Genomic DNA, 72,089 nt, shown 5'->3' with positions numbered 1-72,089 from the left:
GATCATAAATAAATACAATGGAATGAAATAACATAACATACATAGTGGCGCATGTAAGATGTGCCTGGAATAAACAAAACAAATAAGTGTAGGAATGAAATAGGAAAAAAAAAAAAAATGCAAAAAAAAGGGGGGGGGGGGGGGGTGCACAATTATATGTATTGGAGCATAGATTGTATGTCCAATATATTGCGTGGTGTGTACACTCAGATGCGATGTGTACACAATACTGTCTCGGTTTCTGGAAAGAATCCTGAGGTTTTGCAGGGTGAAATGGTGCAGCGTCGTCCCGCTATTTGTAATCCTTTTGGGGTAATTAGTTCTGTACCTGAATGATGGTACCTGTGCGCACTTTGTTTCGTGTTCGGAGCGGTCCTCTCTTGGGGCCTTATTCTGATCGGTGCGGCCCGATCAGAATATGCGGCCGCAACCGTGCAGGCGAATCCCCGCCTTCCATACGGATCGCCACCTGCCGTCCGTACGCGGATATGTGGCGATCCGCATGAAATTGGACGGGGATACGCCTCCTCCGTCTTGGGAGCTGCCCCTGCATTCGATGGTCGACGAACATCGAATGCAGGGCCGCACGCTCCACCAGGTCCCGCAACACAATACCACACGGACACTTGTCCGTGTGAAAACATGTATGGGGGCGGGCAGCTGACATCCGGCGATGTCAGGTGCCCGCCCCGTACCCACGCGTCACGGCCTCATTACCATGCATACGCCCCGCGTTTGCATGGGAACGCCCATGAAACGGGGGGCGTATGCATAGGGTAATGAGGCTAAGTAGCCCCTCACGCCCCTCTACGCCCCCTGTGCGGCGTATAAAGAATCCGTGCGGCGAAATCGCCTGCACATGCGCAGAGTGACCTCTGCGCATGCGCAGACGATCAACATCGGCGGGCCGTCCGCATGCGGGAATATCCGCACCGATCAGAATAAGGGCCTTGGTGAGGTGGCTGGGGAGCCCCGGGTCCCGGACTGGGGGTGCTACGTCCATGCCCTGTTCAGCACCGGCAGCTCCGTGCAAAGCATGGCTGACCGAGCTACAGGAGTCACAGACGCTGCTTCCTGTCTTTGAGAGGTGTCGCGGCTCACCGTTTCAGGACGCCTAGCTGTCCTTTGCGGTGACCGTTTGCCTCGTGGACAGGACCCTGCTGGTTCACCCCGCTCTACCTCCTGTAGATACTCACCGCTGCCGTTACACTGGATCTGTGTCAGTCTCGCTCCGACTTCTGCTGCGTGGCGGCGTGTGCACCCGCCGTTCACTTGGTCGGTTCGTGTCGGTTCTCAAGTCAGCTTGAAGTGTGGATAGTTCTGGTATGGACCCTCCAATGCGTTTCGGCTCTTATGCCTTCTTCTGGAGGGGGGACCTCTTCTTTGGGGGATCCCCACTTCCCCAGGACCCCTTCCCATGTTGACCGGTCAGAGGGATGAATGCTTTGGCCGGGGGTACTTGTATAAAATGTCTCCCACCGGCTGTGGCCTTAGCCTGCTGGCTGGTTGGGCCCAATGCTGGTTCTTGAAATACGAGGGACCCCTATTGTCAGATACTTTGTAATGGAAAAACATTTGGATGCGAATTGAAGTGTGACTAAAAATCACCACTTTCTTACTGCGGATCACACCCTATTACATGTGCGATTTTTGGAAAACTTGCGATTTCGTCCGTTTTTGACCTCAAAACGCACATGTGTAAAAAAACGAGCTCTGTTACATTTCGCCCTAGGTTTTCAGAATATCTGTTGGCAACAGCAATTTGTATGATTGCAGAACAATTTTAATAGATAGTAATTTAAGTATTTAATATATGTATAGTACATGAAAGATCAATTTCTCTATACAGTAAATTAGCGCCTGATTTTTTTCCTATAAATGAATTTTGGGAGCCTCCCTGCATTCCGGAATGCTGGGCAAGTATGCCTTAAGGGGCTGGAAAGTAGGTACTGGTGACAGTATGGGGGGGGGGGGCAGTAGATTGAAGTTTTGCCTAGGGTGCTAAGAAGCCTTAAGGCCAGAGCCGGATTAACAATGGGGCTGATGGAGCTACAGCTCCAGGCCCACTCTCTAAATAGGCCCATTTTATAGCTGAGGGTCAGGGCTTTCCAACAAGCCTGGCCCCGCGTTGCTAGCCCCCCGGGAACCGGAGATACCGCCAGGCAAAGTTGGAACGTTTTCCCCATAGGATAACATGAGACCTGCTAATTCCGACCCCCACCTGGTTCCAACGGCATCACAGAAGCTCGAGGTTGATCTCAGTCTAACTCAAATTGCTGGGCCTTCAATCTGATACCAGGTTGGTCCATATGGGTTCATTGGTTCTAGAGATATTGCGGGTAAACCGATTTTTTCATGTTTGAAATGTCATTTCATGGCTGTTCATGTTGTTTGAGGACAGATTTCTCTGGAACCAAATGGCCCAGTTTCACAGGACCAAAATCATTTAAAAATCATTCGAAGCCCACATGTAAATGGGTCAGTTGGTTCCGAAGATAATGCTGGTTAACTACCCCTAAAGTTTAAAGGGGGGGGGGTAGTTTTCTCTCCTCACACCAGAAAATGCAGGAACTAGGCTGGTGTAATAGGGGCCATCCCGGGTAAATTCCTGCATTTTCTGGTGTGAAAGGGGTATTATTTCAAATAGCCGGGACCTGCATTGCTCTGAATACAGCCGGGCAGCCCCCTGCTCTCTGCCCAGCTGTCAATGGCTGTCATTTCTGCCCGGCGGCGGCTGTCCCCCAGTTACCGCAAGCATGTATTCCCCCTTGGCAATGAGCATGCAATCCCAAATGGCAATGAGCATGTAACCCCTGGCAATGAGCATATAGGTAAGCAGCACTTATGTAGCATAATTTTTAATAGGCATTATGGTGTTTGGCATAATACTTAATGGACATTATAGTGTGTGGCTTAACATGAATGGGCATTATAGTGTAATTTTTAATGCGCACCTTTGGCGCGCAATGCCCATTTATGAAGCATATTGTGCATTATTGCCTAATCTGTTTGGTATAGTGTGTATTTTGGCTCAATCCATGTGGCAAAATTTTGCCTTAATCTGTGTGTCATAACGTGAATTTTGGCTCAGTCGGTGTGAATTTTTGCTCATTCCATGTGGCATAATGTCTAAGAGGCAAGTACAATATAAAGGGGTTACTCTTTTGTTGCATGATTTGTATAAGGGGTATATGGGGTCCGGTATGATATGCTGGTGGTCGGAATCCCGGCGGTCAAAATACCGACGCCGGAATCCCGACCTCCGCAATGCCGACAAGGGGGGCTGTGGATCGCTCCTCCTTGCGGGGGACACCCATAAAGGGAAAAAGTGCATTGCAGTGGTCGGGATTCTGGCATCGGTATTTTTACCGCTGGGATTCCGACCACCGGCATGTTGACCGCATCCCGGTATATGGTGTGGTCAACTTAGATGACCACATAAAAGGTGCTGAAATGTTGTCTATCAAGTTTTGTCTTACAGTATTCTTTTTATGACTGGAGTGCCGCCTCACCCCGCAAGTATCTTAGGATTTTAGGACATCGGCATCCTGCGGGTGCACCTTTGGAGGGCACCCGCCAATATATCTTCCTACATTTTTCCTATGCTAGCCTCCTGCTTTTTCCAGGCGTATATAATTAGTTGAAAGTATTTACACAAATAGAGACCCATGAGCAGACCACCCAACCAGAACACTGGTCACGTCCCCACATTATTAGGTGCTGGCCACAACCCCTATTATTGCGCATAATAGGCCCTTGATAATTTTCAGCTCCAGGCCCATTTAGACCTTAATCTGGCTCTGCTTAAGGCCCCCATCCGCTAGTCAGATTTGTCCTGTTTTCATCAGATTCAGATGGATCTTGCAGACCGATCTAACGGAAAAGTCAAAATCTGAGCTCCCTCAGATGAGATGTGCGGCTGAGTCTCAGATCAATTTGACAAAAAAATCCTTGGTGCTGCACAAAAGATCCGTCTAATCTGAAGCTGCCAGGGGTCTATCATAAGTCTGACCAGATGCATCTGAGGTGAATAGAGTAAAAAATTAGCCCAGTGTCAGATCAGATTCCTGGGAGAGTTCAAGGGAAATCTCAAGAGATTTATAGCTTCAGATATGTTCTGGCGGTGAAAGTGTTCTTTTCCAACTTTCTCCCCCTGTGAGACACTGTGGCCCAGGCCCAGCAACAGCAGGGGGGGGGGGGGGGGGGGCAAGGGGGACATCTTACACAGACCCCAAGGGTTGGAGGGGCCCCATGATCAGTCACTGCCTTTGTATGAGATTGTGCTTAGTAGAAAAGGGTAGTGGCACCTCCTCCCCCCAGATGCCGGAATGTGCGCCCTGCGCCGATTTCTCCCCCTCCCCAGACATCGAAGATGGCATTGGCGCCCTGTGCCGCCCTCTTCCCTTCCCCCAGACGCTGGAGATGTGCACCTTGCACCACACCCTTAGCTCCCCAGACGCGGGTGATATTACGCCGCCCGGCACCTCCCTCCTCCAGCAACAGCCGTACATCCAAGGTCCCCCGGCGCCTGACGGTCCGTCCAGCCCACAGCAGAGTCTCTTCAAACCTGCACTTCCCTGCTGCTGGGGAGTATGCTGCGCACCACCAGTCCTGCCGGAACGGACAGACATTGAAAAAAAAAATCAGTGGGTTGCTAATTTGCTTGGGTGTTGGCGCCTCTCTCATACTTGGGGGGGGGGGCACCCCCTGGTCAGGCCCACAGCACCCCCCAGTGGCAGCAAAATTATTATTAGCGCGATCCCTGCTGTCCCTGGCTGTGGATGCAGTTACAATCCCGGCGGTCGGAATCCCAGCGGTCGGAATCCCGGCGTTCAAAATCCCGACGCAGGAATCCCGACCGCCGAAATCCCAACACTTTAGTGTGCCGAGCATAGCGAGGCACCAGGCCCGCTGCGTGGCGAGCGCAGCGAGCCTACAAAGGGGGGCGATCCACGTCCCCCACTTCTCGGGATTTCAGTGGTCGGGATTCCGGCGTTGGGATTTTGAACGCCGGGATTCCGACGGCCGGGATTTAGAATCACTCCCATATGAAATGTGTGTGGAGGGATGTCAAGAGGGTTTATTTTTTGCGGGGGGCCCGAAGATGTCTATGTACCGGGCCCCAAGATTTCTCTTGCCGGCCCTGCTGTGGCCTGTGAGTGGAACAGTGGGGAAGTTGCAGAAAAATGTGACTGTCACTCCAAAAAGTGGGGCATTTGGAACGCATGGTACATTGGGGGGTATTCAATGCTGTGGGCGAGAGGCGACAGCGAGCAGAACTTCCTGCTCGCTGTCACCACTCACCCTGTCAGTATTCAACGCACCCCCCCCCCCTCATACGCCAATTCCCCCTTGCTCCATTTTTTGAGTGAGGGGGAATTGGCGTATGCGGCTCCAGAAGCAGCGAGACTCACGGTTAAATACAGCGAGTTTTCTGCATTAGCCACGGGTCTCGCTGTTTTGGGGAATTCTCGCCGTCCTGTGACGGCGAGGATTTCCCCAGAACATTGAATAGAGCGAGCGGCCGGCGCGGGGGTTAAACAGTGAGGATCGCTGGTTTTCTGCAATCCTCGCTGTTTAACCCCCTCGCCGGCCGCATTGAATACCTGCCATTGTGTGCAGTATGATCCTCCCTTAACTCAGGACATTTATTATTATTATCTAGCGAGCTCAGACGTGAATGACTGTCCCCTGCTAAATAAATCTTAAATTGATCTGTCAAAAAAGACAAATGCAATGGTTATTGTAATAAACCATATAAAAGGCAATTAACTGTAACTACCAAAGCACAATTTTGCCTTTAAAAGTAATAGCCACTTGTTTGTGTTTGCTAACATCTGTATTCATGCAAAGAAATCCCTCTAGCAGAATTAATTGTTAAATAGTTATTGAAGCATATGTTCTTTTAGGAAGGGTAGAATCTGCTGTGTCTTTTGGGAGTGCTTGCAATGTACCTGACATGATTAAATTCAGTGTGCTATGTCAGAAATCATTGTACTAGAACATTGTCATACATCATCAGGTCCTACAAAGCCAAAACTGGTAGAACATTCAAAGGAGCACAATGATAAAAACAAGGTATTTTCTTGCTGTTTACTTTACAATAAAGAATAGTCCTTAATACCTTTATTGATGTTCAGTGGCGTAACTATAGAGGGTGCAGGGGATTCAGTTGCTATGGGGCCCGGCAGCTTGGGGGGCCCGAGGCAATCCCCTGCACCCTCTACATCCCATGCACCCTCTATATTGCTACCACACGCCAGGTGAGGAGGGTGGAAGACGAAAGCATAGGAGGACGGATCCACCACAATTCAGAACCGGAAGCAGTGTCAGCGGTGCGCGGCTGCCTGGCAGCCACACGCCCCTGCTTGCCCTGTTACAGCAGGCGCCTGACAGTGTGCGGAGTGGAGACGGTTGCTGAAGCAGGAGGGGAGATATAGAGGCTGCTCCACTAGAGGCTCGCTGCGCTTGCCACGCTTCGGGCTCGGTGGCTCGCTGCGCTCGCCACACTTTATATTCTCAACTCCACGCCGACGTGGATAGTAGGGGCATGAAAAGGTCGGAGGACGCGTACCGCCTGTCGCCACGCTTCGGGTTGGCGTCAATCATGGGGTGCGGCTCACAATGGGGGGGCATTAATTTATAGGCATGACGGGGGCATATACAATGAGAAATGGGCCATATTGGCCCATTTCCCATTGTTAGCTATGTAAAATGTGCTTAATCGCATCCATCGCATCTTGTGCCATTATAATGGCACAAGACCATTATAATGGCACAAGACCATTATAATGGCACAAGACCTATAGCAAAATCGGGTCCATCACGTCGGTCACGTCGCGTGCCATGTTAATACACGCGACCAACGCGATGGACCCGATTTTGCCTTTGCCGGCAAAATGGACCTGATTTCAAAGGAAATCGGGTCCATCGCGTTAATCGTGTACCTTAAGTTAAGGTACACGATTACTCCAGATTGTGGCCGTGCTAGGAAACAAGTACCGGCAGTACCACTGCACTTAGCGGCAGTACCACTGGACTTAACAGCAGTACCACTGGACTTAATGGTAGTACCCCTGGACTTAATGGTAGTACCCCTGGACTTAATGGCAGTACCACTGGATTTACCGGCAGTACCATTGGACTTAACAGCAGTACTACTAAACTGTCATTGGACTTATACTGCTGTCAGCTGTACCACTGGACTGTCACTGGACTTATACGGCTGTGGGCTGTACCACTGGACTTAACAGCAGTACCATTGGCCTTAATGGCAGTACCACTAGACTGTCACTGTACCACTGGACTTAATGGCAGTACAACTGGACTGATACTGCACTTATACGGCTGCCGTCTGTAACACTGGACTTAACGGCAGTACCACTGGTTTTGGCGATAGTACCACTGGATTTAATGGCAGTACTACTGGACTTAATGACAGTAGCAGTGGACTGTCACTGGACTTATGCGGCTGTCGGCGGTACCATTGAACTTAATGGAAATGCTGGACTTAACGGCAGTACCACAGGACTATCACTGGACTTATATGGTTGACGGCTGTACCACTGGATTAAACAGCAGTACCACTGGCCTTAATGGCAGTACCACTAGACTGTCACTGTACCAATGGACTTAGTGGCAGTACCACTGGACTTAACTGCAGTAGAAATGAACTGTCACTGGGTTAATACGGTTGCCGGCTGTACCACTGGACTTAATGTCAGTACCACTGGACCTTAACGGCAGTAATTGACTTAACAGCAGTACCACTGGACTTAACAGCAGTATTACTGGACTGGACGCTGACGTATAGAAGGTGGGGAAACACGTCATCACTATCACCGTCATTTCCCACCACTAGAGCCGGGGAGACTAACGCCGGAGCAGGGAGTCCTTGAGAGGGCTGCGCAATCGGGAAGACCAGCAGCCGGGGATCCGCTCCAGGCCAGCCACATCTCGCCCCAAGTGGATTACAAATTCGTATCCTCCTGCTTGCGTCCAATGGAGCCTAAGTATTGAGCAAATTCTGATCCATACAAGTTTGGCTGAATGAGTGAGCAATTTGCAGCCTGTTTACAATTTGCCTGGTTTGAGACTAACCAAATCAAAAGGTGTGACTGACTAACTTGCCTACAGTACTAATCAAAGTAACTGCTTGATTGGATGAATTTGAGAGCTCTTTTTCCCTAACAATCAGGATACTGTAGTTGAACATTGAGTATAATACTCATAGCCTTATTTAGGGATAACAAGCCTCTGAAAGCCCAGCTGGGTGACTACAACGGGCTCATTAGCCAGTATATTCTAACCTTGCAGGTTGTAGCATAAAGGTTTTGAAATTTTTATGAATGTGTTTTAAAATTTGTGTACACATGTTGTGATATATATTTCTTCTGCCGGCCGGTGGTATTGTATATTAAATTTATGGTGTTTTTATAAAAAGTAAAAAATATTAAACAAACTATTGTTTAAACTTGATACTTGAGTTGTAGTCCATAAAGCGCCGCTTACTTTGTTTTGATTGATTGTCTATTCTAAGGGTTGAGCATCCCTTATAAGTGGCAGCTGGGACTATAATTAGTGCCCTGCGCTTGGTTATAAAACATTTGATTTCGTCTGTATAGCACTACTTTGACTTTTACTGCTTGAACAGCTCTTTTGTAAAATGAAAGAGAAGTTATATTATAAAAAGAGATATGTCAGGTTCTGGGTCTGCTGTGTTCCCGGCCCTGACCGTGGTGGACCAGTGGAGGGCGCTGTGTAGCGGAAGGCCGGAGGCCTGATGAATGACATGCACAGAGGCACTGCCTTGCGTACCAGAGTGTTGGCTGAAACCAGAAACAGAGGCGCGGAGTCTAACCTGCCAGCGGTATTCACCAGAGACCCCCGCAAGGGGATATGGACTTCGCTGCGTCTGACAGGCAGGTCGCGGCCCTCTGCCCTGGTCCTCTGGACGTAGGCGGAGAGTGGTAGTGATATTGGAGACACTGGGAATTGGAATAGTCTCTGGAGGGCACAGTGTGAAAGTGTCAACACTGATGTCGACAGCAGGGTCGATGAGATCACTCAACTGCACGATGGTTATTTTGCAGGAGGCTTCTGGAGATGGTATGCCAGGTAAAGATGGTAACAGGAGTAATACTCGACTGCAGAGTGGAATGGCAGGAGTCTTCTGGAGATGACAAACCAGGTAGTATGCAGGAAACTGCGAGAGGTACACGGGGAGACCGGATAACCAGGAGCCTTTGGAAACAGCTGAACACAGGAGGGACTGAGGTCAGATGAACACATATTCAAGGCGATGACTGTGAGTTAGAAGCCGGAATATATCCCCCTTGCTGCGCACTGATTGGTTAGCGTCAGCAGCACCAATCAGTCCAGGGAAAGAGTGAGTACACCTGAGAGGTGTGCAGGTGTGTGGGTCAGAGGTCACCCTGGCTGGACCGCGGGATTGGACCCTCTGGTCAGCTGAGCGCATGTGTCATGGCGGGCTCCAGTGTGCCGGCATGTCGATTGCACGGGTCAACACCAGCCAAACATGGGACATCTCGCCAGGCGCTGACAGCTACCAGAGGCCTTACTCTCACCGCTGACCACCGGGAAGGTAATGGACGTGGTCTCAGACGGGGCTGAGACCCACGGTTTGTGACAGTACCCCCCCCTTTTAGGGTGGGCACCGAACACCCTTTAGGCTTGGACGGGTTCTCTTCGTGAAATACTTTGATTAGTCGGGGGGCATGTACATCTTCTGCATCTGCCCAACTCCTCTCCTCAGGACCATATCCTCTCCAATCAACGAGATATTGGAGATGCCCATACCTCCGACGAGAATCAACAATTTTATTAATCTCGAATTCTACTCCTCTGCTGGTTTGAACTTTGGGTAGTGAGGGTGATGAAGTATGGAAGCGATTCAGGATGAGAGGACGTAACAAAGAGATGTGAAATGAGTTGGGGATGCGTAACGATTTGGGCAACTTCAGTTTGTATGCGACAGGATTGATCCTTTGTAGAACCGTATAGGGACCAATGAATCTGGGAGCAAATTTCATAGAGGGAACTCTCAGTCTGAGATTCCGTGTGGAAAGCCACACTCTATCTCCTGGGTGCAACTCAGGAACAGCTCTTCTCTTGCGATCTGCAAAGAATTTATACCTTGTTGAGGCTTTCGTGATGTTGGAATGAACCTCTCGCCAGATTTGAGAGAAATGGTTAATGGCTGCTGCGGCTGCAGGTACCTCTATCGCTGGTAACATTTCAAAATTGGGGGCCCGGGGGTTTTGTCCATAGACTATAAAGAAAGGGGAATGACCAGTGGTTGTGTGGTACCTGAAATTATGAGCAAATTCTGCCCATGGGAGGAGTCTCGACCAGTCATCTTGCGAGGATGATATATAAAGACGAAGGAAGGTCTCCAGATCTTGGTTCACCCTTTCTGTCTGACCGTTGGATTGGGGATGATAGCCTGAAGAAAACTTTAATTTGATTTGGAATGCATGAGACAGGGCTCTCCAGAACCGTGCCACAAATTGTACCCCCCGATCGGACACAATTTCGCTAGGCAAGCCATGACTTCTAAAGATATGCTGTACAAACAGCTGAGCCAGAGTGGGAGCGGACGGTAGGCCGGGTAATGGGATGAATCGGGCCATCTTGGAAAACCTGTCAACTATTACCCATATGGTGTTGTACTCTTGGGATTTGGGTAAGTCACAGATAAAGTCCATTGAGATGTGAGTCCAGGGACGAGATGGAACGGACAGAGGATGGAGCTGGCCGGCTGGGGCTTGTCGGGATACTTTGTGCTGTGCACATTCTGGACATGATGCCACGAACTCTTTTACTTCTTTGCCAATCTGTGGCCACCAATAGGATCTCTGAAGAATTTTTAATGTCCCTTGAGCGCCAGGATGCCCAGAGAATAATGACTTGTGAGCCCAGGAAAGAAGCTTCTGACGTAATTCAGTGGGAACGAAGATTTTACCAGGAGGAGGCACAGGCGACACCTGAGTGGGAGCAAAGGCGATGGGGTCCAGAATGGGCCGATTTTCCTGTAGGTCAGAATCTTCTTGCATGGAACGTGATAAGGCATCCGCTTTCACATTCTGAGTGCCAGGACGGTATAACAGCTTGAAAGAAAAACGAGAGAAAAACAAGGACCAACGAGCCTGTCGGGGGTTCATACACTGGGCAGACTGGAGGTACAGGAGGTTTTTATGATCTGTGAAGATCGTCACGGGAAACTTAGCACCTTCTAAAAGATATCTCCATTCTTCGAGAGCTAATTTGATGGCCAGTAATTCTTGGTCTCCAATGGAGTAATTTCTTTCTGCTGGAAGAAACTTGCGAGAGAAGAACCCACAGGGGTGGAGTTTTTCATCACTGTTCTTTTGAGATAGTACAGCACCGACTCCTATGTGAGAGGCATCTACCTCAAGAAAAAAGGGTTTGTCGACATCAGGCTGGGACAGGATAGGAGCAGTGACAAAAGCTTGTTTTAAAAACTGGAAGGCTGCGATGGCTTCTGAGGGCCAGTTGGCTGGATTAGCCCCTTTTTTTGTGAGTGCGGTGATGGGTGCAATCAGCGTGGAGAAGCCTCGAATGAATTTCCTGTAGTAGTTGGAAAACCCTATGAAGCGTTGGACTGCTTTGAGGGAAGTGGGTTGTGACCACCCATTAATAGCCTCTAACTTCTCTGGATCCATACGTAGATCGAACCCAGAAATGATGTATCCGAGGAAGGGCACAGAAGGGACTTCGAAAGTACATTTGGAGATTTTGCCATACAGTTTGTTTCTGCGAAGACGAGACAATACTTCCTTGACCTGAGTTCGATGAGAGGATAAGTCTTTTGAAAAAATGAGGATGTCATCGAGGTATACCACAAGGCAAACGTAGAGCATGTCCCTAAAGACCTCGTTTACAAATTGCTGGAATACTGCTGGGGCATTACAAAGACCGAAAGGCATTACCAGGTACTCGTAATGACCATCCCGGGTGTTAAATGCGGTCTTCCACTCGTCACCTTCACGGATTCTTATTAAGTTGTATGCCCCACGGAGATCCAATTTGGTGAAGACTTGGGCACCTCGCACTCGGTCAAAAAGTTCTGTAATAAGAGGAAGGGGGTAACTGTTCTTGACTGTGATACTGTTTAAACCCCGGTAATCGATGCACGGACGGAGGCCTCCATCTTTTTTCTTTACAAAAAAGAAACCTGCGCCTGCTGGTGAACTAGAGCGCCGGATGAAGCCTTTCTGAAGATTCTCTTGTATGTATGCCGACATGGCTTGTGTCTCAGGAACGGACAATGGGTAAGTTCGACCTTTAGGGGGGAATTTCTCTGAGAGAAGGTCAATTTTACAGTCCCAATCACGATGAGGAGGAAGAGTATCAGCGGACTGCTCGCAGAACACATCAGCAAATTCACTATAGACTTCAGGGAGGCCAGGAAGAATTTTTACATTGGCTGAACGAGTGGGCACCACTGACTTGATACACTGCTGTTGGCAATGAGAACTCCATTGCTCGATCTGTAGCGTCTTCCAATTGATGTTTGGGTTATGAAGACGAAACCAGGGAAGACCAAGGACGATTTCATAAGAAGATTTGGGAATAACGAGAAATTTGATCTGTTCCTGGTGCAGCATGCCGACTCTGAGGGTGAGGAGACTGGTACAGAAGCGAACCTCACTGCCTGGGATTCTGCTGCCGTCAACTGCTGTCACAGCTAGGTGTGGAACTAATGGTTCCATTGGAATCTTCAGTTTAGTAACCAGGTCTTGAGAAATAAAGTTCCCGGCCGAGCCGGAGTCTGCCAGGGCGGTACTGGAATGGGTACCAGTAGGGGTATCCAAAGATACGGGTAAGACAAAGTCATATTCTGGAGGAGATTTTGCCACTTGACCCAACCTGACTCCTCCCTTGCAGGTTAGGCCTGGTCGTTTCCCGAACGCTCGGGACAATTGTTAATGAAATGGCTAGGAGCAGCACAATATATGCACAAGCGATTGCGCTGCCTACGGGTGCGTTCTTCGGGAGTCAGTCGTGATCTACCCACTTGCATTGGTTCTTCACGCGTAGGAGACTCAGAACGAATCTTGGGAGAAACTTTGGGAATTAACTTCTTGTGTTTTTCTAGTCCTCTCTCACGAAGACGTAGATCAATCTTGACACATAGAGATATGAGATCTTCCAAGGGGGTAGGAAGGTCGCGAGATGCCAGCTCATCTTTGATCCGGTCAGAAACTCCTAACCAGAAGGCAGCTGTCAGGGCTTCATTGTTCCACTGTAATTCAGACGCGAGAGTTTGAAAGTGGATTACATACTGCCCCATGGGGCGGGACCAGAGCCGGATTATAGCGGGGGCACAAGGGGTCAGTGCCCCTGGGCCCCCCTTTCTGATGGGGCCCCCCGTTCCCCGCCTGGATTGCTCTTACCAGCAATGAGCAATCCACCGCTGTCTAGAGCTACAGATCAGATCGGTGCTCCGATCTGCTGCGCTCCGGGGCCCGCCTCAGGGCTGGTGTTGATGCACACAGTGCGGTTGCCCGGCAGCGGCGGCTGCCGTAAATGATTGACAGCCGCTGGAGCCCGGTGTCCGCACGTACAAGTACAGGACAGCTGAGCGACGGCTCAGCTGTCCAATGGTTTTAGTAGATGCAGCCTGCGGCTCAGGGATTGGCTGAGCACGCAGGCTGCAATGAAGCAGAGGCTGCAGAGGCGTGTTTCCGGTCCGGCCTCAGACAGAGGAGCCGCCGGGGAAACGCAAGTGAAACAGGCAGGGGCAGCCCAACGCTCACCAGGCACATTATCATATCAAGGTAGCTGCTGTAGTCTGGAGTATATACATATATATCTATATATAGATATATATCGATATCTATCCATCTATATATATATATATATATATATAGATATATATCAATATATATCTATAGATATATAGATAGATAGATAATCTATATATAATCTATCTATATATAGATATATATCTATATATAAACATGTGCCTAATATGTTTATTCATGTAAGGAGAATCTTCCTCCTGTATTATGATAGGTTGAACACATATTTATCACTATTTCGCCGTGTGCCACACTGACAGATATGAGTGTTGGGCGCAGGGTCGGAATCCAGATATAGGCTGCTTCTTGATTGACATGTATGTTAATAATACCCGATGTGGCCTCGCCTACAATGGTGATAGGTGGAAGGCAATTGGCTATCCATCTATGCTGGCACTTTTGACATTACCTATCCCGACCGCTGTGGAGTGCACAGCCATGTTTGTGGAATGTGCGCTCCAGGTACGGCATTGTAATTTTGATATTAGACCTTAGGGCCCCCCTATCTTAAGTACCCCGGGCCCCCCAAAGTCTTAATCCAGCTCTGGGCGGGACCCTTGCTTAACCTGGAGGATGTCGGTAGCTGCTGACACGGGTCGACCTGGCAAGTCGAATATGCGGCGGAAGGTCAGGAGGAATTGGTCATAGTCTGTCAGCAGAGGATCTGCTTTTTCCCATAAGGGTGATACCCACTTCAGGGCCGAGCCAGTTAATAATGACACCATGTATGCGATTTTAATTCTGGCCGTAGGAAAGTTATGAGGAACCAATTCGAACTGAATTTGGCACTGGTTGATAAACCCTCTGCAGGTCTTGGGGTCACCATCGTATTTGGTGGGTGCTGGCAGGTGGAAACGGGATGATAAAGCTGGTGTTGCTGATCTTACGGTAGTGGTTGACACAGAAGTCGACAGGGACTGTTGCAGGGTGTCCAACCGACTGGATACATCTTGTAAGAATTTAATCACCTGCTGCTGAGTAGCTTCTTGGGTCTCCATTCTGGCAGCAACATTTTGAAGAACCGCTGGTCCCACACTTGGGTCTTGGGCCGAGTCCATCGGCCTTGAATATACTGTCAGGTTCTGGGTCTGCTGTGTTCCCGGCCCTGACCGTGGTGGACCAGTGGAGGGCGCTGTGTAGCGGAAGGCCGGAGGCCTGATGAATGACATGCACAGAGGCACTGCCTTGCGTACCAGAGTGTTGGCTGAAACCAGAAACAGAGGCGCGGAGTCTAACCTGCCAGCGGTATTCACCAGAGACCCCCGCAAGGGGATATGGACTTCGCTGCGTCTGACAGGCAGGTCGCGGCCCTCTGCCCTGGTCCTCTGGACGTAGGCGGAGAGTGGTAGTGATATTGGAGACACTGGGAATTGGAATAGTCTCTGGAGGGCACAGTGTGAAAGTGTCAACACTGATGTCGACAGCAGGGTCGATGAGATCACTCAACTGCACGATGGTTATTTTGCAGGAGGCTTCTGGAGATGGTATGCCAGGTAAAGATGGTAACAGGAGTAATACTCGACTGCAGAGTGGAATGGCAGGAGTCTTCTGGAGATGACAAACCAGGTAGTATGCAGGAAACTGCGAGAGGTACACGGGGAGACCGGATAACCAGGAGCCTTTGGAAACAGCTGAACACAGGAGGGACTGAGGTCAGATGAACACATATTCAAGGCGATGACTGTGAGTTAGAAGCCGGAATATATCCCCCTTGCTGCGCACTGATTGGTTAGCGTCAGCAGCACCAATCAGTCCAGGGAAAGAGTGAGTACACCTGAGAGGTGTGCAGGTGTGTGGGTCAGAGGTCACCCTGGCTGGACCGCGGGATTGGACCCTCTGGTCAGCTGAGCGCATGTGTCATGGCGGCGCCCATGACGCGCGGGCTCCAGCGTGCCGGCATGTCGATTGCACGGGTCAACACCAGCCAAACATGGGACATCTCGCCAGGCGCTGACAGCTACCAGAGGCCTTACTCTCACCGCTGACCACCGGGAAGGTAATGGACGTGGTCTCAGACGGGGCTGAGACCCACGGTTTGTGACAAGATACAAGCTATATATATGTGTAAAAGTTCTTCCCATATCCTGAGATACGGGCTTTAGATGAGAATCTGAAAATATAACTTTTTAAATGTCTGTTTGATGACTTTTAGAACTGCACCCTTCATTGATTCAAGGCTTTATTTATGTGGTGCAAAATTCAATAAAATGAGCGTTTCTGCAAAATGCAACTGGAAAGTGCAAAAGTCTTCTCTTTAAAATATAGGATGAGTTGATGTTGCCCATAGCAACCGATCCGATTCTGTTTATGATTTTCTAATCCTAGAAAATGTTAGAATCTGATTGGTTGCTATGGGCAACATCAACTCTTTTCATTTTTTGAAGTTTTAGAAAATGTAGCCAATGACATTTAATGCCACAGAGAATAAGAATAAAACAAAGGGTTTGATTCTGGCCTGTTCTCTAGGCTGAGTGTATTAGCAGCCTATCAAACAGGTAAATGCCGCCCGACACCACGCCAAACTCCCCCGCTAGCAAAATCCACTCCCTAGCATGTGAGCAGATGCGTTCACATACCCATCCGCTCGCATGCGCCTGACCGGGAGAGAAATCATTTGATGGTCTAATGACCATCTAATGATTTATCCGCTGTGCGCAAAGAAAAGTCATCCTGGACTGACTTTACCAGTGTACGCTTCCCGACGAATTTGGGGCATGCACTGATGTCATGTGACCTCAGCTGCCTACCTTAAGCAGGCATGGGCACTAAATTGCTGTGCATTCCCCTGCTTCAAACCCATGCCCGCCTCCTGCCCGCCAGTCCTGGAGCAAATGCCTCGGCGAGTATGAAACTCGCCAAAGATGTTCAATCTGGGGGTTTGCACATGCACAAACTCAAAATATCACCCAGACTAGAAAATCTGGCACACTAAGGGCCTTATTCAGATCTGAGCTCAGTACACATTTATTTGGAAAATGGGCAAAACCATGTGCACTGCAGGTGGGGCAGATGTAACATGTATAGAAAGAGTTACATTTGGGTGGGGTGTGTTGAAACTGATATCTAAGTTGCAGTGTAAAATAATGCAGCCAGTATTGACCCTGCACAGAAACAAAATAACTCACACAAATCTAACTCTCTCTGCCCATGTTACATCTGCCCCACCTGCAGTGCACATGGTTTTGCCCATTTTCCAAAAAAATGTGTACTGAGCTCAGATCTGAATAAGACCCTGAGCAGGTCTGAGTCACCCTCTAAGTCATTTTTCCATGACTAAAAGAATGTGCACCCTTCTGCAAAACAACTAAAACATCTACCTCCATCCCTTTAACTTCCAGATTTATACAAAGTTGTAAAAGCAATTGCACTCCACCCCAACTCCACCGCAACTCCACCCCAAGCCACTGAATTCCTCCCGTTAAACAGTGCAAATGCTCCCACCATTCGAAGCTGTCGCTTGGCAAACTAATCAGCTCTTTCGGATTTCAGTATCACTTATATGCGGATGATACTCAAATCTATCTATCAACCCCAGAGTTGTCACCAGTGGTCTTGGGCCGAGTCTCTGAATGCCTCTCTGCCATCTCATTTTGGATGTCTTCTCGCCAACTCAAACTCAATATTTCCAAAACTGAATTACTTATATTCCCGCCAACTAAGAACAGTTACCATCCTGATATCTCCATCACTGTTGACAACTCGACAATCTACCCTACCCCACAAGCTCGTTGTTTAGGGGTCACCCTCGACTCTGACCTGTCCTTTGTTCCCCACATTCAATCGGTCTCCAAATCATGTTACATGCATCTAAAAAACATATCCAAAATACGACCGTATCTCACACAAGACACTACTAAATCTCTTATCCATGCGCTCATTATGTCACGCATTGATTATTGCAATAGTCTCCTAACTGGTCTTCCCAAGAACAGACTCTCACCACTGCAATCTATTTTAAATGTTGCTGCTAGGCTGATCTTCCTTGCAAGACGCTCATCGCCTCTTGATCCGCTTTGCCAGTCCCTCCATTGGTTGCCTGTATATTACCGTATTCAATAGAAAACACTTCTACTTGCATATAAAGCTATTAACCATACTGCACCAGCATATATCTCTGCACTTATCACAAAATATCTCCCATCTTGACCACTCCGCTCTGCACAAGATTTGCGTGTCTCCTCTGAGCGGATCACTAGCTCCCATTCACTATTACAGGACTTTCATCGGGCTGCTCCCATCCTATGGAATGCCCTTCCATGCACAATAAGACTCTCCGCTAGCCTCCAAACTTTCAAGCGTTCCCTGAAAACTCACCTCTTCAGGCAAGCCTATCATATTTAAGTTCTACACGCATAACCCTCTGAGGCACTTATGTATTATATAGCTTCCCTTCTGGACTTGTAACTTGGTGGGACTGCTATGCTATTACTGATGCCTGTCCTTGTGTTTCCCTCCTATATCCCTATAGATTGTAAGCTTGCAGCAGGGCCCTCTAACCTCCAAGTCTGTCTGTTACCCAGTTTGTTTTATCACTGTCTACTATTGTAAAGCGCAACGGAATCTGCTGCGCTATATAAGAAACTGCAAATAAATAAAATAATAAATAAATAATTGACCATGTTAGGGTCGACCACCCTTAGTCACACCCGTCTAGTTAGATGCCTAAATATAGTCCACCGCATCTAGATCTACAGTAACGGACGTTAGATGCCAGCATTAAAGCAACGGGGGTTTGGCCGATGGTCACATGGTCGACATGAGTTTTTCATGTTTTTTGGTGCCAAATGTCACAGGGGTCCCCGTGGACAATGTATATATGCACAGTGTCCCCACGCATGCTTTGTAATCTCACACTATGGAGCCTATTCTGATTCCTTCGGTCCTCCATGCGCGTTTCTGTGCATGTGCAGACACAGGGTGCGTGCACCCACTTTCGATGATGTGCAGGGGGCGGTGAATGGCGGGGGGTGCTGGGCTGCCCCATTACCATATGGGAACGCCCAGCATTCCACGGGTGTTCCCATGAGAACACTGGGCGTTCTCATGATAATGAGGCTGTGACGGACATGCGGGGTGAGGGCAGCTGACATCACCGGATGTCAGCTGCCCGCCCTGTCCTTGCACAGAGCGCCTGCAGTTTAGAGTGACTATATTAGTCACTCTGAACTACGTGCGTGGGAGAAATCATTTGATGGTCGGCGACCATCGAATGATTTCTCCCCGCCTGCGAATGGATGATTATGTAAATCATCCATTCGCAGCTGTGCAGTGGGGGGGTACGGCGTGCGAGGTGGGCGGCTGGCACGGCGGGTGGAGGGCGGTGCCTGATGGACTTGCAAGGCTGCGAATTTCGCAGCCTTGTGAGTCAATCAGAATAAGGCCCTATGTCCACTTGGATAGTAAAGTATGAACCATGTCGACCAAGTGACCGTCGATCACGCTTCCATCATTTTATAACGCTGGTGTTTAACTTCCGTTACTGTCGATCTAGACATGGACGGCCATCTTTAGGCGTCTAACTAGACAGGTTTGACTAAGCGTGGTCCACCATAACATGGTTGACCTAGACATCGTAGTTCTGTCGACTGGATACCACAGTCTAGTACTCCAAGTCTATGTGCTTGTCTTTAAAATGTTAGCGAATGGGCATGTATGCTTTCAGTACAGTCCTCACTCTATTTAGAAGCTAATCATGCTTCTGTATTATGGCATGCTAGTATTAACCAGCAGTACACTAGTTGCTTTTGCTGTGTTTACATAAATATGGAGCAAAGATTTATATATATTGTTTATTATATGTATATTTTAAAGTTTCTAATATGGATCAAAGATATACATATATTTTTATTATATGCTTATGTTAAGGTTTAAAAGCAAACCTTGCTTATTGTGGGCATCCTGCAATCCATTGTGAATGGGTTAAACAACAAGTGAGTATTTCAGTACTTGACTGGAAACCATGGACAGTGTGGGACTGGGACCAGCATATCACAGGGACCTCCTCTCCATCTGCCTGCTGTGTGTTTTCCCTCTGGCTTCTGACATCAGCTGCAGCATACTTATGAACATACCTATGGCACATTTGTCATCCTGCAGGGACCAAAATGATGAGTGAAGCCTCAAGACCCATAAATATTATACTCTAAGGAATATTAGCCTTCTCTTTAAGTATTTGTAAATTAGTGCATCATGTTGTTTTCTGTTCTGTGAATTTAACCATCTAATAAGCCATATTATTTATGTTAGCGTATTCCACATTAATATCATAAAAATTCAGATGAAAAGATAAAACCTTCAAAAGTTTAAAATGAATAAAGTTAACATGTTAAAGTAACATAATTAGTGCTCCGATAAAAGTAATGCTGATAGTCACCCATCCATCCAGTCCAGCATCCAAGGCCAAGGAAACGGGTGCCAGATGACTGACCGGCAGTCGGTATTCTACAGTCAATACATCGAGGTCGGAATCTCGACTGCTAAAAACCTGACGGTCAGCGGCTAATCTCCCTCATGGTCCATGACACTCATAAAGGGAGAATAGAATAGGTGGCGAGCGTAGTGAGCCCAGGGGCTTCGCAGCGCTCCCCCCGCTGTCTGAGTCCCCGCAGTCAGGATTCCAACGTCAGGCTAATGACTGTCGGAATCTTGACTGTCTGTGTGTTATACCACACCCAGGGAAACCTATTTTCAAATATATGGCAAGATCAACTTGGTTTTATTTTCAGTGTAAATGTTTGCTGCTTTAAAGAAATAGGAAAACTCGCCTAAAATCGCCCACTTTCTGATTCTCACACCCTATTACACTTGTCCCTTGTAGTCGTATCCTAACACAACTCTAATTTGTAGTGTAAAATTAAATTGTTCATTGTTGTATGCTAAAAGCAAAAGCAGGTCATACTACACCTGCTTAGAAAAATATAATTGTATTTATACCATTTGCATTGCAGGAAGATCTGCCATTGGATTTGCTCATACGGTAACTCTGATATAGGAATTACTGTAGATGAGGTATTAGATGTTTCAAAAGATGTACTCACACAACGTGAATATCGGCTGTATGAAGCACAGGTAGAGTTGGGACATTTCAGAAAATGAGGATAAAGAATTGCCAGTGCCTATAATGTATATGGAAGTATATCCTAATAGTGTGTTATAACTATGAGTAAAGGTAAAGGTAATTGTTGAAACAATAAAAATGATTGTTTGTAGTGAAGTGATAGCATAAAGCATTAGTCTGAATTAATAGGCATGCAGGGAACTTATATAAGGCTATGTAAATAATGATTAATATGCAAAGTGTAGATTTTTCAGTGTTGGTGAAATGCGAATAATGTTGAAATATCTTAAAGAGTGCAAAATAGCCATGTCATAAAGGTAACAAACAGAAACACAAGTAAAAAACAAACAAAAACATTCAGTATGTTATTGCGAAAATGGCAAGGTAAAAGTAATAAACAGAATAAAAGTTCTAATGACATTTTGGAAATCTCCAAAGGTTCTAAAACTACTGTATATATGTAGTGCTAAATTCTAAAGCATTCATATTTATTTTTGAATTTGCATCTGTAAATGACTCTGATATGTAAAATATTGTTATATATATTTCTGCATTGGAAATTGCAAAACACTATCACAATACAATGCTCCGAATCAGATGAGGAAAGTTTTTGCTACAGAATGATGTCTTTAACCCCTTCACGACATTTGACGTATATATACACGTCATGGTCGGGAAGTACTTCCCGACACATGACGTATATATACGTCATGACTTCAAACTGTCACTGCGTCTAGAGACGCAGTGACAGAGGGACGATGTCTGCTGTCCCCGACAGCAGACATCCCCCCTCGCCGCCCGGGGGGGGCAGGGATGCCTCCCCCGGTCGGCGATCGCTGTGATTGGCTGTTCAAATCTGAACAGCCATTCACAGCGTTTCCTGTGTTACCGGCGGCTAAGCCGCTCGGTAACACAGGGATCGGTGGTGATCGGTGCTGTCAAGTACAGCACCGATCACCACCGATGTGCAGCCCCCCCCTCGCACCCGCCGGGCACTCACCCGGCAGCAGCAGCAGCTCCCCCGGCTCCCCCGGCAGCAGGCAGCTCAGCGCAGCAGCGCTGCCCTTCTCCCCCCTCCCCCCCCGCAGCAGCAGCAGCAGCATCAAGCTGCACAAATAGTAAAATATAGTAAAATTAAATATTAGTACTGAATATATATATATATATATATATGTATATATATATATATATACACACACATATATATATATATATATATATATATATATGTGTGTGTGTATATATATGTATATATATATATATATATACACACACATATATATATATATATATATATATATGTGTGTGTGTGTGTGTGTGTGTGTATATATATATATATATGTGTATATATATATATATATATATACACATACACACACACACACATATATATATATATATATATATATATATATATATAAAGATATTCCCGACATATGACGTATATATACGTCATGGTCGGGAGGTACTTCCCGACCGAAGACGTATATATACGTCATGGTTTTAAACTGTCACCGCGTCTATAGACGCGGTGACAGTTTGGAGATGTCTGCTGTCCCTGACAGCTGACATCCCCCTCGCGGCGATCGCTGCGATTGGCTGTTCAAATGTGAACAGCCAATTGCAGCGTTTTTTGTGTTACCGGCGGCTAAGCCGCTCGGTAACACAGTGATCGGTGGTGATCGGTGCTGTTAAGTACAGCACCGATCACCACCGATCGCCAGCCCCCCCCCCTCCCACCCGGCAGCCCCCCTCCCTCCCACCCACCCGGCTGCCGCAGCGCCAGCACCCCTCCCACCCCCCCGCCAGCCGCAGCGCCAGCCCCCCTCCCAAAGCTGGTGACCAAAATGGGGTCACTTGTGGGGGGGTTCCACTGTATTGGTGCTTCGGGGGTCTTGCTAATGCGACATAGCACCCACCATTCATTCCACCACCAAATATCACTCCTTCCCTTCTGAGTCCTGCCATGCACCCAAAAAAAAAAAAAATTACATTTTTTTACAGAAAAATGCAGTTCTGGCTCAAAATTTTTCATTTTCACAAGGAATGAAGGAGACAAAGCACCCCAAAATCTGTGCCCCAATTTCTCCCGAGTACGGCAATGCCTCACATGTGACCAAAAAATACCAGTTGGGTGCATGGCAGGACTCAGAAGGGAAGGAGTGATATTTGGATTTTGCAGCACAGATTCTGGTTGAATGACCCCCGAAGCACCCATACAGTGGAACCCCCCCACAAGTGACCCCATTTTGCAAACTACACCCTTCAGGGAATTCATCAAGGGGTATAGTGTACATTTCAAACCCCCAGGGGTTTCACCAATTTTGATACAACTGAGCTGTGAAAATGAAAAATTAATTTTTTTCATTTTCACTGCCCAGTTGTACCACAATTGGTGAAACCCCTGGGGGTTTGAAATGTACACTATACCCCTAGATGAATTCCCTGAAGGGTGTAGTTTGCAAAATGGGGTCACTTGTGGGGGGGTTCCTAACTTTTAGCATCTTATGGTGCCTAGAAACCTACATGGTGCCTAAAAAATAATCTCATAAAAAGGAGGCTCCAAAATCAAGTAGGTGCTCCTTCTATTATGAAGCCGGTGGTTTGGTCACCGTGCACACTAGGGCCACATATAGGATATTTATGAAAACCAAAGAATTGGGGGAATCAATTTTTAGTCACATTTCTCTAGTAAAATCTACTGTGTTCCTTAGAAAAATGTATTAAAATTGCAAATCTGCAAAAAAAATGAAATTTTGAAATTTCACCTACACTTTCTTTTAATTCCTGTGAAACACCTAAAGGGTTAACAAACTTCCAAAATGCTGTTTTGAATACTGTGAGGGGTGCAGTTTTTGAAATGGCATCATTTATGGGGGTGTCTCACATACAAGTCACTCAAAGTCACATCATAACTGACCTGGTCCCTAAAAAAATCAGTGTTTGAAATTTTCTTGAAAATTTGAGAATTTGCTATTCATATTTGAAGCCTCCTAGTGTCCAAAAAAATGAAAAGGAGGTTGAAATAATGATTGCAACATAAAGTAGACATATGGTCTTTGTTAGTTATTAACTATTTTGAGTGGTATGTTTATTTGTCTCACAAGCAGAAAATGTGACATTTTGCAAATTGCAAAATTTTCCATTTTTTCACGACATTTTGGTATTTTTCACAAAAAAACACAGACTGTATCGACCAAAATTTACCACTAACTTGAAGTACAATGTGTCACGAGAAAACAATCTCAAAATCACTGGGATAAGTAAAAGCAAAAAAAAGTTATCCCCACTTAAGTGAGACATGTCAGATTTGAAAAAAAGGGCTCTGTCATGAAGGCACAAACTGGCTCTGTCATGAAGGGGTTAAACAACAGCGAAACAGGGTCAACTTTGAGCAAAGAGAAATGTGTCCTGTTTTGTGCAGGTCAGCCCTAAATTAAGGGCAGGGTTTACTGAGTTCATGGCATTTTACAGTGTAATTGTTAGCTGATAGTGTGCATAGATATGTTTTATGTGTGGAAGTGAGATGCTGTAATGGCACATACAGTATCAGCATATTTGCTATGCATGTCTAAACACCTTGTCATATCACTTTACATATTCCTGTACAGAGCTATTATTCAGCAGGAACCAGAAGGAACTCAGTTCCTGAACCTTTTATTAAATATGACATCATCAGAAACTGGGTTCCTGAACCTGTTCTGGGACAAAAAGTACTTTCCATAAGATAGGTTTTATTTTAAAATTCACCTATGAGTGCCTTTGTTTCTAATTACAATATATACATCTCTCTCCTCTCTCTCTTTTTTTATTTGATCGAGCCTCCCCCCCCCCCAGGATGTATTTTTTTTAGGACTAGAAATGTTAATCGGCCTATACTGAGAAAGTAAATAACTGTGGCCAGTGCTTAGGGTGGCCAATCCCAGGATCGGAAGGATCCCGGGATTCGACCCCCAAATTGCCCGAGATGTCAATCCTGGGATTGTGGAGTTTGCAATCACAGGATTTTGGGATTAGACTCGCATGTTATACCCCGCCAACTACCCGCCGGGCTCCTGGGCAGCAGGATTGCATAGGATACACCATATACGCTTCTTTTGCATATGATCGCACAGGACCGCACATTGAATTGGATCTGGAGTTAAAGCGCACTATGGCACTTTTCACACAATTTATATGCCCTATGGGTTGAAACTGTGCAGAGAAAGCACCAAATCATTTAAGTGTGTGGGCATCTTAAGATCACAGTTCCATATATTTTCAACAAATATGCATTTTGCATCCACCATAATCTAGGATACTGGTCTATTACATGGTCTTAACTCTTCTTGAGATTATTAAAATTATGTATGACAAAAAAGAATGAGCAATATGATAAAGCATTGCCTTATTAATCATTTTCTAAAATCCATAAAACTACATACATGCATCGACAAGTGTACAGCAGATCAGACTCATATAATCAGGATGCTACAACCTACATTTGTTCACTGGACTTCCTAGCTATGCTAGTACTGTTGTATATATTGATATACTGTTGTATATCAAACTGGTTTTGCTGTGTAAATGATTGCCGCTTTAAAAACCCTGATTTCTCACTTTCTGATTCTCTCTTTCTGATTCTCTCACCCTATTACATTTCACCCCTCATGTGGAACTTTTACTGTTTCATCCATTCCCATGTGACCTATTGATTGTGTCAACCTTTTGTCAATGTCGATCTAGTGTATGTCGACCTTTTTCAGGTGTTGACCATTCATGATCAACCTAATGACTGTCAACCTAGACATTGTCATCATAATAACCCACACTCAGCTGTGCAATTATCCAATACTGGGCCTTATTCAGACGTGACTGCTAATGTGAGAATTTGCAGTGGACTATAAATAAATAAAAAACTAAATAAAGTAAAATTAATGTTGTAAAGTTTTAATTTTATTGTATACAGTACATTGAGATTACACTGATGATAATGGAGAAGTGTTAAGTAGGGTTATAAAATGCCAAATTCACTATGTACAAACAGGGGTAATAACATAAATCATTTTATATATATCTATCATGTGGAGTAGCAAAGGAATGCTTCTCCCTAATCCACAAGTGTTGTCCTAATTACTCTGCATAGTGAAACATTTTATGAATGCCGAATCACAACCTTGTTAAATATCTTAAGCAAATGATTGTCCACTCATACCGAATAATAATGTAATTCCCAGTGTACCCCTGAAGAGATCATGTACAGTTCATACATATAGAATATTTTTATATGTCGAATCTCTGTGGCTAATCTTAGATATCCCCTTTTCAGAGCTGTCTGTGGTGTACACACGCGATTCTTCTAAGTGATTTTGATTAAATCTTCAAAATTGCTTAGAAGGTTTGCCATAAATGCTCCTGGGGCTGGCAAGGTGAACTTAGCATCTCTCTGATGGCTTAACTAAATCTTGATACACACAGGGCTCCATTGATATCGCCCCGTGAGTGAGTCCCGTGAGTACTTGGCTTAAAAATTAGAATGGCACAAAATTTGGTAGGACAGGATACTGTTTAAAAGTGTAAAAATGACATACGTGTGTGTTTGAGTGTGAGTACACCTTCAATATTCTAGTGTATACTAACAATATGTTGTCTTGGCTATTATTTCTGTGTGAATGCCTTCCAAAACTCTACACCTTCAAACTTTGTACAGGTTTTGGCAAAAAACTTCCCAGATTTTAAAAGTTAATAAAAAAGACACACTAAACGCTATTTGTAATCTTAGTACAGAATGTAAAATGCATAGAATACAGTGTATTATCAGTTGTTTTTGAAAACAATACTGTTCAGATGGTGTTCTTAATGTGTAATAGTTGATTTGTAAAGTTTTGCATCACTCATCTCCACTGCAGTCATTTCCACTGTTATTGCTGCAATTTCTTGACAGAGCTCATTTCATTTGTCTGGCTGTATTAACAAGCAGAATTTTCATTACTGGGCAGAAAACAATCCTCATCAGTTCATAAAAGGCCTCTACACAGCCAATGGGGCCATCTGAAGGCAGAGGTCTACAAACATAGACAAAGAACCAGTAATGAACTGAAGGCTGCTATATGCCATGAAGTTACAATATCATATTCAAAATTAATTGAGAATAAACTGTATTCCATACACGTTTAGATTATGTACTAGAATTCGGAATAGCAATCACCATGCCTTTTTGTTAACCTTTTTTTTTTTTGCCTCATCCTGTACTTTCAGAAACTATATTTACATGGAATTGGTAAAAGGGTATGTTGCACTTGATGAGTCTCACTTCCTGTAAGAGTAATTACTAATTAGACACACTCTTGCGAGTGTGTCCAGTTAGAAAAAGAGATAAATAAATTATGTACATTTTTCATTTAGATTTTTTCCTGTAATATATTATCTGTATTTCTTACACACACAAAACTGGCCTACGTTATTTTGTTCTAAAGAAGTATTTCGGCTCAGATGGGTAATGTACTAATATATAAATGGGCCAGCGAAGGGGTTAATATTCAGGAATAATTGTCTTTATCTAGCAGATTCTCACAGGCTTCCGATCCTATCTCATTATACGAATAGATGCATATGCTCCCTGGTTCATTTTTTCCATTATTTTCAAGCTTTGCGCGTCTGGGTTATTAGATCAGCTTGAGTGCTCTGCAAGATGCCAGAGATCCTTCTGTAGTTGGGAATTTAGCCTCTTGCCGTGACTTTGACACTCAGGAGTGAAGGGCGTGTGTGCTCCCGAGCTGGCACATTCCTTAGGAGTTACCCATGTTGTCCTATGCACGGTACTGCTCTATAAGAGGCCGGGGAGCCTGGATGCTGCAAACAGGACATCAGCACCACGGACAGCTGCCAGCCCTGAGACAGGATGAGTGTGAGCCCAGACAGGATCTCTTCTTATCGCCGCCACTTTGATGAGTTCGCTAGCAGCTCGGTGGTCAGGCTGAGGGTGAGTAGCCCATCCCCTCCCAGGCACCGGAGGTCAGCCAGCTACTGCCGGGAGACATGTGAAGTACACACGGGGGGCAGGAGGACCGCCTCGGTCACCCGCAGGCCGCGCAGGTGAGGGAACTACTGTCATTATACTGTACACAATACTACATACAGCATATGCGTGCAGGTGGACTAATCAGACTGACTCATTCTGTGGAAGATACTGTATAACACACATTATTGTATTGATCTGCTATTTTAAATATGTTTGCTTGGAAGAGTGAATAATGTGATAACAAAAAAATGATACTGAAAGATGTCCGTAGTCCATAAGAAATGTTGGGGCAGATGTATTAAGCCTTAACAAGAGATAAATGCAAGTGTGATAAGGAGAGATAAACGTCCAGCCAATCACCTGCTAACTGCCATGTTACAGGCTGTGTTTGAAAAAAGTCAGTAAGGAGATGATTGGCTGGACGTTTATCTCTCCTTATCACACTTGAATTTATCTCTTGTTAAGGCTTAATACATCTTCCCCGTTAAGTCAGGAAGCAAGTGCAGTAGCCATCTGAGATCTTTGGTAAAATAAAGAGTACAGGGGGGCAAAAACTGCAGCAGAGTGCAGCAATTAAGTCTGTCACTTTTCATTCACTGAAGACAGGCAATATTGCCCATGGCCTATGTCTAGGTATTATTTGTTATTAACATAAAATACAGATAATGATACGTCTAAGGTATTATAATGATATGCTGCGCATGTTTAATACATATTGCAAATGAAAGCAGCAAGAGTTGGATGATCAGATAGTTTGAGTTTTCCATCAGCGGCTGTAGTGATTGGTTTGGTACTCCTGTGTGTATGGCAGCGTCACTGGGATGACAGTTTTCAGCTGCCTTTACTCTAAAACTCTTTAAACATAATGATATAATAAGGATTCCAAATTAATTGATGTGATAAACATGAGGGAGATGTGTCAAAACGCCTGTAATGCATAATACTGAATGCACAACATTGATGCTTTGCATGGTACATTTGTTAGTTGCTCACATTAAAAATGAAATAAAATATGATTATGTGTTCTGTCATTCATCTAGTACTGAGTGTAAATCCTGATTTATTGTAAATGTATCCCAACCCTCCGAAAGAAAACAGCGTAAATGCCTCTCTGTGCTGTCTTAGCTGTATCAGGGAACACAATGGCAGTTCTAGAGATGTGGCGTTAGGGGTGTTACATGCCAGGTTTACATTCTAGCACATGACATGCCGGGGGGCATAAACAAATATTGAAACTATTGTGTGTTAAACTTGATTAGTTACAACATTTTTATCTGTAAATATATGTTAGTCTGGACCTTGTGTTTTTGCATAATGGAGCTCAAGGCGGAACAGGTTGGCTTCAACTTGATAGTTACTCGCATTTGCGCAGAGCTTTGCCAGGGAATAAACAGGCAAGACTGACACACATGGCATACATAGGAATTAACAATCTGAGTTTACGGGCACACAGTGCACTACGCTTCTGTGGAGTCATAAGGGACCTTATGATAACTGAATCTATGCTCACTTAATGGAACCCAAACAGGCTGGGAAAATGCGTGTCCTTAGTTCTCACCCACCCAGTTAGGCAGCTCAGAGCATTTATTATATATTATTAAAGGCCATGAACATCACCAACCACAGCGCAGTATGTATTACATACAGTATATTACTGGAGGGCTCTGCCTAACAGGCATACTTGGCCAAAATGGGGTGTCCAATGGTTATTAAGGGTACCTATTAACTTGGTTCTCACTTCCAGTCCTGGGAGACCCCATTAATCTAGGCACCCATAGCATTACCATGCATATTGCTCTTCCCTGGTAAAGTTTCTTTATTGTCATACGTTTTTATGGTGAAGTTGTCCCTTCAACTGCTGCCGAAGCCCAATTTACACATCTGTATGCAAAATACGGATGACTACTAGAATCCATATTATACCTTCCAACCGCCATTGGGGAAAGTGCATAGCAGAGGCAGAACCGGTATCAGGCGAGGTGTGTGCTGAACCTTAGTAGTTCTGTACTATACATTTCTTCTGGCCTAGGATTGATTTTTATGACCCTGGCTAGCACTATCTGCCATTGATCTAGAACAGAGGTGGCCAAACCTGTCCTCAAGATCTACCAACGGTACATGTTCTCCAGGCAACCTGTGGATCTATAGGAGGAATGCATCCAGCTGGTTTGACAATGTGACAGTCAGTAATGACTGCAGCTGTGAACCAGCTAGGTAACCTGGAAAACGTGTCCCTTTGGTAGATCTCGAGGACCGGTTTGGCCACCCCTGATCTAGAATATTCCATATTCTGCGCGCAGGGGTCTAGAGCAGGCACTAGTGGTCATAAACTATTGGAGTCCACATCAGGTAGACGGTAGCATTCCAAGGTGAGTGCTGATTACAGTGAGGTGAATTATCCTAAATCAGACTAAATAACTATTAATCCATAGATTATCATGTGAAGTAAAATTATTTTAATAAACTCAGGAGACTGGTGTTAAACACAAATTAGTAAACTCAGAATTGTTCTAAACTTGATAGCTATATCAATTAACGAAGAGATTGTGCCAAGTTTCCTCCAACTTTTAAAACATGTTTCATGAAAACTTTTTACTGTATATTTGTAACAAAGTACTCATATACTAATGTAATACTATGCTATTATTGACTATATAATTACCCTAACTTTGCAATAATAATACTTGTAAACCGTTAAACACAGTGTTAAGGCTAGTCCTCCAGTCACACTACACATATTCATAAAACAAATGAGCAGTTCTTGACAAAATGTTACAGAAGACTGCTTACTTTTATTAATTTATTAAATATTCCGAAACTGCAAACAAAATATATATATATATATATATATATATATATATATATATATATATATATATATATATATATATACACATTTTATTTCATTAATTAATTAACCCTTCTTCTGTGCAGCAAGAATAGCATTTACAACATGATCTGTTTCCTGTATAAATAAGTTGACAAAAGTAGTGATGATCTCTTAAATATGAGTGCTACAATTTTGATAGGGTTAAACTTCACATACCTACTGTAGTGCCTAAAAACCACGATGAAGTTGTCCAATTGGTGGCAAGCTTGTTGGATATGAGCATTAACCTGAGAGTTTCACAAATCTCTGTAAATGATCATTCGTGTCAAATATTTGTTCAGTCTCATATACTGTAGGTATACTGTGTTGTACCTGCAAATATTTCTAATTCATTTAGTTCTTTTAACTTCATAGATTCCTATGTGCTTCTCAGCCACGTTATTATGTCACCAGGGAGAGTAGTTTGTTTCAATGATCCTTTAATGCCCCTGAGCCCTGTTGAGCTCTGGGTTATGGACACAGTTATATACAGATATAGTTTTTATAGCATATTAGGGAACTGGAAATAGTCCTATTCCTATTGAAGCTACCAATATACAACCCATTGAATATAAGTGTATAGTCCTACTGTATTTGTTTCAACGATTGAAACTAGAAGACACATCATATTGAAACAATTGGACTGGATTGACCTACATTTGAACTCTAATCATATCAATTAAAGACATATAAGATCTTCAGACTTTACCCTCGACTGCATATTGTATTTAGTTATATGATTTGATATAAGCATTACTTTTGAACTTTGACACTAATACTTTTGCACTAATTACACTTTTACACTAATACTTATTATATTTTATAGTTCTTTGTAGGTAACCTTCTGTATTTATTCTGACTAGAATAAAGCAACATTGACAGTTTTTCATGTTGAATATGTATGCTAATGCTATGTTTTGTTACTCGTTTTGTCTTATTACAGGTGTATAATGACGCATTGATTTTGTATGCGTAAAACTACATTTTCAATTCAAAACATTTAATTTTCAACAATACACATTTGTTTTCTTATTTAACTACGTATCTTAAATTCTGTTGAACCTGAATTCTTCAGATCATTTTCGTACAATGCTGTTTTTAGAGATGATAATTATTACAAAAAGCGTATTTATAAAATTTTTGAAACCCTGGAAAATCGAGTAGCACTACACATTAGCGTATATTGTATTAACATATATATATATATATATATATATATATATATATATATATATATAAATTATTATTATCGAGAAAAGCTCTATTCTAAAATATTGAGCGGATTTGTAGTTTACTGTAAATTTTCATTCTTAAGTATTCTCGAGACAGTATAATTAATGTATATGTTTGGAAGGGACATTTGGGGATTAAAAATAAATTACTGAATTTTAAAATTTGGGACAATATATTCCCCAATATGCATTGACATGTCAGCAGAACTTTGCAAAAGTGGATTCTTTCACCTAGTGTGATAGTTATTGTGAGTCAGCATATAAACGGTTTCTATCATGGAATGTAAACTGTGAACAATTTTATTTATAAGGAGAGTATCGCTTAATAATTTATTATATATAATTCAATAAGTAATAAATCATTAAGCGATACTCTCCTTTACAAATATTTATATTATCATTGAAATGTTCACAACTTTAATACAATATAATTAATGGTTTATGATATAATCAAAGTACTATTGTTTTTCATATGCGGAAATTATGAAAAATTATTTAAGACAAATCATAAATTACATTTCAAATTTTGTTAATAGTTGTTTTTCTTTCAAAAATAGCTACTGATGTTAATAATTTGACCTACAAATAATTAATAATAATAATTAATAATAATAATTTATATTTTACAAATAAAACAATACAAATTTTCACACAGATTAGATAATGAGATTTAATTATATAATCTATTTCTTAAAAAAAAAAAAATCTAAAATATTGAGATGTTAATTTCAAGAGCTCTGAAAACAAAGTCTATCCTTAGTTTTTTTTGTTTTCAATAGTTTTTATTGAGTTTTGCATATAACAAGGAATATGTTCAATAACAATTTAGTTATATCTATGTTGATAAATGATAAGGACGGGAATATTGTATTTCTCCATGGATGTCTTATGATAATTTTCTTTTACTCATTACTCCCTAATTGTAATACAAGGTGGACTTAATATTCAGTATATTTTAGGTCTTCTCATGATAAGACAAAGTCTATCCTTAGTTTAATCCATACAAAACAATGGACATTTGAATATCTGTGAACCACGGGATCAAAACAGCGCCACCTCTAGTGAAATAACCAAGATCATGTTTATAGTATTGCATAGATTGTCATAGCTTCTGAATTAATGTGTTAGTTAATTGTTGCATGGACAATAATGAACCAAATGTAATTGTCACAGGAGTGGCACTTACTCCACAACACGGCTAAAGGCACAACGATAACCTTTCTGTAAACGAATATGTCATTCAAAATAGATCATCTCATTACCTGTATGACTAGGGACACATTTTAAAGGGTGGGGGTGTAGCAAACCTTGGAGAGAAAGTGAAGAGAGATAAAGTACCCAGCCAATAAGCTCCTACTTGACATTGCATAGGCTGTTTGAAAAATGATAGGAGTTGATTGGTTGGTTCTTTATCTCTCTCTACTTTATTGCTCTCCGGTCCGGGTGCACCCCCCTCATGTGTCCAATGCCTAGAAAATATGGCATCAAGATGTCCATGACTCTAGTACAATGCAGAGGACAAAGTCTGATTCCATTTTACTTCTCCACCTCAGAGTACCCTTAATAATAAATAAATAGGAGTGATCTCTGTTTACAGTATTAACAAGGTCGAGAAAGTTTCATGAAATTACCTGCGGTCTCACATATAGAAATAATAGATTGGTATTTAAACTGTATAACTGTACAGTATACTAAACTACAAATCAGTGTTATTGTAAGTGCACATTCTTTCCAATGTACTGTTTATAAGTAGCTAAGGTTCTGCGTGTAATTACATAACTATGCATTTTCGTGGTTTATTGTGGGGAAAAAAAAAGTCTCGGTGTATTTTTTGTCTGCTGATAAATGATAATACGGTATATGGACACAAAGAGGAAGAGTCCTTTCTCATTTTTTGTTCAACATACTAAAATATTACTCACAGGTGTGCACCTCCATTATTATCCCTTATACTGGGACTTACTGACCCATCATAGTGGCATTTTATAGGTAGTCTTTTTATACATAATTGCATAACTGTGGTCTTGTTTAGTGCCTAGGTATTTCCCCTATCCCTTTACACTTGGTTCAATATATGCATTAAATACACAGCCTTTTCTATAGCCATTGTTTGTACTTAGTAAATAATAATGACAAAACAACAAAAAAAAAATAACACTAGTATGCAGAACATACTTATTTGCAGAACATACTTATTTGCAGAACATACTTATTTGCAGAACATACTTTAACTTATTTTAAAAGTGCTAATGGCAATTCTATGGCGCACAAGCATTGTGTATGCACGCCATGTGCTGTTCAGTCCAGGTGCAAGTGCAGGTGTGCCACTGCTTTATCAATCTAAGGCAGGGTTTCTCAAACTCGGTCCTCGGGATCCCACGCAGTTCACATTTTCTAGGTCACCCGTCAAGTGCACAGGTGCATTCATTACTCATTGACTCATTTTAAAAGATTCACAGGTGGAGCTAATTATTTCAATAGTGATTCTGTGAGGAGACCTGCAAAACATGCACTGTGTGGGGTCATGAGGACCGAGTTTGAGAACCTGTGATCTAACGAATGTGACGATGTATGCAGTGACCATGCTTAACATTCGTGCACATAGCAAAACATGTATTTCCCTTTTAAGTATGTTAGGACCTGGGTTGGGGTCTCTGATGGTACCAGCAGCGGATCTGGAGGCAGCAAGCGCAGCAAATCAAGAATTTCTGAGCACCAGGAACAATGAGAAGCGGGAGATGATTGTTCTGAATGACCGGCTGACTAAGTATATCGAAAGGGTAAGGATTTCCTCCCATCAGTCTTCTTCATATGTCCAGCTGAATTCTTCTTTAGTATTAAATTGTATACTGTAATATTCAGGTATAGTTACAGAAATATATACCTAGTAGAACCTAAAGGTATTTGATATTTCATTAGACTCGCTATATTGGTAAAGCCAAGCTATTGCTCTCCTTTATCAGCCATTTCTGTATCTGTCATTATTTCATGAGTATAGGTAAAACTTTTATTCTGTATGTATTATATGTTTGCATGTAGCAGTTATATAGTCATAAACTAGATTCCTGGATAGCAGCAAATATAGACTATTGGTGAGTCTGTCTGTGTCTGCTCCGCAGGTGCGTGACTTGGAGCAGCAGAACGCCACGGTGCAGGTTGAACTAGATGCGCTCCTTACTCGCTGCAACAGACCATCCGCTCTCAAGTCTCTATACGAGGAGCAACTGCGGGACTTGCGCAGAGAGGCGGAACAAGCCAGGATTCAAAGGGTACAATAATCAGGGCAAGACCTTTTGTATGTATATATTTATTTATTAACAATTCATTATATAGCGCAACATATTCCACTGCTCTTAGCAGACGTACATAGAGGTCGGAGGGCCCTGCCTGAAAGCTTAAAAACACTATGAAATTGAAGGGAAAAAACACAGATTTATTGAGTAAATATGGAATATAGATAGACATGTTTACAAATATATCTATGGGAGGGAGAGAGGAGAGAGGAGAGAGAAGAGAGAAGAGAGAAGAGAGAAGAGAGAAGAGAGAAGAGAGAAGAGAGAAGAGAGAAGAGAGAAGAGAGAAGAGAGAAGAGAGAGAGAGAGAGAGAGAGAGAGAGAGAGTCTAATTACCCCTGTTTAAACATCAGGAGTGAACAATGATCCTCGTTTCGCAATGTTTTGTTTTTCGGGCTGCGTAACCCATAACAGAACCATTTAAACACAGAGGGCAATGCACTGTCCCAATCATATCTAGCTACCTACCTAGAGAGATAGATATCTATAATCACACTATGATTCAGGCTCAGCAGTGACTTTCCTGCTGTTACTTTGCAGTGCCCCAACATCTTGATCTGGAATTCCAGCCATTGCCTGAGCTTGTTATACAATAACCAACTTCATCAGTGTGGTCGATCCCCCAATAAAACCCACAAGGCTGGGATATGAATACTTTGACTCTGGCTCCCTGTACTAGAGAAGTGGATTGCCCTTTAACCTTCAATCTGTTGAGGATGAGGATGCCTATAAATCTTTACTTGCTGAAAGGCCCCGTGAGACCGATGCATGGGAAGTTCTAGCCATTGTTGGGCCACATGTCACTTTTCCTCTGCTGTCTCTGAAAGGTTTAGCGCATGATCATAATGCAAATGTAAACTTGACTGGGTAACGCTTTGTTCTTTGAGTAAGATGTGTTACAACTAGTTACCCCCATTTAGGACGGACCAGGCGCTTATTTAACCTGTTGCTAAGGCACAAGCTGTTCAGGCAGTATTTTACAAACTCAAGTACTGAGCCAAGTGATCACACTGGCAGCTGGGACATAAAGACATAAGATCATTGGCAGCGTTTAAGAAATTCTTATAATGAGTCATTATGTTCATGTGATGTCATTATATAACATCACTCCTGGTTTGTTTTTGAAATTGTAGATTATTATTATTATTATTATTATTATTATTATTATAACAGCTGGTTCCGATCCAGTGCAAACTCTAGTACTGTGTAAGTCATATTACACATCCCCACTTAAGGTCAGTGGGTGACAGAACAAGGGAACATCGTATTGGTCTATTCTTCTCCCTGTACTGGCATGGATGTGTTGAAACCCCAGACAAAATTCCCCTGGCAGTGTGCTGAGCAGGAGGGGACGCTGCAGGTTAGCCAGGCATAAGATTCTGCTTTATTTAACAGGATGTAGCAGTGGCTGCCAAGTCATCAGTGTCTGAGGAACTCAGCACCGTAAGGAAACGCTATGAAGATGCAGTCGAGGGGAGGAAAAAGGCTGAAGGGGACATTGAAGCATTCCGTCCTGTAAGGAGCTGTCTTTATCATACTCACTCACCTTGTATGCAGGAACCGAGGCTTTGTCTTCAGCGCACAAAACACATAAACTCGATTTGTATTATGAAAATGAGATTCAATTGTGATTTAACCCCTTGTTGACAAGCATCTACTAAAAAGAGTCCAGTATCTGAATATAAAGCAGAACACATTGTGCGTACTCCTAGACGCAATATGTATGTCCCATCATAGACAGATGTAGAGTGATCGTCCAGTTAGCACCTTTATGCTCTTCTCACTTTGCCCTCTCCTTATAGTCCTTAGCCCCAGGCAGCCTGGGAGAGTGCACACATTAGATCATCATTTCATGCTGAAGCATAGTATCCTCTCCTGTAACACGCTTTCTGATTGCGGAATAGGAGAGCCTGAAGGGCAGTATGATATATGCCAGACATGATTCCCCAGACTTCCCAAATCCCAAATAATCACTTCAGAGTGGAGCAATAGTCTGGGGCAGCTAACTGTGGTGCATCTAACATACAGGATAGATTTCTACATGGCATACATACAGTTCACATTAGACACAGTGAATATGATGTTCTACCCCCCTACATATAATAGTGTCTCTTGGTAGGAAAGTATTAAATTAGTTTAATTAGCCAACAGAATCATCTGCATGATCTGCAGTACCAAGTGCATTCCACAGAGCTGTCCAATCATAATACAATGTCATCTTCCAACTGAATGCATTAGAGGTTTGGTTAAATAGCATTTAGTTCAATAACAGTACAAGGTTTAGGCCAAGGCACCTGTATTAGCACCTGTCTGGGTGACCTAGAACCCTGTAACATGTGTTTTATAGTAGATGATATGAACTGTACGTACCATTAATACTATACTATAATAATGATATGGAAAAGACGCCACGCTATTATAATAACTGTATAACTAAACCAATGGATGACCCCACACATAACAGCGATCACGCCTTCCCTTACCTGTCACCATAACCCCAGTCTGCTATTTGTCACCGATCCTCCTAGTTCTAATCCTGGAAAGATTACACATGAAAAAACGAGCAATTACAGGCTATCACGTTACACTGATGTGCCTTTGTTTCTGCTCGTTGCTTTCTGTGCGCAGTTTTTGCGCATGTTTCATGAATTTACAACCAGGCAAATGACGCTGACAATGTAAATGATGTGTTTAAGATAAATATGACTTATTTATAGGATACCTCACTTTACTGCCAGTAACGCACACATAATGTGCCCAAAGACTGCTTATTGTTTTTACATATTCACACACTGTACTTTGCTATATTAGCTGCACTAAATATATGTGTGTTGTTAAAAAAATCAAATGCTTCATGTATTTTAGAATATATATACACACACACACACACACACACACACACACACACACACACACACACACACACACACACAGCCGAATTGTTACTACTAACAACTAATTAAACAAAAGCACACACACATAGCAGATTACATTGGCCGCCATAGGAACATATGGGGAAAGATTACTAAATTGATCCAGGTAATGCTTTCATGAATGTTCCTCAAATAATCAGCTGACATGCTTGGTGGTTAAAGTATTTATACAATTAAAATATGTCACATGCACTTTACTAACTGTTATCCTTGCGCTTAATGTACCTGCTGAGGAAATGTTGGGCTAGGTCTGGGGTAGCCAACCCTAGTCCTCGAGAGCTACCAACAGTGCATATTTTGCAGGTCTCCTCACAGAATCACAAGTGAGCTAATTAGCTCCATCTGTGTATCTTTTAAAATGTGTCAGTGATTAATGATTACAGCTGTGCAGCAGCTAGGTTGTCTGGAAAATGTGCACTGTTGGTAGCTCTCGAGGGCTAGGGTTGGCTACCACTGGGCTAGGTTGATCTAAACCAGGGACAGGGAACATTCAGCCCTCCAGCTGTTGTGTAACTGCACATCCCAGCATGCCTTGTTACAGTTTTGCTATGTGGCCATGCTACAACTGTTGCAGGGCATGCTGGGATGTGTAGTTTAACAACAGCTGGAGGGCCGAAGTTCCCCATCCCTGATCTATACAGAGGCTTCAATGAGTGTAATGGTTAGCATGGGGATGATACATGAAGCGGTCAGTGGATGTATAATCATTTGAGTAAGTGTAATTTTTGAATTATCTGTAAATAGCAAAAGCTCATATATTCCAGTGTTAAAGTACTATACAACTTGCACCTGTTGATCGATTGACTGGGAACATTAGTCAATAAATGAGATCTACCTAGAAGCTCATGATGGTATTATATTCAGTACATTCTTATCGATCTGATTGAACTGTAATACCCTTCTGTGCGCTGATAGGGCTGCAATACACTGATAGCCAAGGCTTGCCTGGAATACTGCTATGTGCTGAGCACACTGCAGGATTACCGGTAGCCGTTACAATGATAGCACATTGCCATGATGACCCTGGCCGGTAGGTAACTGACTAATGGGCTGCTGCTCCCTGACTTGTTGAATAGGACGTGGATGCTGCCACTGCGGGACGCCTAGCACTGGAAAAGCAACTGGAAACTTTGGAAGCAGAGATCGTGTTTCTACAGAGAGTTCACGGCGAGGTAAGTGACTGCACCCTCTCTGAGCTCCACAGCCACCCTGGTGATTGCTCAATGGGAGCCTGGGCCCACTATGCACACTTCTCTGTCCATCTAGGAAATTGAGGAATTGATGAAGCAGATCTACAATATGTCCGCCTCCTGTGATCTGGCATTCTCCATCCCAGACTTTGCTGCTGCTCTGAGGGACATTCAGACAGAATATGAAGAAATTGCAGCCAAGAACCTGCAGGTTAAAATTAGAGCTCATCCTGTTTGGGGAACATTGAGTTTGATGTCAGTTGCTACTTAGCAAATATTTCTGGCAACATAAAATATTGTTTATCTTGTATATGCTAAATCAGAATGTAGCCATTGGACATCTTTGACAATTCCCATACATTGATGCACGCAAAGCTAATTCCTAGCTGGGTGTATTAACCTCTGCATAGTCATAGAGACTGCTGATTTACCATTGGGATGCTGGAGGCTTCCCTGAGCTTGCAGAGTTGTTTTGCTGCAAGGTGGTTAATTAAAGAGTTTGGTGTGCAGAGGACCTTAATGAACCTTTCTTTCTGAAGACCTGACACTTCACGTCTATATCCCCCTTATGCTGCTTTCCCCCCCCTAGGAGATGGACGAGTGGTACAAAAGCAAATTTGTTGACTTCAATCAGACTTCTACAAAGCATGCGGAAAACGTGAGACATTACCGAGGAGACATGGCAAACTGCAAGAGAAGCGTAAGTGGGGCTGGAAAGGCCTCGGAGCTCTTCTGGATGTCACTTCAGTGGAGCCTGCAGGGCCGGCGCCACCACTAGGCAGCTCTAGGCATTTGCCTAGGGCGCCGGCACCTGGAGGGCGGCAGTTCGCCCCTCACCCCCAGCGAACTGTGTAAAAAACTTGCTGGAGCGGTCAGGGGTGTCCGTGCAACAGTGGTACCTGCGGCGCCGTCATGGGTCATGGTACCTGCGGCCGGCGAGGTCCCTGCAGTGAATAGAAAATAACTAGCGCTATGCGGCGCGGGAAGGTACACATGACGGCGCCGCAGGTACCACTGCCGCACGGACACCCCTGACCGCTCCAGCACTGCAGGGATGCCAGGGCCGCAAGTTTTTTCCACAGGTATAACCCCCCCCCCCCCGGCACCGGGGCGCCCCCACCCCGACTTGCCTGGGGCGCTACGGTGCCTTGCACCGGCCCTGGGAGCCTGTCTTATGATTCCGCTAATATAAGGCATGCGCCTGTGCTCTGCTGCTACTGTGCGCTATACCGAGTCTGCAGGGGAGATGGGGGAGGGGCACGAAATGATTTAAATGGAGTTGGGATACAAATGCCTACAAGAAGCTGTAGTTAATTATGTCAGTTTTAATAGGATAGCTAACATTTATTTGAGGAACAAGCGGAGCACTTACTAATATAGCATTAATCACAGATCATACTGGTACTTGTGAGTTATCCGGGCTGCCGATTTCTAAATCGGGTCGGATCGGGCACATCGCATCGCATCGCATGTGACCATCGGATGCGATGCGATGCGATGCCCCGATTTTTCCATAGGAATCAATGTTAAAATGGACTGAGTCCATTTTAACATGGAATTCAATGGGAAAAAGGGGTCCTTTTCATACCCCTACTATCCAAGTGGGCATGGAGTTGGATATAAACCTGTGGCGAGCGTAGCGAGCCACCGAGCCCGAAGCGTGGCGAGCGTAGCGAGCCCCGCGAGGGGACACAGAATACCGTCCCCTCGCGGGGCTCGCTTCGCTCGCCACGCTTCGGGCTCGGTGGCTCGCTACGCTCGCCACAGGTTTATATCCAACTCCATGCCCACTTGGATAGTAGAGGTATGAAAAGGACCCCTTTTTCCCATTGAATTCCATGTTAAAATGGACTCAGTCCATTTTAACATTGATTCCTATGGAAAAATCGGGTCATCGCATCCGATGATCGCATGCGATGCGATGCGATGCGATATCGCATCGCATCGCATCTGATTGTATGCCTTAACTTAAGGCATACAATCAAAAAATCGGCAGCCCAGATAACTCACAAGTACCGTCTTTTATTTATACCCAGACAGCCATAATGCCACAGTGTGTATGACTAGACATACAGTATATTGCCATAGAACCTTGATGGCTAACCTTAACACTCCAGCTGTCGTTGAACTACACATCCCAGCATGCTCTGCATCAGATTCAGAATGGGCAAAATAGCAAAACTGAAGCAGAGCATGCTGGGATGTGTAGTTTAAAAACATCTGGCGTGTCAAGGTTAGTTATCAAGGCCATAGAATGATACAAGAATTTGACAATTTGATGGTCCTTATAAAATACCCCATCATGGGTGTTACTAGCGGGATGCGGTTAATTTCCCGGCGGTCGGGATCCCGGCGGTCGGAATCCCGACACTGGAATCCCGACCGCCGAAATCCCGAAACTTTCTCCCTCCGTGGGTGTCCACGACACCCATGGAGGGAGAATAAAATAGCGTGCCGAGCGTAGCGAGGCACCGGGCCCGCTGCGTGGCGAGCGCAGCGAGCCCGCAAGGGGGGGCGATCCATGTCCCCCCCTTGTCGGGATTTCGGCGGTCGGGATTCCAGTGTCGGGATTCCGACCGCCGGGATCCCGACCGCCGGGAAATCATATCGGATCCTTACTAGCAGTAGAACTATTCTAACCATTTGAAATAGATCTATATTATATCACTAGGGAGAAGGTGTACTAAGGCCTGGAGAGAGGTAAATGAGATAAAAATTATGGGGGAAATGTAATAGGATGAGAGATTCAGAAAGTGAGAGATCTGGTAAGAAATCTCCAGTTGTTTTAAAGCGGCAATCATTTACATTGCAAAAACAGTTGGATTTTGCAGTGTAAATGCCGCTTTAAAAAAACGGGAGATTTCGGTACTTGTGTAGTTTCACGGCGCCACTTACGTAGTCAGTGTAGTGTCCCAGTCAGCATCGTGTTCCCGCGGCCAGCATAGTCAGCGTAGTCAGTGTCCTTTTCAGCATCAGTGTTGTGTTCCAGCAGCCAGCTTAGTCACCGCGTGTCTGTGACTGTGTGTACATTCGCGCCTAAGCGGAGCTTATGCAGTTGGCTTAGACAGTCAGCGCTACGCACTTAGCGTAGTCAGTCAGCATTGTGTCAAAGCTTATTACATTGTGTGGGACCCAATGACCATTTTTAACCTGCCTGACATGACAGGTGTGAATGTGTTCCTGAAACACCCCCACTATCCATGTCAGCCCAAAGTGTGGCGAGTGGACGCAATATGCATCCTCCCGACCTGTTCAAACCCCTACTATCCAAAGTGTGATGAGTGCAGCGAGCCACTGAGTCTGAAGCATGGTGAGCGCAGCGAGCCCCTTAGGGGACGCGTAAAACAAGCCCGAAGCGTGGCAAGCACAACAAGCCCCGCAAGGGGACGTGGATTACTTGACGTGTATTCTGCGTCCCCTTGCAGGATTCCCTCTGCTCACCACGCTTCGGACTCGTTATCCGTGTCCCCTCATGGGGTCCGCTGCCTTCTCTATGCTTGGGGTCGGTGGCTCGCTGTGCTCGCCACACTTTATAAAATCAACTCCACTCTGACATGGATAGTGGGGGTATGAACAGTATCGCGTTCCCTCACGGGGCTCGCTGCACTCGCCACGCTTTGGGCTGGCATGGATAGTGGGGGTTTGAAATGGAGGCATTTGCCAGTATGTAACATGGAGCACTGACAAATGCGTCCTTTATTGTGCATGAGACGCACTTGCGCCCGCACCCCCCATTTGAGCACGAGACACACTCGCTACTGAACCCCCTAACTCCGCCTATCTCCCTGAAGCGGACACAGGCAGGGTTGCCGCACCCTGGCACACGAATTACTGAGACGCACGCGCTACCGAACCCCCTAACTCCGCCTATCTCCCTGAAGCGGACACAGGCAGGGTTGCCGCACCCTGGCACACGAATTACTGAGACGCACGCGCTACCGAACCCCCTAACTCCGCCTATCTCCCTGAAGCGGACACAGGCAGGGTTGCCGCACCCTGGCACACGAATTACTGAGACGCACGCGCTACCGAACCCCCTAACTCCGCCTATCTCCCTGAAGCGGACACAGGCAGGGTTGCCGCACCCTGGCACAAGAATTACTGAAACGCACAAGCGTATGAGACTCAGGCAGATGGAGCGCCTCTCCGCTGGCGCCCGCATGATCGCCTCTGCTGACGTCCGCTAGTGCAGGCGATATGGCCTTTACCAGCGCTGTGTGCTTGCCAGGGACACAGGGGACATAGCTGCAGCTCGCAGAGACAGTATGGTGACTATGCTGCCTGATGGGGTCACTACACTGACTACGCAGGGCTGTAGCGGGGACACTACGCTGACTACGCTAGGCTGCCGTTGGTGTATGCTGACAACGTAGTGTAAGGTGGCGCCATGAAACTACACAAGTACCGAGATTTCTTACCAGATCTCTCACTTTCTGAATCTCTCATCCTATTACATTTCCCCCATTGTGTCAACAAATCAGCTGCTGTCATTTTCAAACACAGCCTTTAACATAGCAGTTAGGAACTGATTGTCCGCTACTTTATCTCTCTCCACTTTATACCTCTTGAGGGCATAGTACATCTCAATATGCAGCCATTAGGTTGACAGTGTCTAGGTAGACAGCCAAAAGATGGACCACTGTTGGTCAACACATGAAAAAGGTTGACATGCATTAGGTCGATATGGGAAAAATGTTGACATGGAAAAAGGTCATCATGAGTTTTTCATGTGTTTTTTTTTTAAAACCGACTTGTTAATAATTTACGATCCCAGTGGGCATAGAGGGAGAATATAGGGCCTAATTCAGACCTGCTCGCTAGACTGTGTATATATCCGCTGCCTAGCGAGCAGGTAAACGCCGCCTGCTAAGCAAATCCCTGCACTAGCATGCAAGTGGATGTGTACGCTTACACATCCGCTCGAATGCGGCCGCACAGAGGAAAAATCATTCGATGGTCACTCACCATCGAATGATTTTTCCTCCCTTTGTGGAGTATTTCTATACTGGACGGAGATGGCCGAAATAGGGACGGGGCACTGATGTCATGTGCGTTCGCAGGGGCATGCCCATAAAATGCTGGGTGGTCCCCTGCATCTGCTCCCTGCGTGCCCATCATTGAATGAACAGTGAGTGTGAAACTTGCTGATGGCGTTTGCTTCTGGGGTTTGCACATGCGCACATGCGGATGTGCAAACCCCAACCATTGGCCAGGATAGGGAATTTGGACCTGAGTGATCAGGTCGGAATTGTCCCTATAGAGGGAGCCATGCGAGGGGATGCGGTACTTATCCGGTGCCCATGTCGACTTGTGTTGACATAGACACAAAAAAACTCTTGTTGACAATTTCCCTATGATTTTCTTGTGTCAACCTTTTGACCATGTCGACCTAACGCTGTCAACCTTTTTAAGTGTCAACATTTTGACTGTCGATCTAGACACTGTCGACTCATACCCGTAGATTTGTGACTTATTCAGTGTGTGAAGCGCATTGCACTGTACTGCCAATATTTCCCATACCTCCAACTTACTGATATTATACTCAGCACTGTACTAGATCTGTCTAGTTATACAAATTACACCAAGAAAACAATACACTGAATTCAATATGAACACATGATTGGAATGCCCATTATTGCTGATGACTGTACAGTTCTTGTCATTACTAGATGAAGGAGATATCTATTATTTACAATCAGATTATATAAATTCAAAATCATGGCTTCATATAAGAAATAACCCCCCCCCCCCCTACACACATAGGCCCTTATTCTGGTTGACTCACAAGGCTGCGAATTTCGTAGCCTTGCGAGTCCACCATGCATAATCATCCATTCACAGCTTTGGGTGCAGGGGAGAAATCATCTGAGACACCGCTATGGTGTCTCGGACCTGCGGGCGCCCTGTGCAACAACAGGACGGGCAGCTGACATCAGCTTCCCGCCCCCCCGCACCCGTGTCACCTGGCCATGAAATGCTGGGCGTTCCCATATGCAAATTGCCCGGCCCAATGCCCCACACCCCCCGCCTGGACCTCTGTGTGCAAGCACTGTGGGCGCTCACCCACAGTGGCTGCACATACGCATAAAAACCTATGCACAGTCGCAAACAATCAGTCCCCCGTGCAAACGTGTGGGGGTCCGATTGAATCTGAATAACCCCCATAATGCTTATTATAGTACTTACACTTTAAAGAAAGATATTCTCTGATATTTGCAGCAATAATTCTGGATGCAGCAATATGTAACTATGCAGTCACTGCATTTACTAACAACAACGACAAATTATGGCAACTCATTGGAATTGTATTGCAGATTAAAGGCAAAGAAGTGGAATTTGGATCCCTGAAGAACAAAAATGCAGCACTGGAAGCCCAAGTGAAAGAGACTCAAGAGAAATACCAGCTTGAGATAGAGGGTCTACGGGTAGGTACTATTGAATGTTTATTGGCTCCAGGCAGAGATGTAGCATGGATCCATGGCACCTGGATAGGGCACTCCACCCACCCCCTTCAGTTTTAGCAGTCATTCTTGGTGGTGGCATATGTCACTCCATTTTAGCCATAGTTCCGTCTAGTGTAATAGTTCTAGTTTTACTAAGAATTTGAAGTAATGAATAAACATTTAACAGCAATTTTGGAATAGACATATATTCTTTACCCACTGTTATTCACTCACCTTGGCCCCATATCTCTCTGACCGCAGTTCCCTGACTCACCATCTCTCCCTGACCCCATACCTCACTGACAGACATAACCCTCACCCACCATCTCTCCCTGATCCCATACCTCACTGACAGACATAACCCTCACCCACCATCTCTCCCTGATCCCATACCTCACTGACAGACATAACCCTCACCCACCATCTCTCCCTGATCCCATACCTCACTGACAGACATAACCCTCACCCACCATCTCTCCCAGACCACATGCCTCACCTACAGACATAACCCTCACCCACCATCTCTCCCTGATCCCATACCTCACTGACAGACATAACCCTCACCCACCATCTCTCCCTGATCCCATACCTCACTGACAGACATAACCCTCACCCACCATCTCTCCCAGACCACATGCCTCACCTACAGACATAACCCTCACCCACCATCTCTCCCAGACCACATGCCTCACCTACAGACATAACCCTCACCCACCATCTCTCCCAGACCACATGCCTCACCTACAGACATAACCCTCACCCACCATCTCTCCCTGACCCCATACCTCACTGACAGACATAACCCTCACCCACCATCTCTCCCTGATCCCATACCTCACTGACAGACATAACCCTCACCCACCATCTCTCCCTGACCCCATGCGTCACTGACAGACATAACCCTCACCCACCATCTCTCCCAGACCACATGCCTCACCTACATACATAACCCTCATACATTATCTCTCCCTGACTCCACAACTTACTGAAAGAAATACACATTACTCACATAGGTGTGCGCAGCCCATTTTATTAGGGGGTGCACCACTGGATGGAAGTGTCTATCACTGCCAACTGAGCATCAATAGAAATGAAACAGATGGTTACTTATTTATGTATATGGGCTTCAGAATGAATCTCACGCCGCCGCCGTCGTCGCCCCCCTATATACACACACAGTAGAGATCGGGAGCAGCAAAAAATTACACCATAATGCCCATTACACGTTATACCACACTCCATAATGCCCATTACACATTAAGTCACACACCGTAATGCCCATTACACATTAGGCCACACCCTGTAATACATATTACACATTATACCAAACACCATAATGCTCAATACATATTATACCACGTGCTGTGATGCCTATTGCATATTATGCCACATAAGTTCCAGGCGGAGAGCAGGGACAGCGGTCGGACAGAGACTGGTGGACAACCCGCCCAATTCCCCTTGATACATCACATGCGGCCTTTCTGCATGATATGTATCAAATGCGATCCCTGTTCCCTGCTGCTGAGAGGGTGTCCAACCTGGAGATCAACTGTGCAGCATGTATGATCTCCGGGTCTGATCCGATGTGGAACGAATCAGACGGCAAACACTTGTTATTTGGGCTGATTTCTCATGAAATCAGGCCTAAACCGCATAGTGTATGGGGGCCAGAAATCTGCCACATCTTACATATGATCATACAATCCTTAAATATTTAATGTCCCTTCCTCACACCACGCACCCTATAATAATTCACTTTTCCCACCCCTCACCTTATATATATATATATATATATAATCATATGACCCCCCCTCCTCCATGCTTCGATAAACTAACCCCCACAAAGCATAGGCACCTTCCTAAACCTCCGGCTCCAGCCTCCTGGTGTCTCTATCAGTACGTGCTGCTGCTGCCGGGAGTCTGTGTCTGATGTGAAGCCTGCTGCAGCCGCTACGCATGGATGCTGCCGGGCGGCACTTGTGTCAAGACAGCGAGGCCACGCTAGAGAGAAATAGACTGTGTGCCGCAGTACCGCACAGGAAGTGAGTGTCTCGGCGGACCGGGGATTCGGAGGGACCGCGTATGGGGGGATAGCGCCGCAGCCAAAACCCGCTCCGGCCAATACTACTGAGTGCAGACGGCTCAGCTATGAAGCATGAGCAGAGCGGTCGCTGACTTCAAGCACCCTACTCTGCATGTTAAAATGGCACTGCGTGCAAGGGTGAGGGGGGTCATTAGGAGGTGCCTGTGCACCCCCGGCACCCCCCGTGCGCACGCCTATGATTACTCACCATTATTCCTTGGCCCCGTACCTCACCCACTGTAATTCCCTGTACTCACTATCGCTCTCCCTGCATACCAGCATACACCTCCAACACATGAAGAAGATGCCCCCTGCACACTAATATTCTTTCAGTGCACCAACATTCACCAGCATACACAGCAGATTAGTCACTACAAAACACTTTTACTTATGTGCACCATGCAGCAGTCACATGACCTTATAACATAAGCAGGGAGTCTGACTTGGAACCATAGTGCTATTTCCCTTTCTCAGCAGTCTGTGAATAAATACCCCCCCCCCCCCCCCCGCACTTCCTTCCAGTCCTGGCACCCAATTCAAGAGTTACACATGCTACACACCTGGCTCTAGGGACTTTGATGTGTTATGTGCCTCACCTGGGTCCCTGGGTATGTGTGCATACATTATTTTTCTACTGCACTTTCAGGAGCAAATAAGAAAATTAGAAGATGATTTGAAATCATTGAAAGAAAAAATTGCCTTGCACTTACGAGAATATCAAGATCTACTGAGTGTGAAGATGGCCCTGGATATTGAGATTGCCACATACAGGTGAGAGATATCTAGTAACATTGAGGCAAGTGGGCTACTACTGAGCGATATGCCATCCTGTCAGGCATATCGGCCAAGCATATGGCACTTATCACTATTTATATGCAGGATATGCGTTCTTCTGCGGTGGCATGCGACTACGCCAGGTGCTGTACAGCAAACCTAGCAACATTGCTAGTGACACTGTACATTTAAACAAAGTACCAAACAGTGTCTATGGGTAATCTGTGCATTCGTTCCGATGTCCAACCGAATCCCTCTTGCTCCAATGTGTACCCAGCTTAAGGCTACTGTTAGTGTAACATCCCAACCATGTCCCATTAAGCACATTTTTTTTTAGATTCAGCTAATTTTCAGGGCTGCTTGAGGCATTCTGAGTATGTGGAGACCATACTGTGATATCAGGCCCACTCTGTAGATGTGTTGTGGTGCTGAAGGTATCTTGTGGCTGAGCCTCTTTAGAAAGACCTGACAATTTATAGTGAGGTGTCCCACCCTTGCCCTTTGTCCTCACCAAACCTAGTCTGTTTTCTTTTTTTTTTTTAAATATATATTTTTTGGGTGTACAATATCAACAATGGGAGCAGTAGCCGTACTTGAGATAACAAGCAATTTTGTGACATGATATTAAATATTACATCTGATCCAACAGAAAGATTACTGCCATGGATTTTTTCACAAAAGAGCTGTAACAATAGAATAGTTGGATTATTTGACAGTCCAAGGAAAGCAGTAACTAATACCCCTTTTACACCAAGGCAAAAACCTGGGGTTTTGCCTCGTGGACCCGGGTCAGCGTCGGTGTAACATTGGGCCTTATTCAGATGTGGACAGTTCTAAAAAATGGGTTTGATTATACTTTACCATCCCAGTGGACATGGAGGGGGAATATAGTAATGTACCGAGCGCAGCAAGGCACCATGCCCAAAGCATGGCGAGCGAAGAGTGCCATGAGAGGGGACAAAGTGCACTTATATCGTTTTGTTGACACAGACAAAAACAACCTCATGTTGACTTTTTTATGTCAACCTTTTCCATGTCAACATTTGGCTTGTGTCGACTTCTTATGTCTATGTTGTCCTAATTTATTTCGACTTTTGTGTGCGTCAACCTTTGGCCTGTCAACCAATAGTGGTCGACCTAATGCTGTCGACCTTTTTACTGTTGACCCTATGACCCACACCCGAAAAATGAACTAGAAAGCTAAAATATATTGTTCAGTATTAAAAAGAGCATTTAAGTGTGGCACTTACATGTAATTAATGTAGCTAATTTAGAGCTGGTTTAAAAGGTCTACATTGTCTAGGTAGATCGTCAATAGGTTGACACCAAAAGGTTGACACGCAATAGGATTTTCACCCAAAACAAGGTTGGCATGCAATCGGTCGACATGGTCAAAATGTCGACGCAAGCAAAAGGTCTACATGGAAAATTTCGACACATAAAAAGGTACACATAAGTTTTTCACATATTTGTATGTCAATGTCAACACCTGTCGACATGGACCCCTAATTAGTGTAGCGGAGGAGGAGAATGGATATATTTACATAAGAATAAACACTGATTATATGATATATAGGTCAGCTTAGTACTATATAGTTAAGCATATATCTTAAGGTGCATACACACTGGGCGTTTTGCCCCTGAATGATGTTATGAAAATCGCTGGCAGATAGATCACTCAGTGCATACACACTGAGCAATTTTCACCCGGCCCAGCGATTTTTACAGGGGGTTAACCACTTGACAGAGTAGGAGACTATGGAAAGTGGTTCACTTGTCCTATAATACCGGGCAATGGATGGCAATGATGTAGGAGAATGCATAAACCCTCACTGATCATACACCTATACACGCTACGTGATTTTGAGCTCAAAGTAGCGCAAAATGGGAAAAATTTGGTAATTTGAGGTAAAAATCGCCTAGAACTGTATGTATGGGCCTTTAGTGTCACAATTTGCCATTATCCGTCATTGCTTTTTGTTATATGTTAAAAACAAATGCATAGTTATGTGCAAGCTTAATTTATGTGGTACAACTGTTCCTGACCAATACTGTTACCAAGGTGATCTGCCTCCGCCCTTATGGTCCTTACCTTCTTTATAAGTCTTACATTTGCAAGTGTATATATATATATATATATATATATATCTTCTTTTTCACTTGACAGGAAACTAATTGAAGGAGAAGACAGCAGACTAACTACTTCAGTAAGTGGGGGTCTCCTTCAGAAAAAGGTATCTCAGAGCTCACAAGTAATCTCTGGAGGAAGTGTGTCTCAGACTTTGGAGCTGAAAGAAAAGACAACTGTCCTAATAAAGTAAGTGTAGTCCCTTGGTTGCACATATTACCTTTCAAATGTACTAAACCCATAATAAATGTATCGCTTTGTTTTGTGGCCATTGATAGTTAAGACAGATCAAGAAGCATCTATGAAGAGACAGAATAGTCACATGCTACTAAGAATGTCCTGCAAGCAGATTCCAGAAGAGGCTGATTATGGGACTTCCTGATATCTTCTGTGTTCTGTGATCCAGCTGCTTGGATTGCCAATCTTTTTATGTATAACCACATGCATCTTTCTTCGGCTTTGCCTAATAAACACAAGCATTTACCTTTGTCACATTTATTTAACAGAATTCATCAAATCCAATCTTATGTACTATACCAGGAGTGGCCAACCGGTCAGAGGTAAAGAGCCGAAAAATATCGGTAGTCAAGCTAAAGAGCCAACATCATGCGCGCGCCGAAGGCGCATGCGCCAAAAAAGGGGCGTAGTCTATTTTGACCCCTGGGTGGGTGTGATACAAATATGCCTCCAATAGTGCACTGCCATATATACATATGCCCCCCAATAGTGCCAGATACACATATGCCACCCACACGGTGCCAGGTATGCCCCTACGGTGCCAGAAAGCTGGTATGCCCCCACAGTGCCAAAAAGCTGGTATGCCCCCAAAGTGCCACAAACTGCTATGCCCCCACAGTGCCACAAACTGCTATGCCCCCACAGTGCCACAAACTGCTATGCCCCCACAGTGTCACAAACTGCTATGCCCCCACAGTGAAAATTTCCCAACAGCAGCACTCACCGTTGTTGCTGCTGCTGCCGGGCGGGGAGAGGACAGTCTGGCGTCCCCCTGCAGTCCTGTGATGTCACAGAGGGGAGGAGAGCACAGCACACCGCGCGTCTCCTTCCCCCTCACTTCCCTGTGACTGGGCCGTCCACCAATCAAAGCTCGCTGGCCGGCTCCTTATTGGCTGCTGGCCCGCGAGCTCTAATTGGCAGACGGCCCAGTCACAAGGATGCACAGTAAGGGGTAGGAGAGATGCGCGATGCGCACTCTCCTCCTCTCAGAAGAAGGGATTCAGGGAACCAGCAGCAGGGGGGACTGGGACGGACGGTGGGCGTCGGGCAGCAGTGGGAGCAGGAGCCACACTTTACAAGGGGGAGAGCCGCATGAGGCTCAAGAGCCACGGGTTGGCCACCACTGTACTATACGGTATATTCAATGGTTCTGTTCTAGATCGCACATAAGGTGTGTACACACGTACAGATTTTTCTGTCTGAACTATCTGGTGGGAACAAACTCATGGAAATGTATGGTTGCAAACGACAATCAAAAAATTGTTCCCAAACGCTTGAAAACAGACAGTGATCAGTCAGACAAATTGTATAAATCATTCTGATATAACAAATTTATCAAAGCATATATTTTTTTCTGTTTTCCTGCATTTGGGTGGAAATTTTTGATTGTCATTTGCTCCCATACATTTCCAGGTTTTTGTTCCCACCAGATAGATCAGGCAGAAAAATCTGTACGTGTGTGTACGCACCTATAGGGCTGATGCATGGTTTTATAGCACCTGGAGCAAATCTTCAGCTTACTACTCCTCCCACCACACAAACACTTATACCGACTTTCCGGAACCTCAGAGTAAGTTGCTAGCTTTCAAACATTCAATTATTAGTCAAAATCATAGTGGGCCAGAGGCGCTAAAGGTGCCCATACACGTTACAATTATTGTATACAATAATTGTAACGTGTATGGGCACCATAAGCTTCAAAAAGTGATGAAGTAGTGTGATAACCAGCCAATCAGTGTCTAAAGGGCCCATACACGGTGTGATGATCTCACCTGTTATGGGCTGGATCGCAATCGCATCACAACACATGCGTTTTGCATGCGATGTGCGTGCGATTCGATCCACAGGCAGTACAAAAAGTATGTGCAGCACATACTTTTTGTACTGTGCGATGAGATGCCCACGGGAGCACGCATCGCATTGCACCGTGTATGGGCACCTTTACTGTAAGGGCTAGGGGGGCGTGACCACAATCATGCACTTCCCGCAAGGCCACATCCTCATTTTCACTTCTGAAGGGGCATACCCAGAGGTCTATGAGCTGCTGTAATGCCTCCTGTTATGTGCAGCCCAAACTTCTCTGCTCTGCTAAGCTGAAAAGCGAGTGAGAGAAGTTCTCCAACCCCCCCACTCTGCCACAGGACAGTGCTGCCTGCTGGTGGGACAGTCCCAAAAGAGGGGATTGCCCTGCCATGATGTCCATGATGTCACAGGCTGGGCAAACTTATGTTTATCTTTATAGTGATTCTGATGTCACAGGTGATAATAGTAGGATTATGCTCCTACTGGCTCTGATGGCACAGACTGAGAACAGTGGCCAATAAAAGCTTGATCACATTGGCCCCCATACATTATGCGATTTGGACACGATTTTGCCTGATTCGGATGGATCGGGCTGTGAAATCGTCCCAAATCGCATATGGAGACGTCCCTTCCGACCCGATGCGCGGCCCCGTGCACATCGGATCGGAGTCGGGAGGTCGGACGAGCTGCACATAAGATTTGCTAAATCTTATGTGCTGCCCAGAGCCGTGCTCCCCCGCAACCGGGGACCTACCAGAGCCGGGCGGAGGGATCAGGCGCAGGGAGCCGGGCAGAGGAGGAAGCCGCTGCCATCAGCGGGAGCAGGATTAATGTCGCTGCTTATTCCACCCATGTCAGTGCAGGGCAGATGATCGCTGATGTCTGAGGGCAGCATTGGATTTCTGGTCAGGCAAAAGCACAAGGAGACACTGATGACACTGAAGACAGAACCATAAGTGACACAACATGGTTCTTCTCCATAGCAATGGGTCTTCTTCTTCTGCCATCAAAATACTTTTTCATCTTCCGCCATTACCAATATTATTTTCAAGTACCCCCAACTGGTCTGCAGAGTACCCCCAGGGGTACTAGTACCCCAGGTTGGGAACCACTGCCTTAGTACATAGACCCCCTTATCTCCCTGGTGTCACAGACTGATAATAGTTGGAATTATCTCACTAGTACTGTAGTACATACATCCCAACTTTCTGCAGATCTGAAGATGGACACATTCTCATGCAAGGAGTGAATGCTTGACATTAGTGGGCTAGGGGGGCGTGACCACAATCATGCACTTCCCGCAAGGCCACATCCTCATTTTCACTTCTGAAGGGGCATACCCAGAGGTCTATGAGCTGCTGTAATGCCTCCTGTTATGTGCAGCCCAAACTTCTCTGCTCTGCTAAGCTGAAAAGCGAGTGAGAGAAGTTCTCCAACCCCCCCACTCTGCCACAGGACAGTGCTGCCTGCTGGTGGGACAGTCCCAAAAGAGGGGATTGCCCTGCCATGATGTCCATGATGTCACAGGCTGGGCAAACTTATGTTTATCTTTATAGTGATTCTGATGTCACAGGTGATAATAGTAGGATTATGCTCCTACTGGCTCTGATGGCACAGACTGAGAACAGTGGCCAATAAAAGCTTGATCACATTGGCCCCCATACATTATGCGATTTGGACACGATTTTGCCTGATTCGGATGGATCGGGCTGTGAAATCGTCCCAAATCGCATATGGAGACGTCCCTTCCGACCCGATGCGCGGCCCCGTGCACATCGGATCGGAGTCGGGAGGTCGGACGAGCTGCACATAAGATTTGCTAAATCTTATGTGCTGCCCAGAGCCGTGCTCCCCCGCAACCGGGGACCTACCAGAGCCGGGCGGAGGGATCAGGCGCAGGGAGCCGGGCAGAGGAGGAAGCCGCTGCCATCAGCGGGAGCAGGGGGGGGGGCGGCGCAGAGTACCAGGGAGCCGGGCAGGAGAAGATGCTGCATAGGAAGCCATTGATCGGCTGAGACCTCTCTCAGCCAATGAGCGATTGGCTAAAACCTCTCTCAGCCAATCGCTCATTGGTCTCAGCCAATCAATGGCTTCCTGTGCGTTTGTATGAGCTTTTTCTTTTTTTGGAAGTGCGCTGCTGCTGCCCGGCTCCCAGGTACTCTGTGCCGCCCCCCCCCCCTGCTCCCTGCCCAGCGGCTTCTTGCCTGGCTCCCTGCGCCCCCCCCGCCCGCTCTCTGGTCGCGGGCATTTCCCTGCATATCCCCGCTGCTGTCCTCCGCTCCCATTGTCCCTGCAGCTCCCCGGGAGTTGCATGTGACAAATCGCCAGGGCCGGCGCCACCACTAGGCAGCTCTAGGCATTTGCCTAGGGTGCTGGCCACTGGAGGGCGGTAGTCTGGAGCTGGGAACCCCCCTGGATGGGCGGGTTCCCAGCAACCTCGTCGGCAACCCAGCAACCTCGCCTCATCACACCCTCCCCCTGTCACTTCTGACAACCCACCCGCCCAACGCCACTGTGGAGAGACACGGCAACCGGCAGATGAGCTGTTTTCCCCCCACCCCCAGCAAACTTGGCAACTGCCGCCGCACCGCTCCCACTCCCCCCCCCCGGAGCGACCGCATCCTCCACCCCCCCTCCCGCAGCGGCCGCATCATCGACCCCCCCTCCCGCAGCGGCCGCATCATCCACCCCCCTCCCGCAGTGGCCGCATCATCCACCCCCCCTCACCTCCCCCCCCGGTAACAGCGTGACAGTGGGCGGCGGGGCGACCCCCCCGTGCCTGGGGCGTTCCGGTGGCTAGCACCGGCCCTGCAAATCGCATACGATTTATCACATGCAAAACTTGCCACATGAAGTGCCATCGCATGTGATCCCTCTGGGGAGCTGCTGGGACAATCGGATCCGACTTGTCTTAAGGACAACTGTATGGGGGGGGCCTAAGGGTTATCTTTATATTGACCCAATGCCTTGTTGCATAATCTTCCTAGTGTCACTGAGGTTACAGTCTAATCACAATAGGGCTTTACGGTATATGTATGAAGGGGTGTGGGACAACGGGTGGACAGCAAAAAGGTAGACAACCATTAGGTCGACATGCATTAAGGTCGACATGCAAGAAGGTCGACATGAGTGTAGGTCGAAATGGATTTAGGTTGATATGTCATTAGGTCGACACAAGCATTAGGTCGACATGGGGAAGGTCGACAGTCAAAAGAGAGACAAGGGTTTTTTCAATTTTTTTTGTTCCAAATGTCAACACAGTCAACATGGACACTAAGGGGGAAATTTACTAAAGGAAATTTGTAAAAAATAGGTGTATTTGTATCCAGAAATACACAAATTTTTGACATTTAGGGGAAAATTTACTAATATGAAAAACCTAGTTTTTCGTATTAGTATTTCCCCTACGACTGCATACGACTGTTTCAGTCATATGCAAAGTCGTGTTCCGGAGGGGAATGTACAAAGCAGTCAGATACGACTGCTTTGTAACCCTCCGATGGTGTAACCATTCATATTAGCTGGCCATATATACGGCCGCTAATACAAATTCGTACAGGCAGTCTGTACGGTTCAGTCAGATCCGTGCAGGCTGCAGAGTGTAAAAAAAAATAGAAAACAAAATAAATAAAAAAAAACCCAGCAGGCTGAAAGAGCCGGGGCCGGTAATTAAAAATCAGGGAACCCGACAAATAGGGGTTCCCCAATTTTTAACAACCAGGCCCAGGGTCCAGGTCCAGGGCTGGTTCCCAAAATACGGGGGACAAAATGAGTAGGGGTCCCCCGTATTTTAAGAACCAGCCCCAGGCACAACCAGCCAGCAGGGTAATGTCACAGCCGGGGGACACTTATTATATAAGGTCGGGCGGCCAAAACATTAACCCCCTGACCGGTCAGCCTCGCCAGGGGCCCTGGGGGAGTGGGGACTCCCCAATAAAGGGGTCCCGCCCTCCAGGACTTACCTGACCAGGCTGAAGCCTGGTGCTGTCCCCGGTGACCCTGGGCTGTGGTCACCGGGCTGATAGTGGTGTAAAAAAAATAGATGAAAAAACTATTGTTTAAAACTGTGGAACTATGAGTCCCAGCAAGCCTCCTCCGCAAGCTGGGACTTGGAGAACCACAAGTCCCAGCCTGCGGGGTATTAAAGGGCCCGCTGGGTCTTGTAGTTCCACAGTTAAAAAAATAGTACAATAAACACACACTGACAAAATGAAAATAAAAGTTTAATACATACATTACACACATACTGATACTTACCTATCTTGATCCCGTAGGTAGCCCTCTGTCCTGGTGTCCGGTGTCCTGTGTCGTCCTCCAGGTCCATGTCGGTGTCCGAAGAAATCCATGTTGGAGCTGTGGAAGGAAATCCTACTCACCTGGTCCTGTGCTGAAGATGTCTTATCTTGGTCTGCCGTAATCCAGGTAATCTTCATGCTGTCGCCGGTCCCCGCACTGTCCGCATCGCACTGAGGAGAGATGCAGAGATATTTCATACTCGGCGCCTCTCCTCAGAATGATTTCTATTGGCCGCCTAGCAGCCAATCAGGAGCCAACTTTCTTGGCTCCTGATTGGCCGCTAGGCGGCCAATAGAAATCATTCTGAGGAGAGGCGCCGAGTATGAAATATCTCTGCATCTCTCCTCAGTGCGATGCGGACAGTGAGGGGACCGGCGACAGCATGAAGATTACCTGGATTACGGCGGACCAAGACAAGACATCGTCAGCACAGGACCAGGTGAGTAGGATTTCCTTCCACAGATCCAACATGGATTTCTTCGGACCCGGACACCGCCATGGACCTGGAGGACGACACGGACCGCCGACATGAACCTGGAGGACGACACAGGACACCGGACACCAGGACAGAGGGCTACCTACGGGATCAAGATAGGTAAGTATCAGTATGTGTGTAATGTATGTATTAAAGTTTTATTTTCATTGTGTCAGTGTGTGTTTATTGTACTATTTTTTTAACTGTGGAACTACAAGACCCAGCGGGCCCTTTAATGCCCTGCAGGCTGGGACTTGTGGTTCTCCAAGTCCCAGCTTGCGGGGAGGCTTGCTGGGACTCATAGTTCCACAGTTTTAAACAATAGTTTTTTCATCTATTTTTTTTACACCACTATCAGCCCGGTGACCACAGCCCAGGGTCACCGGGGACAGCACCAGGCTTCAGCCTGGTCAGGTAAGTCATGGAGAGGGGGGACCCCTTTATTGGGGGGGTCCCCACTCCCCCAGGGCCCCTGGCGAGGCTGACCGGTCAGGGGGTTAATGTTTTGGTCGCGGGACCTTATATAATAAGTGTCCCCCGGCTGTGACATTACCCTGCTGGCTGGTTGTGCCTGGGGCTGGTTCTTAAAATACGGGGGACCCCTACTCATTTTGTCCCCCGTATTTTGGGAACCAGCTCCGGACCTGGAGCCTGGGGCTGGTTGTTAAAAGTCAAGGAACCCCTATTTGTCAGGTTCCCTTATTTTTAATTACCGGCCCCAGCTCTTTCAGCCTGGTGCTGGTTACAGCTGTGGGGGGGACAACACGCTGTTTTTTTTTAAAATTTATTTATTTAATTTTCCTTTTTTTTTTTTACACTAAAGCCTGCACGGATCTGACTGATCCGTGCAGGCTAAAGCCAAATACGACAGGGAAAGCAAGGTGTATTTTCCTGTCGTATTTGCGTGGGTGTTTTACACCACTTAGCAGCCGTATTATCAATACGGCTGCTTAGTACATCAGGAACCACCATTCTTTTGAATGGTGATTTCTGTCGTATCCTATCGATGGTGTAGACATTCGTATTTGTAAATACAAATACGAATGTCCCATCTTTAGGCATACGAATTGTTGTATTTTCGGGATTGTAAATCCCCCCCCAAAAAATCTGTAAAAAATAGGTGTATTTCTGCCTACGAATACACCTATTTTTTACGAATCCATATTGGTAAATTTCCCCCTTAGTATCCCGAAAATACGGCAATTCGCATTCGTATTGATGTGCTATCAATACGAATACGAATTGCCGTATTTTCGGGATAGTAATTGTCAAAAATAAGTGTATTTCTGCCGGTTGGATACACCTATTTTTTACAAATTTCCTTTAGTAAATTTCCCCCTGAATGTCAAAAATAAGTGTATTTCTGGATACAAATACACCTATTTTTTACAAATTTCCTTTAGTAAATTTCCCCCTAAATGTAGCACCACATCCCCTCACATGCTTCGGGCACACTATTTTATTCTCCCGCCACGCCCTAGTGAATGGTATAGTATCTTGTCACTAATGCTAGAGCTGAGCACAGTGGAGGCTATTTCACAAGTGATGCTGATGTCACAGGCTGATCTGATTTACGGTTATCTCCCTAGTGACCATTATTTCACATTGGGGCAGATGTATTAAGCTTGGTGAAGAGATAAAGGGGGTTATTCTGGTTGATACGAAAGGCTGCAAATTTGCAGCCTTGCGAGTTTACCAAACCCTGCCTTGCGCATGGTTGGCTGGCGCCACCCATTTGCAAGGGCGACTCACTTGCAGGGGCTTGAGAATAGAAATAAACAGATACAAGAAAGAGCTTGGATTAGATATAGATAAGAGCCAGTTTAGATGAAATTTAGAAAAAGGTTTTATAGACAATATAACAACATACATAAACAATATAACATATACATATACAATTTAATAATAGGTAACGCTCATACCAAAAACAAGATATACTGTATATCTAATAAAAATTCCTTTTAAAGAAGGGAGGAAAGTTATCAATAAAACATAATTTATGGATCCAGTGTTTTTAGCCTTAATTGACTTAAGGTGCCCATACATGTCCCGATGCGGGCGGTGGGATCTGTGCTTTGAGGTGTGCGCTCCCACGGCACTTCATCGCACAGTACAAAAAGTATGTGCTGCACATACTTTTTGTACTTGCTTTTCATTGCATCGCATGCACAACGGATGCACAAGGCATGCGATGCGATGCGTGCTATTTAAGCTCAAAACACACGCCCGCATCGGGACGTGTATGGGCACCTCCAGTGCAAATAACTCCGCCGTATCTTATACTGCTTTCACATTGCAGAAATGGGTAATGACACGGTATTCTTAAATGGGACTTTAAAACGGGTCTGAGCCTTGAGACCTTTCACATTGCAGGTGAAAACCGTTTTAAAAATCAATTAATACCATTCAAACATTCAACCCGTTTAACCCCCAAGGGACACGTTTCAAGCCATTGAAATAGAGCTGTTCAAACTGCCCAAAAAACGGCTTTAAAACGTGTTGGACTCTGCATTTTAACCGTGTTGAAATACCGGTTAACTTTAACAGGTAAATCAACTCTGGCACTTTCACATTGCAGCCTTAAACATTTTAAAATGGAAAAAAAATGGCAATATACCGTTTTAAAAGTGCGATGTGAAAGGGGTATCAGTCTGTTAGTAATATTATCGTGCAAGCAGTCTGGTGTATAATGTTTACCAGTCCTCTGGTTAGTGCAGTTATTATGCAGGCAGTCAAATAATAGTCAATAATGGTATCAAATGAAAAAGATGGTTTGATTTAGATATAATTACCAGTCTTCTGTTTGGTGGTTAGATCGCATTTATGAGGGCAGTACCTGACAACAGCTGTAGTGGACCATATTTACCGCAAGGTGTCATGCTGACGCGTTTCTCCACTTACTTGTGTCAGCGGCTTTCTCAACGATCAAGTGTTACACAGTAACATCCATTTGCAGGGCAGGGGGAAACTTCCATATCTTTCGATGGTCGCCTACCATCAAAAGATGTGGAAGGTGCACGCATATAAAAGTGACTATCAAATCAGTTACATATGCTTGCACGCTGGGAAGGAAATGGGCAATGTCAGCTGCCCACCCCCCGCTCCTGAGTCATGGCTCCATTAGCATGAGAATGCCCAGCATATGCTAATGAAGCTGCTCGCAGCCCCATGCCCTTCTCTGCACCCCCGATTACTGTCCTGGCAATCTGATCGCTGTGGGTGCATGCACCCCGCGTATGCACATGTGCAGAAATGCGCACGCGCAGAATAAAAACATCGGTCCCCGTGCAAACGCAGCCCTGCTGGGAACGGACCAGAATAAGGTCCATTTTCTTTATTCTTAAATCGATAGGTATTAGTTTGAGGAGACTTTGGAGGGTTATCTCCTAATACCCCATTCACACCAGAAATGCAGAGACCAACCCGGAAATGAAATTCCAGGGACATGCAGGGACATTCCCGGGTTGGGCCCGGTTTACACATGCTTTTGATGCATTGACATCCCGGTTTGGCACCTTTCATACTGAACCTGGGAAGACCCTGCATTTCTAAGACATACCTCCCAACTTTTCTGCTGCAGGACCCTGGACAGATGCAAGCGCGTCGGAAATTTTGGGGCACGTGGCCTAGCTGAAGGGGACGTGGCTTATACCCGCGGCTCTCCCGTGAGGGCACGTCCCCTTTCCCGCCGCTGTGGGGGCATGCCCAGCAGCTCCTTGAGCTGACGGCTATGCCCCCAGCCCCTCTGGCTGCAGGAATAGATGCTGTATGCATGTGCACAGCAGCTATTCAGGGTGACAGGGGAGGACTCCCAACTGCCACCCCCCCGCAACTGGACACTGCCGGCCCGGGAGGTACGCAGGAACGACTCAAAATACTGGGACCTTCCCGCGATAAGCGGGACAGTTGGGAGTTATGCTAAGAGAATGTCATTAGAAATGTTCTTGCCTGTACGCTGTGTAATTAGCAATGCAGACATTGCAGGCTTTCAGGAGTTAAATAGCATTGCTGGGGTCTGTTGTGTAAACGAGTTTGCACAGTGTCTTCCTGCATGATGTGTAATGCCTCTAATGTCTTATTTTGTCTTAAGCAGCCCATACACGCTGCTATAGTGCTGACCCGATGGGTGCTTTGAGGCGCACGCTCCCGCGGCACCTCATCGCACAGTACAAAAAGTATGTGCTTGCACATACTTTTTGTACTTAGGTTTCATCACATTGCATCGCATTGCATGCACAACGGATGCACATGCACTGCAATGCAATCCATGCTAGTACAGCACGGAAAGCACGCCCACAAAGCAGCGTGTATGGGCGGCTTTAATTTGTTTGAAAAGCATCATTATCAATACCACAAACAATTCTGTCTCTGATTAGTTCATCGGGGGTCTTGTATACCTCACAGACAATGTTAGGTAGACAGTCATTAAGTCGACAGCAAAAGGTTGACATGCACAGGGCCAACATTGACAAAAGGTTAATGAAAGCAAAAGGTCGACATGAAAAAAGTCAACATGGGTTTTTCACTTTTATGTGCCAATGTGGACACCTGAGTATGTAGACCCCTCAATTAGTGTATCGTGTTTCCTTGCATAACTCACTTCATTTGCCATGTTTTGAGCCAGGTACCTCACTCTGCTACCACTGCACCAAGACACTTTACATTCCCAGTCCACGTGGATGGTATGAAAAAGTACAAAATATTAGAAAAAAAAATCCCCCCCAAAAACACATGTTGCCATTTTCATGTGTCGACCATTCCATGATGATCTTTTGCTTGCGTTGACCTTTTATCAATGTCCATCTTGTACATTTTGACCTCTTGGTGTCCACCTATTGACTGATGACATATACATTGTCAGCTATCCGGATACCAATCGCTGGTACTTTTTGTGATTTCACAGACTTTCCCGCCATATAAAACACTTTCCATTTCTTTCTGAACTGGATCCAGTTGTCAGCAATGTTTTCATCAAATATGAAGGGATCAACATGGCGGAGGCCTTGAGCCATGTCTGCCAACTTCTGACACCATGTAGATGTGGGTGTTGAAGGACTGGAGCGACAACCTCGGGAGGTAAACACAACGTGTTTACTCAGCATCATATACATAAATAAACTGACTTCAGGAATACAGGAACCTCCCAGCATGCATGGCAAAAAACATAAGGTCCTGACACTTCAGACATTTACAGCAATACCAGCAAAAGACACACACACACTAATGCTGCAACTTCTGACTCAGAATCAGCTTACTGTTCTTTTTTTACAGATTTTCCCTACTCCTCAGAATATAAGTAGAGGGCAGGGAACTGTGTGCCCAGTGACTGTCCTTATTGCTGGTGGGGTTGAAGACTGGGGAAATTTAAATGTAAAAATGTATGATTTACAGATATCCATAATCTCAACTTTATGTCACAAGAATTAAAGGTAGCTAACAAGCACAGTGATGTACATTTTACCTCTCATCTAATATGGTACACATTGTTCACAATGATGACATCACCACACATCAAGGCACCTTAAGGGCCCCATACATCAGCAATTAATTGTGACAATTTTCAGATATGGAGATGATTGCCACAATTAATTTTAGATGTGTGGGCTCCCCCTTTTGGCAATCCCAATCAAAATCGCCAATCGATTGCTTAATCAGGTTTTTAAACATGTTTAATAATCTGGTATTATCTGCAGATCTTTTTTATATGTGTGGGCATTCCCACTTCGTCTTCTTCATCTATTTACATTATGAACAGCAATCGATTGGGCAATTTCCAGATATGAAGATGCAATCTTTAGATGGAAAAATCTGCCGATCACTGAAATAAATCTGTAATGTGTGGGCAAAGTCAGAAAGATTGTAGAATCCATTTATCTGGCAAAAAATCCATGTATCTGGAAATCCATAAATTGTGATTGTTGATGTATGGGGCCCATTAGTTATAGGAAAGAGAGGAAAGGATACTAGTCCTGATGACAGTCATTACAACACCCAGACATTTGAACTGGTCAGTAACTGCCGAAAGCTGTCAGTGAACTTAGTAGAGGTGAAGTAGAGGTGACCTGAGACAGACACTGGACATGGGGGTAAGAATAAAAGATGCTGCATAAAGAACATCAGGTGTGGTTCATTATACAGAAGGAACTGGCATTGAAGTTATGGTTTTTGTCAGATGTAGTTAGACTCTGGCTAGGGATGAATAGTGTTAATCTACACCTATTCCACATTAACAGCAGAAGATTAGTGGTCTCATGAGTCCATCTGGGAACATGGCGTATTCAATGCAACCAATGGACAGGAGATGATTGACATACATGCTCTCATCATGTTGGAAGAGGACATTTAGGATAAGCAACAAGCTTTGTCTCAATCGTATCTCTCATACCTTGCAAATGTGGGTAAGTATGAGATTTGTGTATTCTTAAAACCATAAAGATGGCCAAATGTTATAGGCAACTCTCCTCCCCCCCCCCCAGCCTTTTTACAAGATTGTTCTCTTCAACGATATAGGGGTCAGACGTAAACTTATATCCCTATACGATACTAGACTACTGTGGTCAGTTCTTAAATAATGGCAAGCGCCAACTGATTCCCAAAGCTTCACATACTGAGACAGAGTTGTCAGAACACCTGATGTTCAGATTACCTCTTTTATCCATTCACTCAGTAGGAATTGTGACGGGAGAGTTGTGATGAATAAATGCAGTTTCCAGAACACTCCAAGAATAAGAGGTCTTATTGCTGCACACTCTGCACCCATGGGAGATTTATCAGCTGCCATTTCAGAGTCTGTTGTTCCTAAACACTTCCACTTTCCAATAATGGGGCTAATTCATGTTGGATCGCATAAGCGAGGCAGTCTCAACGAAGATGTAGTCAAATCAGCATTGGTGTAAAGCCTTTATTCTCTCCTGTCTAATAATGAGGTTGAAAATGCTCTGCAACCAGTTTGTAATAAAAAAATATATAATTTTGAAGAAAACCTGATTCCTAGCAGTATAACAAAATATGATCTATGCCACATTTACTATTAAGTGCTGGGCCTCCATAAAAAAATCAATTGAAATTGGTTGAAAATTGTTGTAATGCTTCACATCAGATTTTACAATGATGGCTAGCAGGGCTGCCATCAGGAATTTTGGAGCCCGGGACTCGTTTCCAGTCCGGGCACTGCCCCCCCCCCCCAATCTCACTTGACTTACCATAACCCGGCTCCTGCTCCCCCATCTCTTCTTCCGCTGAGCTGCAGCCCGGAGGTCCTGGAGCGCAGGCTTCTTCAACTCAGGATGCTGGCAACCAATTAAAATGCAGCACCGGCCGGTGAGAAAATCAGAGCTTGCATACCGGCAGCCACTCTGATTGGCTACCGGTACACGAGCTCTGATTGGCTCAAAAGCCAGTGCAGCATTTTAATTGGCCGCTGGCATCCTGGGTTGAATAAGCCTGCGCTCCAGGACCTGCTTTGTTCAGCGCACTGAGTGCAGCACAGAGGAGGCAGTCAGGGGGGTTGCAGTGGGCAAAATGAGCTGCCCGGGCCCTTCCAGAGGCCGGGGCCCGGGACAGCTGTACCCACAGAAACCCCCTATTGGCGGCCCTGATGGCTAGGTTTGACAGAGTTGGCACTGACCAAATCCTTAACTCACTCATTAGCCAACAAACTAACTAAATAAATATGAAACTAACACTAAGCTAAAATGCTTGCTACCAGTGGTGCTTTAAGAGAGGATTAGGCCCATGTGCAGCCTCCTCCGTTCAGGCCCCCTCCTCTCTTCTGGCTGCTGCCTCCCGGCGTGCTGCACAGTAGAGTCTGAGCACTAAAGTGCTTTGACTCTACTGTGCAAGCGTGGACCTCTGAAAAATTTCTTTTTTCGTTGACTCTGGCAGTACAGCTGCCTTCATCAAGGGACTCCGGACAGGTAACTCTTAAAAATGGGTGCAGTGTGTGTGGTGTGGGCCCGCTGTATACTTTTACAGGAAGTAAAAGTATAATTACAGAATCCGTCCATAAACTTCAATTTTATAGACGGATTCTGTAATTATACTTTTACTTCCTTTATCACGTGACCTGTTCCGATCACGTGACCTACAGCTTTATTGACTATTTTTCAATACAAAATGTACAATTATAAACTTTTTTGAGTAATAAGAGATGAATTATCATTATACATTTATCTTCCTGTGCATACATGTTTTTTAATGAATTCTATTTGTACTCAATTATGTGTTTTAATAAATATTGATCATGTAAAAAATTACCTCCCACCACACCTGGGAGACACTCCCCCAATTAATTCAGGGTATATATATAGAGCTCCCCCTGACATACCAGTCATTACTGCTCCTGATGAAGACGCGGTGAGCCACCACCTGCTTCTCTCTCATCTGCACCTGTTACCAAACTACCCGGACCGGCTTAAATGTCAAACAGGATTCCACAGCCTCAACTTTCTTCAATACAAGACGCACTTGGTGTACACTGAGACCATCTAATCGGAATAATTCTGCTGTTTTACTGAGTTAATCTGGATCCATAAAATGCTGGATAATTCTCCGGGACCCCACTAATTCTCCTCCAAAAAAACACAGGAGAGAGACTGTCAAACTCCACACTTGGTAACTATCCAATCATTACTGGTGCATTTGAACTGCTGCTTTAACCCACTCACTGGAGCAATACCTGTCCAGTTTGTTTTTTACATACCCCCCCCCTCTTTCTTTTTCTGAATAAGAGAATTCTCTATATTCAATCGTTTTAAAAAAAAATTTATTGATGTATAATAAATGTACTTTATAGGTTAAATTGTACTAAGCTTTTTTCAGGCAAACCCAGCGCTGTATACTTTTCTTTTTTCCTTACACATTTATATAGGGAGATTTACACACTCCCATATACAGCTGCTTTAACTATACTTGTGGTTCATATCTCCTTGTTTTGCTATCCTTTTTATTTAGTACCTTTCATGAAGACAAAGTGGAGAATTGCCCATAGCAACAAATCAGCTCTTAAATGTCATTTTCTAGACTATGATAGCTAAATAAATTCAAAACATTGATTGGTTGCTAAAGGCAACTTCTCCACATAAATATATGTATGGTGAGTGCTAAGTTCCTAAGATGTTTTGTGTTACAGAGGGGGGTCACACACCACAATTTATAACAGCTCTGAAATGTTGGCTTAATACTGTACTTTAAATCAGTATGTGCTAAACTTTGGTCTCGGGGGGGGGGGGGGGGGGGAGAGAGAGAGAGAGAGAGAAAGAGAGAGTCCAACCCAGGTCGGTACTCCAACAGGCGTTGTGTTGGGTCTGGGTTCATAAAGGCAAACATAAGAAGAACTTACCCCCCACTACATGAGGGGTTTGGAACCAGCACTCAGTGATAAGGAAGACTTGTTTATTTCATAGTTGCAGAGGAGAGTAACAACAGCTGACCATGCTATAAGTGCTTTTATACAGTATGTATGTATATATCACCACGCACATTGACAAAGGGGGACCACCCCCGAAACGTTGGTCGTTTATTTGCTTTCAATACAGCACGTTTTCCAAGTCCCCAGAGTGCCAGCCTTTCTTTGATTCTCTACACCAATATTTTGGAAGGGCACCAGGGCAACTGAGCAGCAGCGGTGAGTGCCGGGCCGCACCAATCTCTCTCTCTCTATATATATATATACAGGATAATAAGCGGCACTAGGAGACTTGGTAGTGGTGAAAAAGTGAGGATATTTAATCCATGTGCATCTGCCCGAAACAAATGCTTCAAAGGCTACCTTGTGATTGCCTCTGTGTTTCTGCATGTGTGAGAGAAAAAGAGATGTAGTTTCACTCACTACCATCAGATGGCAGTGTTTTGGAGACACACAAACATACACTAGACACATATACCTAGATGATATATATATATATATATGTGTGTGTGTGTGTGTCTAGTGATCGATAGATTGATACAGAGCCGGCCTTAGGCATAGGCAAACTAGGCAATTTACTAGGGCATTTGCCTATGCCTAGGGGCATCCTAAGCTGGAGGCATCCGATGATGACCCGTGGTAGCGCCTGACCAAGTGCAGCGCTGCTGGTCCCGCACTGTGCCGGGTATCTCAGAGAGGGGGAAGGGGACTGCTGGCTGCCCCTAACAAGTATGACTGCTTTGGCAGCTCCAGAAGGAGGGCTGCTATGCATAGCCAGCAGCAGCTCCTTCTCCAATGGGAAGAAATTTTGCACAGGGCATAAGCCCACTGGGATGGACCCACAACCCTGGGCTGACGCCCATAGTCCCTCCTCATGCTGGTCGCCGGAAGCCGCTGCTGATAAAGCTAGTGGGCACTTCCTGGTGCTGCTAGCTGGGATCTGTAGCAGATATGTGTAGTGTAGCCGCTGGGGGAGAGGACAGAGGTTGGCGGTGAGCCTAGCCTCTACTCCCGAGCGCTGCAGCAATGCTGAGAGGAGGAAAGAATATCTGTTATGTGCCAGAGCTGCCCATGGGCCGTCTATCGGGGAGTCATACCGCTGAGATGTAGTGTAGGGTATAGAGGGGTCAGTAATGTAGTGGCGGCTATAAAGGGGTCAGTAATGTAGTGGTGGGTTTAGAGGGGTCAGTAGTGTAGAGTATGTAGGGGTCAGTATTGTAGTGTAGGGTATAGAGGGGTCCGTAATGTAGTGGCAGGCATGTAGTGGTCAGTAATGTAGTGGCGGGTATGGAGGGGTCAGTAGTGTAGAGGCGGGTATGGAGGGGTCAGTAATGTAGTGGCAGGCATGTAGTGGTCAGTAATGTAGTGGCGGGTATGGAGGGGTCAGTAGTGTAGAGGCGGGTATGGAGGGGTCCGTAATGTAGTGGCAGGCATGTAGTGGTCAGTAATGTAGTGGCGGGTATGGAGGGGTCAGTAGTGTAGAGGCGGGTATGGAGGGGTCAGTAATGTAGTGGCAGGAATGTAGTGGTCAGTAATGTAGTGGCGGGTATGGAGGGGTCAGTAGTGTAGAGGCGGGTATGGAGGGGTCAGTAATGTAGTGGCAGGCATGTAGTGGTCAGTAATGTAGTGGCGGGTATGGAGGGGTCAGTAGTGTAGAGGCGGGTATGGAGGGGTCAGTAATGTAGTGGCAGGCATGTAGTGGTCAGTAATGTAGTGGTGGGTATGGAGGGGTCAGTAGTGTAGAGGCGGGTATGGAGGGGTCAGTAATGTAGTGGCAGGCATGTAGTGGTCAGTAATGTAGTGGTGGGTATGGAGGGGTCAGTAGTGTAGAGGCGGGTATGGAGGGGTCAGTAATGTAGTGGCAGGCATGTAGTGGTCAGTAATGTAGTGGTGGGTATGGAGGGGTCAGTAGTGTAGAGGCGGGTATGGAGGGGTCAGTAATGTAGTGGCAGGCATGTAGTGGTCAGTAATGTAGTGGCGGGTATGGAGGGGTCAGTAATGTAGTGGCAGGCATGTAGTGGTCAGTAATGTAGTGGCGGGTATGGAGGGGTCAGTAATGTAGTGGCAGGCATGTAGTGGTCAGTAATGTAGTGGCGGGTATGGAGGGGTCAGTGATTTAGTGGCAGGTATGTATTAGTTAGTAATATAGTGGCGGGTATGGAGGGCTCAGTAATGTAGTGGTGGGTTTAGAGGGGTCAGTAGTGTAGAGGCAGGTATGGAGAGGTCAGTAATGTAGTGGCAGGCATGTAGTGGTCAGTAATGTAGCGGCGGGTATGGAGGGGTCAGTAGTGTAGAGGCTGGAATGGAGGGGTCAGTAATGTAGTGGTGGGTATAGAGGGGTCAGTAGTGTAGTATAAGGTATGTAGAAGTCAGTAGTGTAGGGTATAGTGGGGTCAGTGATTTAGTGGCAGGTATGTATTTGTCAGTAATATAGTGGTGGGTATGGAGGGGTCAGTAATGTAGCGGCGAGTATAGAAGTAGTATTACAAATAGTTTTAGCGCCGGTGCTTGTGGGCACCAACCAAAATCTTGCCTAGGGCATCAAATAGGCTAGGGCCGGCTATGGGCAGATAGATAGACTGATAACCGCTGAGTAAACTGGCAGTGTGATCTCAAATCTTACCAAGCGTCACCTTATGTGTCTGATTGTGAGATGGAGAGCTGGAAGCTGGGAACTTGGTGTGTTGCATCTGCTTCAGCGCATTTGTTCGGGAGAAGCAGATGAACACTGGAGTCTCCCTGATGTTTTGGAGAAGGAATTTCTCACGCACACAGCCCTGGCTCCTCTCGTTCTGTCTCCTGCTCTGCCCAGCAATATGTTCATGCGGGAATGACCTACTCAGTTACCAAGCCTGCATGCAGCATGTGTATTCACAGGCCAATAAAACCCATCTGTTTGAGCATGGTATCTATACATTATCATTTGTATATTGCCTATTTAATACTACTTGTGATTTATAGATATAGCTTTATGCACATTGCTGTTCAAGTCTTTCAATCATATAAATGATTAATATCCTGGTTACTTAAGTCTGTGGCAGACAATGACATTGACCCGGTAGATTAATTCATTTGTAGACATTGCCGGAGATTTCAGCGAGTTAAACACATTCTTTTTAAACCGCTTGGAGATTATAAATGCCAATGAATACCTCAATAAGACTTTCCTAAAAGGCTTTTCCCCGATTTACCAGGTGATTAACTGTGTGTCACAGTGGAGGCAGAATGTTTGTGTAGGGCTACTGATAGAGACCTGCAGTGAGTGCCTGTGAATAGAGGTTATTTGTGTGGAGGGAGCTGTCAGTGGTGCTGGTGAGAGTCTGAAAGCCTTGTAAGTAACTATGCTTGCTGGCTTTACAATGCCACTTCAATGCGTCCATTCAACAAGTGCAACCACATTGACTCGAGCGGGTCTTTATAGTGGGGAATCAGGTTTCAAATGGAGAAGTTCCATCAATATCCCTCTTACAGCTTCATATCCGTGGCAATGCTGTCACTGTCACCAGCATGATGTGATTTAGGTGACTCTTTTCATGGAAGGAAAACCTAGTTTGCCAGCCCAGTAACAGATAAAGGACTTCAAACATCCATCCCTACCAACATTATCCGAAAGTCAGTATAAAGAAGACCAGGGAAAACATGATGGGCAATGCAGCCTTATCAAACAGTACATAATGATTCTCTCTTCTCGCTCTCTCACCCCCCCCCCCCCCCAACACACACACACACACACACACACACACACACACACACACACACACACACACACACACACACACACACACAAACAAATGACTAATAATAATAATAATAACAATAATAATAATAATAATAAAAATACATTATTGCTATGGCTGTGCTCTGAGCCTCGTGTGTCTTCTGCAGAGGTGGGTTGTATTACTCCGGATATCTGCATTGATTCATTCTAATGTAAAGCTGTTGGACGGTAGATAATACAGAATGCACATCACATCTGCTCTCTTCCCAGGGACCTAGAAAGTCGCATTATGTTTTTGCAGACGGAAAAGTGGTTCAGATCAGCATGAATCCAATGCCCCTCGAATTTGTGAAAGTTAATTGCTAACACGAAAAGAGGTTAAGGCAATGGCCTATTCATTGTATTGAGCTGTGACCAGGCCGGGATAGGAGGGAAGGACCAGGTGCTAGACGGTGGCATCTTTCAGTACTACACACTGTGCCTAGGTTGAGCTAGATGTAAAAACCAACAAGCTAAGTATTACACTGTACTGACTAATAGCGAGGTCACACCTGGTTTATGTACCATGTTCATTGTGTGTATAGAGAAATCCGCTGGATTTACACTGTACGGACACTTTATATTGGAAGTGCAAACAGCGCCTACCCTTTCGGGATGCGGCTGAGCAAGCTATTAGTGCATAACTGATATGTATATGTCTGCAAATATACAGTATGTATACATTATGTATATATTGTTTTCCTTTAGAGCCTTGGACTTACGTTCATTCTATATATAGTGATTTTATTGCTCTTAACAATAACTATGGTTGTGTAAGTGGTCTTGTGCCACTTACACAACTATCACTCTTTGTGGTCTGTGCTTTGGACGTGTAACCCGCTGCACATACTGTATCTCACTGCTTGCTAACACACTCAGAATTCAGATAATATCCACTCCAGGTCACTAGAGTTTATATATCATCATTAGAACACGCAGCAAGGACCTCATCTAAAGTGTATCAATACAAACAGCAAGTCTAATGTATTGTACAGTACAATAGCTCACCAGAACTTATCTGCTAGGTCGTACTGTGTATCTGCCAAGAACATTGAACTCTGAATATGTATTTTGAAAGGTCCCCTAAATATTCCTTTACGTATTCTTCCCCGTGTCCTCCCATTTGGATACTAATAGGATACCATACTGTCTTAAGTCATGATTTGTTTTTTTATCAATCACTATTCTCTCTGCTCCCCATAATCCTACATTAACCATGTCCTACAATCAGCACCATCTCCTCTATGTAGAATTAGGTCAGTTTTG

The 72,089-nt window shown here is 45.2% G+C and overlaps 1 protein-coding gene across 1 annotated transcript; it reads left to right on the top strand.

Moving 5' to 3' along the window:
• Positions 1-34,662: 34,662 nt before the first annotated feature.
• Positions 34,663-51,322, top strand: LOC146062943 (desmin-like). The gene is made up of 10 exons (XM_083174955.1): positions 34,663-34,785; positions 35,125-35,274; positions 36,694-36,813; positions 39,308-39,403; positions 39,498-39,632; positions 40,011-40,121; positions 45,736-45,846; positions 48,594-48,718; positions 50,889-51,038; positions 51,128-51,322. Exons 1-10 carry the CDS (start codon positions 34,663-34,665, stop codon positions 51,129-51,131), a joined length of 1,125 nt encoding a protein of 374 aa, XP_083031081.1. The 3' UTR covers positions 51,132-51,322.
• Positions 51,323-72,089: the final 20,767 nt, after the last annotated feature.

The sequence above is a fragment of the Crinia signifera genome, chromosome 3, assembly GCF_055691185.1.
Source record: "Crinia signifera chromosome 3, ASM5569118v1, whole genome shotgun sequence".
Lineage (NCBI taxonomy): Eukaryota > Metazoa > Chordata > Amphibia > Anura > Myobatrachidae > Crinia > Crinia signifera.
The sequence above is the reverse complement of the archived record's forward strand: the minus strand, read 5'-3'. Positions and strand labels throughout refer to the sequence as shown.

Bases quoted from the DNA above. Each gene is read 5' to 3' on its own strand.
- LOC146062943 (XM_083174955.1), top strand. From the start codon at position 34,663: ATGGTACCAGCAGCGGATCTGGAGGCAGCAAGCGCAGCAAATCAAGAA. The intron at 36,814-39,307 runs GTAAGGAGCTGT...CTTGTTGAATAG, and splicing joins ACATTGAAGCATTCCGTCCT to GACGTGGATGCTGCCACTGC. The intron at 39,633-40,010 runs GTTAAAATTAGA...TCCCCCCCCTAG, and splicing joins TTGCAGCCAAGAACCTGCAG to GAGATGGACGAGTGGTACAA.